Consider the following 72,089-nt stretch of genomic DNA (forward strand, 5'->3'; position numbering starts at 1 on the left):
ACTCCAATAGGAAGAAGTAGGGATCATAAGACTCCAAAATTCTGACTTGGTTAATTAATATGTACATTACAAATACATGATTTGGAGAACCCACTATACAAATCTCATACTTCCGTGACCGCTCATTACGCTCATGCATATGCACTGCTTCCCCTGTCCACCAGCAAGCATAGCATCTGTGATTGGTTGCAGTCAGACTACACCCCACACTGTGTGACAATGCGTCAGACAGCTTGGATCACAGACACTGTGTGTCTATCATGGTGTAAAATTAAATTTAAAAAATTGGCAGAGAGACATAAGGAATTTGGTGTATAAAATTTCAGCACCAAATCTGCATATCTTGCAAAAAAAAAAAAAATAAAAAGTACAAAAACAGGTTTTGACACAGTTTCATGTACTTGATACCCAAAATAAATTACATTTACAATACAGACAATTAGCATAAAACAGTAGGTGGGGCAAGACCACCTAATACACGTTCTTCTGTCTAACTTATGAAGGAGAGACTCTGAAACACACACGTGCAAGGGCTGGCAAAAAATAGGAGTCACACCAGCATTTTAGAAGTGCAAAATCTTATGAAAACAAGATTGATCAAAAAACCTCAGACCAATGTCATACAAGTGACCTCTCCACAGCAGTAGGTCCCACCCCATCTGTAACTGTAATAAACCATGCCAAGAGATTAAAAATGTACGAATAATAAATTTCTGTGAAACTAGCCTTAAAGAGAATCTGTCAGTATGTTTTTTGCTAAGTAATCTGACAGCACCATATAATAGAGACAGAGTCACTGATTCCAGCGAAGTATCACTTAGTTTTTCTGGGTGCATGGCTGGGATTGATTGGTTGGAAGTAGAGATGGGTGGATTTGAAGAAAACTAGGACTTTTTTTTTTTTTTAAATCCGGATCCGGTCTGGTATCTGGCCCCCATATAAGTCTAAGGGGATCAGAATCCGGATGTTAAAAATGGTAGTAGAAGGCTGGGGAGGTCCAGCCTAAAAATATCTGCCTCCAGCCCCCCGGAATTGTTACATCCATTAGATGCGACAAGCCCGGCGCTTCACATGGCTCTTCCCCTTGCCTTGGTGCGTTGGCAGTCTGGGTAATAGCAGGGGTTAATAACAGCGCACCACTGCTAATAAGCCCTAGATTAGTGATGGCAAGTGTCTGACACCCGCATCATTAACCTGTAAGTGAAAGTAAATAAACAGACACTGAAAAAATCCTTTATTTGGAATAAAATACAATAAAAAACACCCTCTTTCACCACTTTATTAACCCTCTAAACACCCCTGTAGGTCCAACATAATCCATACGAGGTCCCATGACAATTTAGCTCTGCTACATCCAAGTCACAGTGAGCGGCCATAAAGTATGACTGCCCGCTGGGAGTGCAGAGAACGAATGAGCCGCAGTGATCAGCAGTGACATTACTCCTCAGGTGATTTGCTGTCACAGCTGGAGGTTGGTCCTCCACCTGTGCCAGCAGGTAACCTGACCTCTGGTGACCTCAGTGAAGTCAGTGAACTCACCTATACCTCCTGGCAGAAAACTGTTTTTTTTTGCCAAGAGATGTAGATTTAGTGGTGAAATTTTCACATTATATTCATGCACCCAATTTATACCTCCTGGCAAAAAACTGCATCAATACCGCAGAAAGAAAAAAAAAAAAGCAGGGTTTTTTGCCAGGAGGTGTAGATTGGGTGCAGGAATAGGGTGTAAAAATAAATGTCATCACTAAATTTGCATCCCTTGGCCCAAAATTGGGGGGGGGGGGGGGGGGGGGGGAACAAAAAAAAAAAAAAAAAAAAAAAAAAAAAAAGGGTGTAACATTTTCAGGACTAAATCTACATCTCTTGCCAAACTCCTTCCCCTTGCGGTTTTCTGCCAGGAGATGCAGGTCTCACCTGAGGTGAAGTCACTGACTTTACTTAGGTCACCTGAGGTTAAGTTACCTGCTGTTACAGGTGGAGGACCGTGGGAACCTCCAACTGTGACCGCAAATAAGCTGAGTGACGTCATCGTTCATCATGGCTCAGTCATTGTCTGTCTGCACTCACAACGGGCAGTCATGTTCTATGGCTATTTACTGAGAGACTTAGATGTAGCAGAGGTGAATCGCGTTTGGGATCGTGTGTGGATGGTCAGACCTACAGAGGTGTTTGGGGGTTAATAAAGTGGTGAAAGTGTGTGTTTTTTTGGTATTTTATTCTAAATAAAGGATTTTTTCTGTGTTTGTTTACTTTCACTTACAGATTACCGACGCCTGCCATCACTAATCTAGAGTTCATTAGCAGCTGTGGGCTATTAACCCCTATTACCCAGATTACCACCACACCAGGGTAACTAGAAGAGCCAGGTATGGATGCGACAATTCCGGGCAGCTGGAGGCTGATATTTTTAGGCTGGGTCTCCCAAGCCTGAGAATATCAGCCCCCAGCTGGCTTTCTTTATGGCTGGGTATCAAAATTGGGGGGACTGCACATATTTGTTTTTTGTTATTTTTATTAAATAAAAAAAAAAAACATGCATGTGTTTTTTCTTATTTTGATACACAGCCAAGATGAGCGCAGTGCTGGGTTGGCAGCCTGTAGCAGTGGGCTTTATCTGTGCTGGGTATGAGAATATGGGAGGACCCTGCGCCAGTTCTTTTATTTATTTTTATACCAGGATACTGACTTGCGTTCAGTGCCTATGAGTGGTTGCAGGCAGATTCTGGCAGGCAGACTGCAACGAATAAAAAAAAAAAAAAGGCAGGATGGCTGGTGGACAGGGAAAGCAATGCATATGAAATCAGTCTAAGGCCCATTTCACACGTCAGTGAAAACCACTGACGTTTTTCACTGGCGTGTAAAACACGCACATGTCCCTCCGTGTGCCATGAATCACGGCACACGTGGGTTGTCTAAGTGCAATCCGGGCTCCGTTCTCCGTGGCCCATGATTGCACTTAGAGATTAACTCACCTGTGCGCGCTCCCGCTCTCCATGGTGCTGATCGCTCCCGCGGTGCAGCATCCGGCCCCTGCAGCAGCTGCTTCCAGGTCGGCTGTGTCGTGCATCATGAATATGCGCGACAATAATGAGCCGGCTCAGAAGCAGCAGGGAGAACAGGCTGCAGAGAGCGTCGCTGGAGCCGGGTGAGTTAAAATGCTTTTTATTTTAGAAGCACGTTTTTTTCTGGCACGTGTTTCACGGAGCACACCACTGCGTGGTCCGTGGGAAACACCTCGGTTACTTACCGGTAGCCGGTTTTTCCAGAACTCATGACAGCACCACGTGAGAGAGGGATCCGCCCAGCGAGGACAGGAAACCATTCTGAAATAAAAGGGCGGTACCTCTCCCCTTCGTCAGTTGATTACCGAGAATTGAGAGGACCTCCAACAAATGTTAGAACTTAACTCTATCACCAACTATAACACACACACAAGCACACCCAGAATAGTGCACACTAAGGATGAAAAGGGAGGGATTATATGGGTGCTGTCATGGGTTCTGGAAAAACCGGCTACCGGTAAGTAACCGAGGAGTTTTCCCCTCACCCATGACAGCACCACATGAGAGATTTCCAGAGAATAACGTATTAGGGAGGGACCAACGTCTCAAGCACCCTTCTACAAAACGAGAGATCAGCCGAGGAGGATAGATCCAACCGATAGTGACGGAAGAAAAAGGAGAATGGGAAGACCAGGTAGCGGTCCTACAAATCCGGTCAATAGATACCTGCGTCTTCTCAGCCCCGGAGGGCGACACCGCACCGGTGGAATGGGCCCTTAAGCCCTCAGGGAAGGCAGCCCCACTAGATGAGTAGGCTAAGCAATGGCCTCCCTAATCCACCTAGAGATAGTGCAGTTTCACACCCAGAGACCTTTTCTACTACAGACAGGGCTATGAAAAAGGACTGTTTTCCCCACACTATGTGTCACTGAGATGTAGAGAAGCAGGGCCCTATGAAACTCCAACGTATGAATCTGTTTTACCCCGGTATTTGTAGGATGGCCGCAAAAGGAGGGAGGATTATACCCTGCGTGCTATGGAATCGAGAGGCAACCATTGGGAGAAAGGGTCCTATGAACACCTGACCCGGCCTATCGTTGAACAACTGAGCGTAGGGCTGTACTACCGATAAGGCGCTTAAGCACTAATTCTGCGAGCGAACGCCAAGGCCCAGAGCAAAATAGTTTCCAATGTCAGCAACGTCAGGGAGATTTTTTTTTTTTTTTGGCAAGGGGTTCAAAGGGAGGACTCGTGAGGACGTCCAACCCTAATTTGATCCCCCGGTGGAACATTCAGGCATGAACCCACAAACGCAATAACCTTGAACCCACCGGTTTGCTGCCAGTTTTCCAATGGATAAGGTTCCTAGGGCAGAACAGGAACCCCTAGAGTGTACACTGAGAATCCTAGAGCAAACCCGTCTGCAAGAATGCCAATGTGCATGGAATAGGAACTCATACCCAAGGGACCATTTGCAAAGAAGGGGAACTTTTGCCACCCTCTCCCATAGAGTGTAGTGGTAACCGGTTTATGGCTCTGCAGCAAGGAAGAGACCGGGTCCGAGGAGAACTCTTGCGCATCAGCAACAACCTCAAGTTCTAAGCTGTGAAATGAAAAAACCCTTTTCCTGCACGAGGAACACAGGTTACTGCACTAATAGGTCCGGAATCCCCGGCAGAACCCCAGGATCCGGAACAGACATTGTCCTCAGGAGAGAGAGCCATGGCCCCTTGGGCCAGAAGGGGGCGAGGGGAAGGAACCTCGCCCGAGCTTCCCCGAGCTCTTGGAGAACCATCGAGAGCATGACAACAGGGGGAAGGGCAGAGGCTATTCCGAAGGTCCATGGAATGGAAGTGCATTCACCGCAAGGGCCGGACTGCTGGGATCATGGAACAAGAGGTCTATATGCCAGTTTAGCCTGGAGGAAACAGGTCCCTCCGTGGTATTCTCCACAGAGCCACAACCGTTGAAAGGATCCGCGGATTCAGGGATCATTCCCCTTGCCGCGGCTATTGGCGCCTGAGGTAAGCTGCCAACTACAGGCCCATCGGGATTCAAACCCACAAGCTCAAACTTCTTACTTCAACCGCCGTATTCCAGAACAAGGTCTCCCATCAAGGACAGGAAACCAACTGACGAAGGGGAGAGGTACCGCCCTTTTATTTCAGAATGGTTTCCTGTCCTCGCTGGGCGGATCCCTCTCTCACGTGGTGCTGTCATGGGTGAGGGGAAAATCAGTGATGCCAGAAAAAAAATGGACATGTCTCCGTGCGGCAATCACGGACACGTGGGTACGCCACACGGAGACACGTGCAGTGAAAAATCACTGATGTGTGAGCAGACCCATTCATTATAATGGGTCTGCATATGTCAGTGATTCTGGTACGTTTTTTAAAAAATAAAAATAAAAAAACAAAAAAAAAAAAAAAAAAAAAAAAAAAAAAACACAAAACGTACCAGAATCACTGACGTGTGAAAGGGGCCTTATGTGCAGTGTAACAGGCTGCAGTGTGCTGCAAATGGCATGCCTGTTTGTGATTGTGTGTGGAGAGAGCTTTGGGAGCTACAGGGCCTGAGAAACTCATCCCTGCCAAAAGGTGGGGGGCCGGCTTGTAAAAGGAGGACCGTAGCTGCCCGGAGAGGAGGGAAGAGCGGGAAATAGAGCAGGAGGATTTTCAGAAAGTTTGTGAAAAGCTTAGAGCTTTATGGAGGACTGTGGTTGAGGCTGCAGAGAGCAGACGCTGACTGGGGCAAGCAGCCGGGACCCTGAGCCACCAAATGAACAGTTGCCTGGGAAGAAGGAGCCTGGAGTAGAGCATTTGTGACCCCCTGACCAGTGCTTAGAATCCTGCAGAACTGAGAGTTGACTGTGTTCAGAAATCTGCAGGGCTCTGCTGCAGGCAGAGACTCGGATTCTTTTTTTTTTGTGCAACTAGGGATACTTACTCGTGGGTTTTTGAGCCAAAGACTATTGGAGTGGCTGCAACCGAGACATACCACAGGCCTGTGTCGGACTCAGTTGTACCGGGCTACTGACGAACGATACCCGGATATCCAAGCAGTTGAAGCATTCATAAGTTGTACTTGTATTAGTGCTGTTTATTATTGGTAAAATTGTAATCCAGTGTGTTAATTCCATAGATCTTCACTAGGTTACGCCCATTGAATTTACACCATTTGCTGAAGTGTTCGGTAGTCTTTTTTTTTTTTTTTTTTGCCCCACATAGGGTCCTTAGGTAAATTTGTTCTTGCAGTTCGTGAAACATATTGGACAGATCTCTGGAGTTAACACCCCGACCACGGCATATAGCCTGTCTGTGTATGATAAGTATAGCAGTGACTGGGGAGTAATTGTAAACATATTTTCCCTTTGAGCCTCCCCCCCCCCTATTCCTTCCAGTAAATACAGTTTTGTGACATTTCTCCCTGGGCCTCAGTCTGTGACTCACTGGATCTCATTCAGACCTCTGGTCATTACACGTGACACAAGAAGTGCATGCGGAACTGAAAGTTTGCCGCCATGACGGAGCCTTGGTAAGTATGAAGCACTCACTTCATTCTTATTTTAAATTTTTCCCTTTAATTTCTCAAGTGCCGAACACCCGGAATCTCGGGCCTAGCACCCGAGTACCTTTGAAACCGCCCGGATGTGGACTTTCACAGTCCGGGTCTACCCAACCCTAGTTGGCATAATAGGTACACACTTAGGGCACTACTATAGCCTCCCGGAGGTGGGCACACTTTAGAATGGGTGGGGGGAGACATTGATGCATGCCTGTGGTCGACCGGCACCTTCCTCCGGCCACAGGCATTTAGCACATCGATGGCCGAAGTTCAAGCACAGTGAGCAGTGTGAGTCACTGACACCGATCACCCATCTCTCTACTTGCGCCCCTTGGCCATTGCTCCCTCTATACTCAATTGTATCCGTGACTATGAGACGAGAATACAATTGCTGTGGGCACCTCTGGAAAAGGAGCTGTAATCAACTTCCTGCCCCGCTAGGAACTCCAGCAGAACACAGGCCATTTCCAGCCTGCACCCCTCCTGGAGACTGTGCACACAAGAGACGTCAGATGGTGCGATGCAGTAACATTGCATCATCCAGTACCCACTGCTGTACAGGATACATGAGGAGATTGAACTGCGCTGGACGGGAAGCCCCCTGGCACCCCAACAATCAGCCGTTTGGAGTTCCAGCAGATGGAAGCAGTGTATGGAACATGAAGAGAACAGCTCCATACACCACATAGTGGGTATTCTCATGTACTCCCATTGATTTAAATCAAGGTAAGATTTAGTACCCAAGATAAGAACCATTACTTAAAAAAAAAAAAAAAAAAAAAAAGAAGAGCTATAGCTAATTAAATATATATAATTTATTTTAGTAATGAAGAGTATTTACACTGAGGAAGTGCCACTGGTTATGGTTCAAAATTTGTATAATATGACCTGCATAAAAGATTTGGAATTTTACAGGGACACTTCTGCCAGTGAGAATCACAAGCAATAAAACAATTAAAATCTCCAAATGTTTTATTAAACAGTAAAAACAAGACATCTAATTGTCATTTTCTAAATTGATGCAGTAGAATCTGTGAAGTCAAAAGAAATATTGAAAGGATTCCTCTATTGCGGCTTGGAACTGAGCTTCTTCTTCAACAGAGACATTCTGTTAGACAAGTAAAATAGAAAAAAACAAAAAAAAAAAAAAAAAAGTTAAATGGCTGTCTGACATTGTTCACTTATGCACATGCAACATTATCACAGTTCACCAGAAATTAGCAACACTGGACGAGATCTAACTTTCAAGAATAACTTCATGGGAAAAAAAAAAAAAAAAAAAAAAAAAAAAAAAAAAAAAAGGCACGTTATACTTACCAGTGTCCCGTGCAGCTGTAACAATACTTCTGGGGTCACTCTTTATCCTTCATACATATGCACCGCTTTTTCCGCCCACTGGCAGTCCCGGTGTCTGATTGGTTGCAGTCAGACACAACCCCATCCTGTGTGACAGCATGTCTGACTGCTTTCAATCACAGACTGTGTGTACCTATAGTGTATAAATAATATAAAAAAATTGGCATAGGGTCCCCCCATGTTATGATAGCCAGCACAGAAAGCATACGGCCATAGGTTTCAGCTCCTAGCCATGCCATTATCGTGTCGGTATATCAAAATAAGAGAAATCCAAGTAAACAAATAAAAACAGAAACCCCCGGGACATTAATATGATATAAAATACAAAATACCCCTCCATCTTTCTCAACCCCCAACACACCCAGTTCCAACGTAATCCACACTAGGTCCCACAACAATTCCAGATCTGGTACATACATTACTGAAGGCACAGCGAGCGGGCACAGAACGTATCAACACTACATCATAATCCATTAGGTTTTGATGTGGGTTTTTTTTGCCAGGAGATGCATATTCCTGCACCGTATCTGCATCTCTTGGAAGAAAAAAAAAAAAAATGCACAAGTTGTTTTTATGCTATTCTGGTGCAGTGTTCTGCCGGTGCAAGTTTGGTGCAGACACTTCAGCACCAAATTTGCACCTTCTGGCAGAAAACCAGTTTTCTGCCAGGAGATGCAAGTGACATGCCCACCAGGGCCGTGGGGCACTCGTTACAGGGCCAGTTCTGTCCTACGTTGATGTCACGGTGGAAAGGCCCACCTCCGTGACCCCGGCGGTGTCATTTTAAAGATGCGGGGGGCGGACGGAAACTTATTTACAAGGGGAGATTAATTTGTGATGCCACCCGTGGTATGCGGCAAAATAGGTGCCACCGATTCTATTCAATTCCCTTTTCTTTCGGTGGTGATGCAGCTGAGTTGGTATAGCTCTCCACAGGTATAGCTGAGCCTCAGTGCTGTCGATGGGTGATAGAGTCAGAAGTAATGGCGGGGTGCAGGGCCAGAGGCACAGACAATAACTGGGCAACAAATGAATGCAGTCACAAGTTCTTTACTCAATGTTGATAGTTCCAGGTTCCTGAGTCGCCCACCACAGCGCTGCCGCAGTCGCCTGCAGGGACTTCTCTGCCGGGACCCTTCTGGCCACAGGTATGTCAGGTTCACTTGTATAGGAGTCGTGACGCCACTCTCTGTTTTGCGGTCAGGATGAGGGGTTACCGCCACTGCAGTTTAACGAGCGTCTGGGGCTGATGGTACTTGCAGTTAGTTGGTGTTGCCTCCCGAGAGTGAGGCTGGCCCCAGGGGCTCGGGTGTATGTGTGTGGAACCAGAGGTCGCAGAAGAACTCACACACAGTCCAGAATGTCTTTCACGGTTTTTACTCACGTTCAGTTGTTTCTGTGAGATAACCCGGGCGATGCTGAGATAGACCAGAGAGAACCAGGTATCCTTCAGGCTGTTAGAGGTGACTGCAAGCTTGCCTTCCTAGCACTTCTTGTTTCGGATAACCCCTGACTTGAAGTATATGGGATTCATCCAGGGAAGTCGCATCTGCCTTTTCTCCCCTTTCTGGCCCGTTTGCTGGCAGCGTGGACCAAGTAAAGATGGCTTCTTGCCCTATCTCACTTATGGGCCCCCTCGTTGCTGCAGACTGTTTGGTGAGACACCTGGAGTGCCCTCACAGACAGGTTTTAGCAGACCACTAAATGGATGTCTGGCTCTAGGGACCTGTCCCCGTACGTGCCTGGTCTACCAGGAGTCCCCGTTCTCAATCACCCCGCTTCTTCCTGAGGTGTCTTTCAGTCTGACTGTGGCAACCAAACTCCCCCGCAAACAGCCACTACACCGGCAGGGTCTGACTAGCAAGTCTGCATGCCCACTCTCCGCTTCAGACTCTGCTTGTGAGTCCTCTTTCACTCCTTCTCCCTGACTCACTACCACTGCACTACTCCTTCCAGCTTCTCCACTGCACCACTAGCTAAGATGTGGAGGCCACGCCCCCTCCTGGGACTGCCCAGGGGTCCCCTCTAAGATGTGTGTGAGACCTGATTAAAATGTGCCTGTGTGTCCAAACCATATTCAGCCTTTGGGATTACCTGTTTGTACCCACCCAGCATGGGTGCAGTACTCAGTGGTGCCTGACCAGGTCAGGGGCGCCACATTACCACGACTAGTCAGAGGCTACCCTCCGAGTGCTAGGTCCTGCTGTGGTGGGCCCCAGCCAATACCCAGATTGTTCGGAGGCACCATCAAAAGGGACACAGAAGGGTGTACCGGATTGTCATCTTCCTGCGCTGGCCTCGCCCGCCTGCCCCGCGACTCACACACAGTGCCCTGAGCCAGTGTCCACGGATCCTGTTTATTGGTGGCTTTCTTGCCTTGTCCCTTGGTCCTATGTGGTCAACTTTTCAGCAGGTTATGTGCGGTGGTGGCTTCGGTGGTTGAAGTAACCTCAGCCTCCGGTTTACTAACTGAGCCTGGTTGTTCTCCACTAGTCTAGTCTAGGGACCGGTTCCCTGTTACGGCAAAGTTCCTCCACACCGGTAATCAATGCGAGCCCACGGGTGGGTGGCTCACTTCCCGTGGCTCTAAGACTTCTTTCCTGATCCTGGGATGAGCTGCTCCAGCTCCAGACCCCAGGACCTCTCTCCTCCGTGTCCACTTCCTGACTAACGTTCTACAGTCTGCTCCCAACTAACTAAACCTCACCTCCAAACTGGCTTCGGGACTGTGCTTTCCCTAAGGTGCAATTCGCCCTAACCACAGCCTAATGGAGTCTTGCTAAATAAACAGCGCATCTGTGTATGTGTGCAATGAGTTGTGGCCTCCTCCTTACCCGGGAATGGGATACCACACCTCTGGTACCTCTGTGGCAACTGGACCCTGAGGGCCACCACATAAGTCTGTGAGGTCACTGAGTTAAATGAGATCACCTGACGTCAGTTTACCTGGGGTCAAAGCTGGAGCACCGTGGGAACCTGCAGCAATGACCGCAAATAAACTGCGTGACGTCACCGCTCATCGCTGCAGTCCAGGCTCTGCCTGAATCCCACAGCATGCCGACATGTTCTGTGCCCATGCGTGATGCCTTTAGTACATATGTAGCAGAGCTGGATTAGTCAGTCATGGGACCTATTCTGGATTACCTTGGAACTAGGGGTTAACAAAGGGGAAAAAGAAGGTGGGGGTTTCTTGTATTTTATTTTTATTTCTAATCTGGATGAGCTAGGTAAAGTTCTGGGATTGTCGCACCTAATGGTTGCGACAATCCTGGGCGGCTGCTATTTTTAGGCTGGGTGGGGGGGTCCCAATAACCATGGGTCTGCCCCAGCCTGAGAATGCCAACCCCATAGCTGTTGGCTTTATCATGGCTGAGTATCAAAATTAAAGCGAATGGAGCTGGGAGCCATAGTGCACCCAGAACTTCAGTAGAATGCGCAGCCACGCCCTTATATGGAATGTTGGCATGTCACAATGCAGCTAGGGAAAGAGGCGGACACAGACAGGGTAAGAGACAGACATAGACTGACAGGGAAAGAGAGACAGGTTAATAGACCGACACAGACAGGGAAAGAAACAGACAGAACAGGGTAAAAAGACACAAAAAGACAGACTGACAGGGAAAGAGGGACAGGGAAAGAGACACAGACAGGTAAAGAGACATACAAAGTGACAGACAGGGAAAGAGACACAGGGAAAGTGACAGAGATAGACAGGGAAAGAGACAGACAAAGATAGAGAGAGACAGATATATACAGAGGGGGAGACAGACATTATAAATCACATTTATATCTATTTGTTTTGTGGTTTTTGTGTGCAGAATACATTTTTGTTAATACATTCTATTTTGTTAACAGCAGTTATTAACCCAGGGCAAAGCCAAGTAGTACAGCTAGTATATACACACACATACACTTTATTTTGATACAAAGCACAGCTGGGGACTGCAGCCTGTAGCTGTAACCTTGATCTGTGCTGGGTATCATAATGTGGGGGACCCTAAGCCAAATTTTATTTATTTATTTTTACACTATAGGTACGCACACAATGTCTGACTGCAACCACAGACGCCAGGACTTCTGGTGGGCAGAAGCAATAATAATTAGCGGCCCCAAAATTAGCATTACAGCAGAGCAGGGGACTGGCAAGTATAGAGTTTCTTCTCTAATTCCCCTATCCAGTCTAGCACCATTTTAAAATGCTGGATTCTGGTCTCCATAGACTTATATGGGCCCCGGTATCCAGGCAGATATCCAAAAATCAATTCTGCGCCAGAACCAGGTTTCTAGATTTTCTTTAAACCCTGGTTGGACCAGTCTCTCTCGGGCATCTGTGGATTTACTCATCACTACCATACTTTTTTTTTTTTTTTTTTTACCAAGCACTGCCCATAATTTACCAAGTGGGAAAAAAAAAAAAAAAAAAAAAAAAAAGAAGAAAGGGGGTGCAGGTTTCTCTGCTGCTTAGTGCTGCTAATGGAGTTTTCCTAAATTTTATAAAAGTACGTCAAGCAGTAGGCAAAGGCAAGTTTTTAGAGTCATGGAAACACTAGTTTCAGATTTAGTGTTTTAAATATCACAGACAGTTGCAAAAATGACTACATATTAGTTGTGTGCTCAGGAGAACCTGCCAGAATGACATTGTGTTCGACTGCAACTATTTCCAGCTCTGCACACACCAAAACAGGACTTCCCACCCTTTGGACATAACACTATTATTCCAGAACTCCTTTCTTACAGCCATTTTCTGTTCTAAACGCCATAGGGAGCTGCTAAATAGAGCGCTCAGTGTTACCATTATTATGTGCATTGTAGAGAGCAGGCAGTAATGCCAGAATCGAGGACATTTTGGCACCTCACGTCCAGTCTAGTAACATGTAGCACCCCTGAAGCCATCAGGGTGCTACAAGGTTCTGCATCCCCAGAAGAAGGCAGGGTCTTCCCCCTAGGGCGCCGGGAGACCAGTGACGCAACACCAAAAACCCAGGTAATCCCAGTTTTCCAGAACAATACCCCATACAATGGTACTTTGCTAGGATCGGACGAATGGATGGCTGCCTAGAGGTGGAGCCAGACCAGTCCACTAGTTGACCAGGTGGGAGGGGCAGACTGAAGCGTAGTCAGTTAGACTGTAGCTGGAGAGGAGTGCATGTGGAAGCGAAGAGACATCCTGACTCGGTTTAACAGTGACCTGGTACCCAGGAGAGTAGTTGCCAGTGGAGTTCTCCCGGAACTACGCACAGACTGTGTACAGGACCCTAGGACAGGAAAGCGGACCTGTTAACACCTGCACAGCGAGGGGACGGACGATCAAGGACCTCCCTAACCCTAAAAATTGGAAGACTCAGTAGCAAAGGGAGAACCAGGGACAGGACCAGAGACTCCAACCCCACAGGGTTCACGCTACCGTCAGGCGGATAGAAGTGGACAAACTACCGGACGGGGACCCATTTGCCAGAGACAGGTGCAGGGGAAGAAGGTACCAGATTACTACACTGGAACTGGGACGAAGGGGACCTGGAGGCGAAACCAGCCGGCCTCGGGTAACCTGTTACCGTCAACCAGCAGTGATTAAAAAAAAAAAGTTGCACTATACCTCTGTGTGGACAACCTTCTTCCAACGCCCGTCACATCACCCATCCTCTGGCGCCCAGCCCTGCTTGCGGAGGGCCTACCATCCAGACTGCAATTACCACCAGCCCCAGTAGTGACATTCTGCAGCGGCGGCTCCACATATATAGCCACAACACCGCAAGTGGTGTCACGTATGAACACTAACCTAAATCCCCTGTAAATACACCCCATTACAAAAAGGGCCCAGGGTACGTAACTGGGCAACGGCCACCACCGTGACATTCCCAAGAGAGAGACTGCCCGGGACCAAGTACTCCATATCCCTGGGCGCGACTAACTGTAGTATAGGTTATTGCCCTTGTACACCTTACAGAATACAGAGTGCCATGAAACTTCATGTTGAGGTTGCCCAGAGTCCATAAAATAAGAGCTGTGATATAACCCTTGCAGGACCATTTTACTTTGCAGTATGTTTATTAGCAATTATAAGTGTGATGTGTATTCACACTATTGGTACTGTACACTGATTAGCAACATCCCCTAGCTTCAGTGAACTGCATCTATAGACCCCCCATTCACCCAGAGGTAGGTAAGTATAGAGTACTTTGTGGCTGTAAAACACACCTTGGTTCAATCTGTTGCATGATCACAGATAATGTTGTAAATAAGAGTATCCACAGGAGAATACGAGTATCCACAGGATAATACGAGTATAGCTTTTCCATAATGTCTGAAGATCATTATATGGCAAGTTAATGTGGTTTCCCCCCTGGTATCACAGACCCGTCTTTAGAAGCTGGATTTTAAGCAGTAGGTCCAGGCTTGTCAGCTAGTGGCTGAAGACGAGTGGCCCTCCTTATCCAACCTTCTAGGCGTTGCGTTGCCTGAGCCGCTGGGGGATGTGGAGATCTATGCAACTCAGGCACTTTCTTGATTCTCTCCCTACTTTTGACCATTTTGCTGGCCTCCCAAGTGTATTTGAAAAGATTTGTATGGGGGAGGGGATTGTGCGCCATTCTCTCTCCTTGGTCTATGCCATGCTGGCTAACCCAGTGGATACTCCATCCCCTAGATACATACGACAGTGGAAGAGTGACCTTGGGATTACGTTGTCAGAAGAACAGATATGAGCAAGAACTAAGATTTTCCCTAAGTCTTCAATTAGCTCTAGACTTACAAGAATCTAATTTTAAATTACTAGCAAGATAGTATAGGGTCCCTACCAAACTACACCAGATGTTCTTTTGCAGCTGTCGGAGTCGTCAGTCAAATCCTACAAACACTGTTATAATTTCTGGTAATGGCTGCAAGGGCGTGTATTCCATTGAGATGGAAGTCGGTCCCCCCCCCCCCTCCCAATGTTGACTTTATGGGCCTCCAAGGTTAATTACCTCATGCAAATAGAGGATATGACGTCCTCACTTTACAATTGCCATGAACGCTTTTATGGGACCTGGTTTCCATGGCTGGATTTTAAATTCTTGGCGGATTATGTTACCCTGATTGCAGACAGTTCGCCCGCTGGAGCTGATACGAGTAGGATTTCTCTTGGGTGGAGCCCCTTCCCCCCCTTGTTATCCCCTACATTTTTTTCCTCCTTGTCATTATTGGTTGACCCATGAGTGCATGTTTCTCTGGCTCTCTTCCTTTTTTCACTATTTCTTGATCTTATCCTTACTCACTGAAACCCGGGACCGAGAAAAGTTTGATTTGCTTATTAGATCTTATGGCATGTTCAATGATTCTATTATATATTGTTAACTCTGTATACATGCCAATGTTGCTGGTTTATCTGGTCAGAGTTTGTTGATATATATAAAAAAAAAAGTTAAGTTAATGAGGTTTGTCACAACCCTTTAAATCTATAAACCGGGTACTGCACATTGCAATAAAAGGTAATTCCACAATATCTTTCTTTTCAGACATATTGTGAATACTTACCATGAAGTCCTCATAATTAAACTGGTGTCTGGCATATAGGTGTTCGACAATATTCCTACTTGTGTAATTGGCATCTCCCATGGGTAACACAGAGCAGATCGGGCACACCTAAAAGTACAATTACTTAAGAAAACATGCAACAAGTTGGATAAATATATCTTTTTTTCTTCTTTATAGTCAATTGATTTATCAAGAATTAGTGGGTACAAAAACAAAGGTGTAAAGCAAACCTGTCCTTGGGATATTACAACACAAACTAATGGCATGTGTGTAAGAAGCAGTTAAGCATTAATCTTCTCTTTTGGGGAGAGGACCTCGGAGAAAGGCAGAAGAGCACTTCAAGGCCCATGCATTTGCGACAAACTACAAGATGACAAAATAAAGATTCTAAAAACATGGTATGGATTTTTATAAAAGGTTGAAGGTATTTTACACATGCCATTAGTTAACTTCTGATAATTGGTTCACGTAAAAAGTATTAGTAGGCATTCACGCCCATGACTAAAATATAAATTAGTGTTTAGTCTACTAAAAATTTTTGATGGATATATATATTATATATTTGCCTTATTCTGTCTGTCTGTCTGTCTGTCTTGCTCCAAACTTCTGTCGTTACCGCCCGCGACAAGCGTCTCATTGGCCGCTCGCCTCGCCTCCGCCCCCCCCACACGGATTGGCCGCTCGCCCAGGCTCGGCCCCCCACACGGATTGGCCTCTTGCCCCGGCCCCCTGCACACATTGGCAACTCAGCCACGCCCCCCTCATGGATTGCACGCTCGCTCTGGCCCCGCACCCCGCACGCATTCCCCGAACCGACACGGAGCCCCGACTCCCAGGTGAGTGCTGTACCCCCGGGAGCCCACACCAGCAACCCAGCCGACACATACCCTCGCATTGCTGGGGTTGCCGGCGTACGCTGGTGTGGACTCCCGTGCGTGCGGGGGGGCGGGGTACGCTGGTAACCATGGTACACAATCGGGTAATATTGTGTAGCATGGTACACCGGCTCCCAGGTGAGCGCATCAAGGTCCTGCAGCGGCGGAACACACACACACACACACACACACACACACACACACACACACACACACACACACATCAGATCGCATCCACACACTCACAACATCCCGTGATATCGCTTGCTTCTCGGCGGCGATACTGTGCGTGCAGTGACCTTCCAGGACCTGCCGGAGGATCACATGGCCGGAAGCATGTGGTATCTCCGGATGTTGTGAGTGTGAGCACGTATGTGCGATATCGTCAATGTGTGTGTGCGTGTATGCAATCGTGTGTGTGCGTGTATGCGATCGGATGTGTGCATGTCGGCAGAAGGCAGAGGAGCACTGCGTGCAGCACAGCTGCTGGGATCGCCCACCGGAGGGCACAGGCAGAAGTGGGGTGTGAGTGTATGCGATCAGATGTGTGCGTGTATACTGTCTGATGTGTGACTGTGGAGCACGATGGGGAGTGCGCAGCATGGGGGATGGAGCACGATGGGGCGTGCGCAGCATGGGGGATGGAGCACGATGGGGCGTGCACACCTCCCCCCAAAACACACACACACACACACGGAACCACAAACGCCGCCCTACACAGACACACACAAATATACCCACATACCGCACAACACACACATTGCACAAAACATACCTCCCCCCCAAAACACACACAGTGCTCCAACGCAACACACAAACAACACCACTCTCACCCCCCGCCACACCCAGACAACACCCAGAACATGTACAGCGCCCTACACAAACACTTGGTAACTACACACAACATCTATCTAACAAAAATCATACATTAACTACACAATACGTAAATTCTAGACTACCCGATGCGTAGAATCGGGCCACCTTCTAGTTACATATAAATAAAAAAAATAAATAAATACAGAACAGACATTAAGGCATAAATTGGCAAAAGTAAAAGAACCTTTGGTCCAGCCATGTAGAAGATTTCTGCAGTTAAAGGAGCTGTCCAGTCAAATTCAAATATCTGCAGTCACTATATGCGACTACAGACTTAGAAATTCACACTTTGCACCCACTCATTCCTCGCACATTCCAGTTATCCAGCATGGAGTTCAATGCTACCAGATTATTGACCAGGTAATCTGGCACCATTTAAGGCCCCCTTCAGACGTCCGTGATACACGTACGTGTTTGGTCCGTTTCCGTATATACCGGAGACACGGCCAAACGTGCACCAATGTTAATCTATGATTGTGGTCACACGTGCGTTATTTCATTATGTCCGTGTCCGTGATCCGTATGTGTTTGCGTTTTGCACGGATGCATGTCCGTTATCTGCACGGAGCACGCACACGTGGACACAATGAAAGTCTATGGGTATGTGCACACACGTTAGTAAACACGTATGCATCTACCTATAGTCCGTGTCCGTTTGGTGTTTTTATTTCTAGTGATGTCGGCTATTCTTTCTATTTCTGTGTATGTCGGTCAATCTCCCTGAGTCCGTCGGTCGGTCTCTCTGTCGGTCTCTCTGTCCCGCTCTCACAGTCTGTCGGTCAGTTCCCCCCCTCTCTCATACTTACCGTTCCCCGATCACCGGCGCGGCGCTGCACGGCATTCACACTGCTGCGGCGGCTTTTACTATTTTGAAAAAGCCGGCCGCTCATTAAACAATCTCCTATTCCCTGCTTTCCCCGCCCACTGGCACCTATGATTGGTTGCAGTGAGACACGCCCCCACACTGAGTGACAGGTGCCTCACTGCACCCAATCACAGCAGCCGGTGGGCGTGTCTATACTGTGCAGTAAAATAAATTAAAAAAAAAAAAAAAAAAAACGGCGTGCGGTCCCCCCCAATTTTAATGCCAGCCAGATAAAGCCATACGGCTGAAGGCTGGTATTCTCAGGATGGGGAGCTCCACGTTATGGGGAGCCCCCCACCCTAACAATATCAGTCAGCAGCCGCCCAGAATTGCCGCATACATTATATGCGACAGTTCTGGGGCTGTACCCGGCTCTTCCCGATTTGCCCTGGTGCTTTGGCAAATCGGGGTAATAAGGAGTTATTGGCAGCCCATAGCTGCCACTAAATCCTAGATTAATCATGTCAGGCGTCTCTCAGAGATTCCTGTCATGATTAATCTGTAAATTACAGTAAATAAACACACACACACACCAGAAAAAATCCTTTATTAGAAATAAAAAACACACACATATACCCTGGTTCAACAATTTAATCAGCCCGAAAAAGCCCTCCATGTTCGGCGTCATCCAGGATGGTCCAGCGTCGCTTCCAGCTGTGCTGCATGGAGGTGACAGGAGCTGCAGAATACACCGCCGCTCCCGACAGCTCCATGCGGCAAATTAAGACAGCCGCGCGATCAGCTGAGCTGTCACTGAGGTTACCCGCTGTTACTGGATCAGTGACAGCGGGTAACCTCAGTGACAGCTCAGCTGATCGCGCTTCTCACCTCAGTAGCTGCGTGGAGCTGTCGGGAGCGGCGGTGTCTTCTGCAGCTCCTGTCACCTCCATGCAGCAGAGCTGGATGCGACGCTGGACCATCCTGGATGACGCCGGACATGGAGGGCTTTTTCGGGCTGATTAAATTGTTGAACCAGGGTATATGTGTGTGTTTTTTATTTCTAATAAAGGATTTTTTCTGGTGTGTGTGTTTTACTGTAATTTACAGATTAATCATGAAAGGAATCTCGGAGAGACGCCTGACATGATTAATCTAGGATTTAGTGGCAGCTATGGGCTGCCAATAACTCCTTATTACCCCGATTTGCCAAAGCACCAGGGCAAATCGGGAAGAGCCGGGTACAGCCCCAGAACTGTCGCATATAATGTATGCGGCAATTCTGGGCGGCTGCTGACTGATATTGTTAGGGTGGGGGGCTCCCCATAACGTGGAGCTCCCTATCCTGAGAATACCAGCCTTCAGACGTATGGCTTTATCTGGCTGGCATTAAAATTGGGGGGGACCACACGCCGTTTTTTTTTAAATTTATTTATTTTACTGCACAGTATAGACACGCCCACCGGCTGCTGTGATTGGGTGCAGTGAGGCACCTGTCACTCAGTGTGGGGGCGTGTCTCACTGCAACCAATCATTGGCGCCGGTGGGCGGGGAAAGCAGGGAATAGGAGATTATTTAATGAGCGGCCGGCTTTTTCAAAATAGTAAAAGCCGCCGCAGCAGTGTGAATGCCGTGCAGCGCCGCGTCGGGGATCGAGGAACGGTGAGTATGAGAGAGGGGGGGAAACTTCAGTCACTCGGGGGATTAGCGGTCACCGGTGAATCCTTCACAGGTGACCGCTAATCAGTACTCGACACAGACAGAGCCGCGGTATGAGGATGAAGTTCACCCGAGTTCATTCTCATCGCGCAACTCTGTTTGCTGTCAGCCGACATTTATAAACGACATTGTGCATCACACACACGGACATTCCACACGGACATTCCACGTACACATACACGTTAATTCCACACGCACACACGGACGTTCTACACACAAACACGGCTAGCATACGCAATTCACACAGGTGCCACACGGACCATAAAAAACGGACACAAAAACGGGACACAGACCCGAAAAACGGCCCGTAACACACGTGCGTGTTTTTCATGGACGTGTGAAGGGGGCCTAAGTCTAGAATCTGGTAATCCAGGACAATTGAACTCCATGCCGGAATGAAGTTCAATGATGGGGCCGCAGCTGTAACGTCACAGAGTTCGCCTGAGGTCACAGCTGTGGTACCAGTGAGCTGTAACCTCAGGTGAACTCACTGACATGACCGCTCAAGGCTGTGGCTCCATAAGTCCCCATGGCTGCAGTGATCGATCGGTCAAATTTTCAAATGTGACCACGCACTGCGACCTCAGATGTAGCAGAGGTGGGATCATCGTGGTGTGGATTACATCAGACCTGCAGGGATGTTTGGGGGGGTGGGGGGGGTAATTAATAAATTGGAGAAAGGGTGTCCTCTGCGTTAGGTTTTTCTTTATTTACACAGTTAGTAATTGGGTGGAAAGGGGGAGGGGGTCTCAGACCCCTCCCCATTACTAACTAAAAATTAGAAGGTCCCCAATCTTAAAGGATATCTGAACAGCATGATGAGAAGGACTGTGTATATATACACCAATTCTAATTGAACCCTGAAATTTATTGGGTGCTTCATGGATCAAACACCTTTTGTGAATTTTGACAATAAGCGGCTTGTTAGAGAACAGCACATTGTGCAAAAGTACTGAAACAGTGAACAGTTGCACATGTGACCTTTCAACTTTTGAATGCACATAAAAAGGGAATCTGTCACCAGGTTTTTGTTACTTCAGCTGAGAGCAGCATGAATGTAGAGACAGAGACCCTGATTGCAACAACGTGTCACTTAGTGAGCTGTTTATGTAGCACCCCTGAAGCCATCAGGGAGCTACAAGGTTCTGTATCTGTGCCACCCCTGCAGCAGTTGAACCGCTCGGATCTGGGGGTTGACGCTGTGGCTCGAGAGTCTCTGGACCCGGGGGCTCACGGCCACTTCAAATGAAAATGGGGTATTTACAGGGGATAAGAGTTTGTGACGCCACCCGTGGTTCGCGTTAAGGGGAGTACCGCCGCTGCGAGTTCCCGGGGGAGATTGAGTGGGGCAGCCAAATTACATTCTTTCCACGGGTAGGGGAGGCACCGGGACTCTGGATGCTGGAGATCTAGAGGAGCGTGGTGCAGATTGGAAGCAGGGGAGGACAGTGTACTCAGGCAGTGTTGGTAGTGATGCGACTGCAAAGCAGACTCTGACACAGAAGTAAACCAAGTCTCTGGGTGGCGCTGACACTTCAGGGGAGCTCGTCTGGGAGTCCGCTCCCTTTGGTATTGCTGATGGTCTGTACCTTGCCTCCATGCACTGTATTTTAGTGTCCATTGGGACCCCTATGCTTGAAGCTGTCAGGGTACCGCTCCCCACTGTTAAGTAATGAAGCTGTGCTCTCGATGGCTGACACTTGGGATTTCAGTGGACCGCATAAGCTGGAAAGCCCTATCCCCCTCGTTGCGTTGTGCCTTAGATCTCTGAGCTCATGGGGAAAGTCCATAAAGAAATTATCCTCCACAGGTTAATTATCAGGTTGCATGAAGCTACTCCCTAATCTAGGGTCTAGTACCCTGCCGTGCTCGGTCTGGTTTGGTTACTAGGTAATCCGGTGCCTGCCGTTCCCCCTAAAGCAAGTCTGGCACGTTTCTCCAATACCCTGCGACCGGGTCTCCGACTCCTCCGGTCCCAGACCACCATCTGCGACCTAGCCAAAAGTCCCCAGGGAGCTCCAACTCCCAGCTCCTCACCCTTTGGGAGCTACTGTTCATCTGTCTAAGCTTTGCTCTCTACTTCCTCTCTCTGACTTCCTCCCTCCCACCAGTCTACCTGATCCCTAGGAGAGAGGCCCTTTTCCAGGTAGACCACCCACTGGTGTGCCTGACAGTGTGTGGTGTGAGGCGTGACTAGGATTTGCATGCTGATGGACCAATACCATAAGTTAAGATCCCAGAACCACGATGGTTGAGTCCTGCGCCAGACAAGATAAAAGAGTGCAGTACCCTTTGACACTCTGATTAGTTCAGGGGCGTCATACATCCTTACCAGGATGCAGGGCCTACCCCCTAGGGCCCCAGAAGACCAGTGCTGGTCACACACAAACCCTTCACAAAATCCCAGTTTTCCCCAACAATCCCCCATAGAATGGTACAAAGCTAGGGTCGGACCAATGGATGGCTGCCTAGAGGTGAAGCCAGTCCAGTCCACTAGTTGACCAGGTGGGAGAGGCGGACAGTGGACAGTCAGAGTAGTGAGTTGGAGCGAATGAAGATGAACGTGAGGAGACGCACTTGGAGTGAACAGAAACCTGATGCCCAGGAGGGTAGTTGCCGGTGGAGTACTCCCGGAACTACGCACCAACGGGGTACTGGACCCTAGGTTAGGCAGAAGCTCCAGGCAGACCTGATAACACCTGCACAGCGAGGGGACCATCAAGGACCTCCCTGACTTTAAAAATCCGACACTCAGTAGCAAAGGGAGAACCGGGCACAGAAACAGAGACTTCAACCCCACAGGGTTGACACTACAGTCATACGGACTGCAGTGGAAAAACCACCGGATGGGGACCCCCAATTGCTGTACGCCACGGGGACCCACCAGAAACAGGTGCTAGGGAAGAAGGCACCAGATTACTAAACTGGCACAGGGACAAAGGGGACCTGAAGGTGAAACCAGCCGGCCTCGAGTAACTAGTTACCACCAGAAAGTGAGTAAAGAACCAGTTGCACTGAACCGGGCAACGGCCACCAAAGTGACATTCCCCAGATATTCACTGCCCGGGACAGAGTACCCCATAACCCTGGGCGACACATTTACTGTCATTTCGATAAAAATCAATATTTTCTCTGCTGCAGATCTAGCAACTCCGAGTTGGTGCAAATATATTTTCTATTCACCACGACATTGCTCATTGGTATGACCGCTGGAATAACAGTACTACCGCTTACCTGATGGCATCTGCGGTTCTTTTGATTAATCTGTATGCATGACATCTTTCTTGCGAAGTGACATAAATGTGACATGGCAGGCTGGCTAATCAAAAGAAAAGCTGCAGATGACAGCAGATAAGAGGCAATACCCCCTTTCCCATTTCAGGAGCCACAGACCACCTTCCTAGCCAGTGGGATGGGACTTACAAATTTATTCACAGAAATTTTATATATTCTTATGAATGTTAAAGACTTACCGCTTCAGCAACTTCAAAATGGTGCATTACGTTACAGTGATCCAGTAAGGCTTTCCTGTTCAAGTCTCTTTGGCTGCACAATGGGCACTTGTACATTGTGTTAGACCTACAAAATGACAAAAGGAATATTGCGCACAGACATTAGAGAGATACTTCGTAGCTAACATAAGGGGAAGTGTGAAATATAAAAAAGGTGGGGGACGTTATAATTCTGTAATGTAGGGTGAAAAAAAAATAAATAAATAAATAAATGAGGGAGGTGGAGTAGAGTATTGGATGTCCTCTTTAATATTGTAATTTATTGACCCAGACATGGATTTTCATGGAAAGCCATTCTATGCAGTATGAATTATTTTTCTGAAAAAGAATTAAAGGACGTAATCAACTTTGCTAATTGATGCAATTGAGGCAAGTGTGCAAGACAAAAATATGCAAAATGAACACTGCTTTTGCAAATGTACGATAAAGATCTAGGCTTTATGTATAGATTATTTCTATCATAGAATAAAAATCATACTAGACCAATCACATTAACGTTGGTACTCCACAGCTGTCACTTGGGAGACTTCTCACCTCTATAAAGAGTCCTTATTACTGATTTTACTTACTGCTTGGCAGTAGGTGGGTCACTCTGCAGTTGTAAGCCTGCGGGTACGGTTCCGAATTCCTCCTGGTAGCTCCTACAGGACTTGTAGTGGAGTCTCATTAAAGACAGTTTCACCTATGTCAAGATTTAAAAATTCATGTTTATTATAACGCAAATTAAAAAAAAAAGGAGGACACTCCTCTTGGAGTAATGCTAGATTAGATCTCTCTCCCCATCAGCTACTATTTAATAGTTAATGAGTTAGAGCGGCACGGTGGCTCAGTGGTTAGCACTGCAGTCTTGCAGCGCTGGGGTCCTCTGTTCAAATCCCACCAAGGACACTATCTGCAAGGAGTTTGTATGTTCTCCCCGTGTTTGCGTGGGTTTCTTCCGGGTACTCCGGTTTCCTCCCACAATTCAACAATATACTGATAGGGACCTTAGATTGTGAGCCCCAGTGGGGACAGTATTGCTGATGTATGTAAAGCGCTGTGGAATTAATAGCGCTATATAAATGAATAAAATTATTATTTATTTATTATGATTATTATTTTTTTTTTAGCTGTTGGAGTTGTATTGCCAGTATAGGTGGGAACTTCCTGCTTTCAGTGTGTGCGTAGGTGAAGTACTAGCTCTTATCCTTTACCTTGCGAAGTGACTGACAAAATGCTAAAGGTACTCAGCAGTGGCGTAACTAGAGTTTGATGGGGCCCCGATGATCAGTTTGGACCTGGGTCCCCCCTGGGCCCCCCCTTCCACATATGTAGCGCCCCTGAACCACTCAGGGTACTACAGGGAACTGCATCCTCATGGGGATGCAGGACCTACCCTCTGGGACCTGGACCACCAGTGCCAGTAACACCTGCACACACCTAAATTCCCAGTTGCCACTAACACCAGGGCTCAAAGGGTTAGTCAGATAAGGGGAGGGCCACCCAGTGGGCAGAGCCAAGCCAGGGACTAGACCACCTGGTGGGAGGGGGGCAGGCAGTCTGTTGGAGTCGTAGGAGAGAGCACAATGTGAGGTGCAGGTTAAATGGTGCATTGAGCTGGGTCCGTGTAACGGCGACCCGGGGGCACTGGAGTCAGGTTGCCAGCAGAGGGGCACCTAAGGACCTCTGGACCGGAGTCAAAACCCCCAGGGACAGTTCAAAGGAGCACCACTGGAACCTTGGCACGCATGGGGCACAGGGCCCTAGGTCAGGCGACAGTTTCATACGGACTGGCAAATCCTGCACAGTGAGGGTCATCCACAGGCCTCACTGACTTACAGATCCGGTTGCACCCACAGTAAAGAGAGATCAGGGTTCGGACACATACCTCCCCACAAGGTCCACACTGCCAACCGAACGGACAGACCGCTTTATCACAGCAGGGGGACCCTCAAAGTTTCAACCTTCTGGGTCTCAACTACACAGAGTGCCGGGGACAGAGCAACTGAGTCACTAAACTGGCAATGGAAATACAGGGACCTAAACCAGCCGTTCAAGGGTTAAAAGGGAGTAAGGACTGTTCATCACAACCCCGGTGTGGTCTTCTTCATTATAAAGTGCACAAGTTCCCATCCCATACATCTCGCAGGCTCAACCCTACCTGCGGAGGGCCTACCATCACAGCTGCCACTACCACCAGCCCTGGGAGTACCCACATCAGCAGCGGCAGTTCCACAATCTTAACCGCAACCAGCAGCTGGCGTCACATGAACATTAACTCTCATCTCCCCTGTAAATGCTCCCTTTATAAAAAGCACCCAGGGTATGGCACCGGCAACGGCCACCACAGTAATCTCCCCAATTGCATATACTGCCCGGGACAGAGTACCCCATTCCCTGGGCGACATACATACTCCAAGTTTCAGTGTATGGGATAATGACACTTGGCTCATATCCTCAGCACCCAGCTTTCCAATGTTCTGATATCCATCTTGTCCTCGGCTCCCAGCTTCCCATCCAGATGAGAGATGTATAGCAAAGCATGGGAAAGCTGGATGCAGAGGGAAAGAGCCTTTTTCTCTCACCAGAAAACATTCCCATCTCATGCTTGTATCTTTGTTCCCCGTCATATATAGTTCTCCAAATACAATAATCACCCCAAAGCCTTCCATATAGTATAATCCGGCCCTATAATGCAAGAAACCACCACTACCACCACCACCACCTCTGCTCGTTTCACCACTGCTATGTCATCTCTCCTAGTTCCCCCGCTACTCCGGTCAGCATCCTGTGCCCTGCATGCCGCTTCAGCATAGCAGTCGCACAGGAGTGATGTCACCACACAAGCACAGGGAGAGAACGATGAAGTATAGAGCGGCACGCGTCTCTTGAAGCTTAATCATTGCTGTGTGTAATAGCTGTTCACACACTCACACTCCAACCTCCCCATCACAGCCAAGACCAAAGAGCTGTCTAAGGACACCAGGGACAAAACTGTAGTCCAGCACAAGTTGGCATGTACTACTGGACAATAGGCAAGTGTGGTGCCCTGGACAAGCCAGGACGTCACAGGTACTGCAACAACACACCCCACACCCCGGTTAGGCACATCAGCCGCACACACAAATCCTTGTTGCCTTCCTCCAGGGGCTGATTTCCACACCAGGTGGGGCGGAGCCAGGCGGTTGGCTCCACCCACCGAGGAGTTCACAGTCCTGGAGGCGGGAAAAGGAGAGCAGTTGAGTTTGGAGTGTAGAGAGGAGAGTCAGGGAAGTGGTAGTGGAGGAACTGACTGACCGTGTCCGGGTACGTGGCCCGGGCACCTGACAGCAAGGTTGGCAGACTGTGGTGACCGTCTGCAGGAGAGGCCGATTGACGCACAACCATAAGGATCGGGGACGGGCGGTGGCCCACCGGTACCGGATCGGGGAGCGAAGAGAAGCCAGCACCATCTGGCAGGGCCTACGGACCCCGACCAGGCTAGGAGTCGCCGTTAAACCGGTCAAATCCGTCAGCGACGGGAACCTCCGGGGTTTCCCAGCAGTAAAGACCCGACTGAAGGCAACCGTCAAAACCATGAGGGAGAAAAACTACCGCCAGAGCTAGAGCTCCCAGGGCCAGAGCCTGCGGGCAAACAGGGGCTCCCTTAGCCAACCAACCGCTGGGGAGCGGGTTACCGGTGGGAAGCCATCGGGGCCGAAAACACAACAAAGGTGCAGGGAGAGACAGTTACCGCCAACCTACCGGGAGTGACCGTCGCAGCCGTCTGTGGGACTCGTCCATCCAGCCGTTTGTTTTACCAGAGACTCCGTGTGCGTTACTGGCTGAGTAAGTACCACCGTGCCGTCTGGCACTGCGCTGCCCCGCGACCCTACACCTGGCCAGGCCCCGCAACCCACCTTACAGACAACAACTCCGGGCCCCGGGACTGCCAACAACCCCCCTACCCACGGAGGGGAGAGAAACATCTCAGCTGCTCCCTGCCATCGCTCCCGGGATCCCCGTACATAGCAGCGGTGGTGCCCCAACCTCACCACACACCGTGGGTGGCGTCACAAACCGACATCCCAAACACCAACCAACCACCCCTTTCACTCACGGGTGAGGAGCGCCGCTCGAGTCCCTGGATCCGGCCCAACGCTCGAGCCACCGAGCAGCAGCAGTGCCGGACCAGAGCGTGGTGAGCGCAGCGCCCCGCCGCCCGCGACACAAGCATCTTGGTGAAAATTGTGCCAACAGTTGTTACCTTATTAGACATTGGAAGAAACAAGCTTACTCTGTCTGGGATTGCATGCAAGATCTTGCCTCATGGGAGAAGGATTCTGAGAAAGGTCAGGAATAGGAGGGATGAACATGTTCAGAAAAGGTTCACAAATTTCAACTACGGTACGTGCTATGGAGTGTTCTACTCGGGTTTCCGAACAATTGTCAAAAGTAGGGAATGTTCAGTTTTGATAGAAAAGCTGCAAACAGTCACTGAAACCTTACTATTACTTTGGCTATGATAGTGGTGCTGTATGATGAGCTGGGGAACGTGGTTGATGAGGGGAGAAAGGTTAGCGGAGTGGCAGATTTTTTTTTTTATTTATTAACTTAGAGTGTGATTGTTACGGAAGCCAATCAGGGCTCAGAAACCATCCAAAATGTTCAGACACAGATTGGCTGCTTAAGTCACATGTCCCCCTGCATATAAAAAGCGGACATGTGGTTTCGGCACCATTTTTGTGATTACTAACGCTTAGGGACAGTGCTGCTACTAGACAGCTTAACTGGGTGGGTGGGGGATTACTCATAGCTAGTGGAGATAGGCTAGAGGGCGATCGTATAGAATAGGGAACTTTGTGTGCCACAAATGGGCATTTCATCATCTACTGATTGCCAATTGTGTGCTCCAGCTCAAACTTGCTATTTCGTCATCCAAATATAGTGGTCATTCTGTGTTCCAAATCATTCCTATATCCTCATAAATAGTGGTCATTCTGTGGTAGCGCTAAAAATTGCTATTACGTAAATAGTAATTTTTAGCTCGGCTAAAGAGTGTTCATTCTGTGGTCAAGCTATAAATTGTCATTTCAATATCTAAATACTGCAAAACCTGTGCTCCAGGGCAAAGTTGTCATTTAAATAACCTAAATAGTGATTTTTAATTTAGTGATAGCTGGCTGACCGGTATGGAACTAGGGTTGTGAAACAGCTGGTTAAAAGAGGGGAAGGACACATCAAACATGAGTGGCAAATTCCAAAGCAGTGGTGGAAGCGGGAATAAGCATGGTGTTTGAGGTGTACGTATGTGATAAAGTTCCTGAAAGCTCTACTGAACAAACAGCGGCTCATCCTAGCCAAAGACAATTGACAATTTCTGTTACTAGATGGGATACTCCACGATCTTTGGCAGCTGTATGACTTGCAGATGAGGGCCAGAAAGAGCATGTGTGACGCCCCTGGACTAGTCAGGGCGTCACAGGGTACTGCACGTTCTTTATCTCTTCGTGCATGACTCAATCCCCCCTGATTCTGGGTTCCCAACCTATAGTACTGCCTCCATCAGCTTCCAAATCCCAACCACATCTCACCCTGTCAGACGTGTGGCTGCTGAGCTGGAATAGGGCCGCCCACCTAGGGGGTCAGGTAGACTCAGGCAGGTTCTCACACAGAACTCTGTCCACAGAACCTCTTGTTTACCTGCTGCAGTTGGGGCGAGCAGGAGCCTGTCAACTGTTATGGAAGTGGACCTGTCTGTTGAACACAACACAACACCAACACCGACTACACCACATCTTTCTCAATCCAGCATAACATCTGCGCCTACACCTCCCTCAAAGTCCACCAGTTTGTTGTGTAGATCCTACTCCACCCTCTCTCAGCACAGCAGCCAGTCCTCTGTCCCACAGTTGTAATCAGGTAAAAATAATTTTCTCCTACACATGCCAAAAGCTAAGAGCTTGAACTTCACCATATCTAAACTGTTGGCCACGGAAATGCTGACTTTCCACCTGGTGGATATAGACTTCCCGAAACTTGATAGTTGTAGCAGTCCCCCAGTACCAGTTGCCATTACTTCTCTAAAAAAGCTGTGCCTGCGCTTCACCAGCACGTTGCAGACAATATCACCTATTCCTTAAAAAAACTGACAGGGTGCATTTCACCACTGACAACAGGATGAGCAAGCATGGCCAGGGGCGTTACATCTCGCTGACTGGGTACTGGGTGACTCTGGTGGCAGGCAGGCAAGGGACTGCTCCACAAGTCTTGGAATCCCTAAGGCTTGTAGGACAAACCTCTGTACCTACTACTTCCTTCACCTCCTCTAGGCCCCATACCTGCGCCATCAATCTCTCACATAATGTAACACGCATTAAAACAGTACAAAGAGAATCCCTCAATTTCCATTTAGCGTAGCCAGAGCTCACTGCAAACAGGCATTGTTGAAATTAAAATGCATTGTGGAATGCAGTCACACAGCTAAAGAGTTGTGGGCAGCTATCCAGGCTGAGTTTCAACAAAGGCTGATGTGAAGCCCCTCACCTGCAGTGGTCGCCTCGGGGACTTCAGGGACTTCTCTCCACCTCCAGGGACGCCAGAGTCTTCACGTGTTGGGAATCTTCTGGCAACAGGTATGTAGGGTTCACTTGTGTACCGCCCCGGGGCTCGGCCGGCTGCCGAGCCGCTCGGATCCGTGCTCGTCGGTGGGTGGCTCGAGCTCTCCACGGACCCAGGGGTCACGTCGCTCTGAAAGGGGGTTGGCGCTACACGTAGGGACTTCGGTGAGGGGGGGGGGGGAATCCATGGTGGGAGCCGCGGTGGTTTGTAGGAGATTTAAGTTCGTGACGCCACCCACGGGTTGTGGTGAATGGACGGACACCACCGCGGCCGTTGACTAGGCTCCCGGGGACGGTGTTGCGCAGCTTGGTGTTGTAGGGGGGATGGTTGTCCCGGGGAGGTGCTGAGGCGAGGAGATGAATGCGTGCTGGGGTGTCTGTGTGGTGCGGCGCAGTGCGGTGCGCGGCCCGACGCACTGTTGTACTCACCATGAGAAAACACGCTGGAGTCTCTGGTAAACCAAACAAGATGGTGAATGGTGCCCGCAGCTGGCTGCAGTTTTCCCCTTAACAGGTTGGTGGTTTCCTCCTTTCTCCTGCACCTCTTTTGTGTGAAAGTTATGACTCTTATGCCTAAGCAATGGTAGTCCGCTCCCTGGCTTGCTGTGTGTCGGGAGAGCCCTGTTTACCCGCAGATGCTAACCCCTTGGGTCTCTATGCCTTGGTGGTGGCTTTACCCTAATCATTGGGCTGTTGTCTTCAGTTGGGTCTTGTGTGAGAAAGGTCCTAATGTCCAGTCCTCAGTTGATTTGACTTAGCCTAGTTGTTTCTGGGCCTCGTACTGGGTCTGAGTACCGCTCCTGGTGCTCCGGTTTCCAATAGATTCCCCGGTTCGGTACCGGCGGGCCACCGCCAGTCCCTGGTCCCTACGGTTCCACCGGCTGTAATCCCAGCTCCTGCAGGCGGCCACCACAGTCTGCCTCCTTGCCAGAGGGGACTGGGCTCCAACCCAGATACCTAGTGTAGACTTTGGCAGGCCTGAGCACAGGTCTGCACTTAAACTTGACTCCACTTCACTGTCAAGACTAAACTCCACTGTTTTTTCCGCCTCCGGGCCTGTGAACTCAGTGGGCAGAGCCAACCACCTGGCTCTGCCCCCTGGTGTGAACATCAAACCCGGAGGGTGGTGACAAAGGTTTGTAGTTTGCTGTCACCTTTTTAGGGGAGGGGTGTGTGCATGGGACTTCCTGACTAGTCAAGGGCGTCACACTTGTATAGGAGTCGTGACGCCACTCTTGGTTTTGCGATCAGGGTAGTGACCGCCACTGCAGTTTAACGAGCGTCTGTGGCTGATGGCGTCTGCAGTCTGGTGTTATGGCCTCCCGAGAGTGAGGCTGGCCCCCCAGGGGCTCGGGTGTATGTGCATGGAACTACAGGTCGCAGAATAACTCAGTCGCAGTCCAAGAATGTCTTTCAACTTGGTTTACTCACTTTCAGCTGGTTTTGTGAGGTAACCCGGACAATACTGAGACGGACCAGGGAGAACCAGCCATCCTTCAGGCTGGTATAGGGGTGACTGTAAGCTCACCTTCCTAGCACTTCCTGTTTCGGATAACCCCCGACTTGAAGTATATGGGATTCATCCAGGGAAGTCGCAACTGCCTTTTCTCCCCTTTCTGGCCCGTTTGCTGGCAGTGTGGACCATGTAAAGATGGCTTCTCGCCCTCTCTCACTTATGGGCCCCCTCGTTGCTGCTGACTCTGTATTGCTGGATGAGACACCTGGAGTGCCCTCACCGGCAGGTTTTAGCAGACCACTAAATGGATGTCTGGCTCTAGGGACCTGTCCCCGTGCGTGCCTAGTCTACCAGGAGTCCCCGTACTCCATCACCTCACCTTCTTCCGGAGGTGCCTTTCAGGCTGACTGTGTGGCAACTGAACTCCCCCGCAAACAGCCACTACACCTGCAGGGTCCGACTAGCGTGTCTGCGTGCCCGCTCTCCACTTCAGACTCTGCTTGTGTGTCCTCCTCCACACCTTCTCTCCGACCCCCCACCACTGCATCACTAGCTGAGATGTGGAGGCCACGCCCCCTCCTGGGTCTGCCCAGGGGTCCCCTCTAAGATATGTGTGAGACCTGGTCACTATGTGTGCGTTCACACCCTACTCAGCCTTTGGGATTACCCGTTTGTACTCACCCAGCATGGGTGCAGTACTCAGTGGTGCCTGACCAGGTCAGGGGCGCCACACAGACTCCACTGAACCTGGAGCCAGGGAAGGCTGTGTTCAATAAAAGGTGTGAACCTGGTTGCAGCCCTTCGCCGGAGCACCCTCACACACAAGCTTTGTATGGTTCACATCCTCAACCTGGTGTACAGCAATTTCTAGGCCATTATCACCACCTGGATATGTTATTGAAAAAGGCATAGTCCCTGTGTGCTCACTTCCGCCGTTGTCACATTTACTTGCATCGCTACAGAGGTCTTTCAGCCCAACAATTAAATCGGTTGATTTAGGACGTGCTGACACTGTGAAATTCCACTTTGCACTTGTGGGAGTGACAGGTCATGGTGCAGTATGTCATGATGTGCAGCACCCAGAGAAGGGGGTACTCGGTCCCGGGCAGTAACAGACGGGGGATGTCACTCTGGTAGCCGTTGCCCGGTCCCATGCTCTGGGCCCCTTTTGTTAATGGGGTGGGGGGTATTTACAGGGGAGATAAGAGTTTGTCATGTGACACCACCTGCAGGTTGCGGTTAGGGATGGAGACCGCCACTGCGTAATGTAGATACTCCCAGGGCTGGTGGTAGTAGTAGCTGTGATGGTAGGCCCTCCGCAGGTAGGGCTGTGCCTGCGGGATGTAGAGTGGCAATAATGGAGACCACACCGGGTTGACTCTACTCACTGTGGACCCAGGGGTGGCTGGTTCAGGTCCCAGGAGGACCAGTGCCAAATGTAGTGACCCAGGTTGCTCTGTCCCCGGCACTCTGTAGATCGAGCCTCCATATAGTGTGGAGCGTTTGAGGACCCCCGACTGTCCCTTGTGGGGTACAGTCTCCTTCTCCGTACGGCGGGCAGTGCAGACCCTGTGGGGAGGTAACTGTCCGAACCCAGATTCTAGTTTATTGCTGATGCCCCCAGATTATTTGTTTCGGTGAAGTCCATGAAGGTGCCCTCCCCGAGCAGGTATTTGCCAAACAGTGTAAAACTTGCGCTTGACCTAGGGCCCTGTGCCCTGTGCGTGATTTGGTCCCAGCGGTATCTTGGTACCCGTCTTGGCGACCTCTCTTGTGCCCCTGGGGTCACCTTTACATGGACCCAGCTCAGGCACGTCCGCACACTGCTCATGTGTGCTTCTCCCTCTGACTCCTGACCCCTCCCACCAGGCTGGCTATACCCAGGGACTCGTTCCCATGGCGACCATCCCCTTACGTGGTTAACCCTCTATGCCCAGTGTGGAGAGGAGAACTAGGATTTATAATGTGTTTTGGTGGAAAAGGCACTGGTACTCCAGGTACCAGGGGGTAGGTCCTGCATCCCCAAGTGGATGCAGTTCCCTGTAGTGCCCTGAGGGTCTCAGGGGCGCTACAGATGCATAGCCTGGGCCAACACGCTACAGTCATGGAGCAAATCACGCTTACAGAGTGGGTACAGATAAATTACCACTGCAGAGTTTCGATATGGCTACTAAGATGGTTAGCGTTGACCATGCAGTCACCAGTATCACTATTCCAGTCATCTACGTGCTGGAGCAAACTTTGAATAGTCTGCGAGAGGAGGAGATTGTGCCAGAGGAAGATGAGGATGCCGAAGAGGATGTGGAAGGGAGACCAATATCTTTAAGGTCCGGTCTGTCGTCAAACAGGCAGGTGGTATGGGGGGGTGGAGTACAGCAACTGAGGGAAGCTCATGGTACCAGACAAACAAATAATGAAGGTGTTGTAGCCAAGGAACAAATGAAGGAGTACGAGTAATAGGCGAGCAACATTCAGGAGATTAAGAAGATTTTGATCCTCTCTCTGTTGTCTGTGGATGGTGGGAAGGGACGGAGGAAGTACGCTTGAAATGTTACGCTGCCACTAACACACCATGGACCTCGGCCTCATGGAAGCATCTGACACGAGTTCCTTCTTGCTGCACAATCTGCAATGTAATTCCCGAATGTTAGTATTAAAAATAGTGTTTACTACTAGTTTGCCACTCTGTTAGATCCATGGTACAAGGGTACCCCCCCCATGGAGTACCACCGCTGTTGTTGGTAGCGCCCGGTGGCGGTGGAATAGCAGTAAGGTGTTTAACCCCTCCGTGGGTAGGGGGATAATGCCCCGGGGCTCGGTGATGGTGAGAGGGGGATGCCATTGGCGAGGAAAAGGTCACTGCGTACTCACTCAGTCCAATAACGCTGACACCGACAACTTGTAAGCCAAAATTCTGAGCACCGCTGTAGCAGGGAGGGAGCACGCTTGGATCCCGTGCGCGATGGTGTTGCTTGTTAGGCCAGGGCGTCAGACTTAAGAGTTTTGTCCAAGAAAGCAATGGACGTACACAGTGTGCATCACCATTCTACACTTCCATCTCCGGGTACGTCAATGTCATTAGTTGAAGTTGGACCCTTTTCCATTATTTTATTTTTTTTTAAAGACCAAAATACAAGGGCAGCCTGAGCTCACCAGTTATGCCTTGGAGGTAGTGTCATGCCCAACAGTCAGTGTTCTCTCAGAATGGGTCTTCAGCGCTTATGGTGGCGTCCTGCCAGATAAGAGCATTCAGCTATCCCCTGAAAGTGTAGTCTGCCTAACTCATCAAAATCAGACAGCAGGAGAAAAGCAGGTTTAAATACCGCGCCAAACCACAGGAGTCCAGATGGTGTTAGCAAAATTTTTCCCTTTATTTTCACAGGTCACCTGTGGGAAGAAAAAGAAAAAAAAAAAAAAAAGAAGGAAAGAGTTTTACTAACACCATCTGGACTCCTGTGGTTTGGCGCGGTACTTAAACCTGCTTTTCTCCTGCTGTCTGATATACCTCCTCGTTGCAGGACCGCTGCCTTCCACGCTACATATATGCTTGCTAAGGGGTTGTGACTGGCACAACCCTACCAGGTGAGTGCTTCTACTTGCATTCACCCCCTTGTGTCATACCGGGTAAGACCATATTGCGCCTTTTTCTCTCCACAGCTTCTCTCAACTCATCAAAATGAACTAGTCAGGGACTAGGCAATGATGTAGTTTTCAGTTTGCTGCATTGATCTAATGTTATTGCAGTCTGTGAACACCTTTGTCGTGGCTGCTGATGTTACCAACAAGTGCCTTGGTGGTGGAACAATCAAACTGTGCGTCCACCGCTGTGACTTTTACAATTTGACTTTTAATGTGTATGAAACACCTAGGTAATATTCCTCCTCCTTGCTCTAAGTCTCGATGACCAGTCCTGTTCGGTGCATGGCCCACACCTGCTGTGCAAAGTCACTACAGGTACTGTGGAGCAACTGATGCTACAGTCCCACTGTCTCGAATTTTTGGAAATGTGGAGACTCCAAGATGAGTCTACAATTTTATCTTATCTGTAGGTGGAGGGGTGTTCCACTGAAGTATCACTAGACTGATTAGGGTTGCAATGTTGTGTTTTTGTACTGGTCTTTGTTCTGGTGATGTATTTTTGACTATGCGACTGCAGAATTCTGAATTCTCACAACGTATACAGTGCACTCTGATGATTCTCTACGGTGCCAGCACTGAGTGGGAAGTGCGATTTTTATACACGCAGTAAAGTACTGACTGGACACATATGGCTTCGATCAATCCAAGTGAAAAGAGCAAGGCCAGACAAGTCAGTCGGAATGTGGCCAGATGTATGCAAATCAGATACTTGCGCTCATATGACCGCCAACTCAGGCTACAGTTTTAAAACCCACAGCGGCTTTCAATATTCAGCGTGAATTTTCTTGATTTTGTTTTTGATTTTTTTTTTTTAGTGTAAAATGATTGAATGTGGAAAACCCTTTTAACATGTGGATGTGACTTTACTAAAATTATATTATCATATATAATTTTTAGTAACTTAACCTTTACTTATCACCTACCACTTCAGCACTTTTCCACTATAACTCCCATTTTTGTTTGTATGACTGCAAAGGTCTTTTCTAGAGATGAGCCACCCCCCTAGTGTTCGAGTTCGGTTTGTCGAACTGCAACTCAGTTCGGCGAACACCTTCGAACCCCATTGAAAACAATGGGAGGCAAACACCTTCTAAAAAGGTGTCCAAAAGGTGACAAACGAGTCGCCCACCAAAGCGGTTGCCTGCGGGACACTGCGGGGACTTCTCTGTAGGGACCCTTCCGGCAACAGGTATGTCAGGTTCACTTTCATAGGAGTCATGACGTCACTCTCGGTTTAGCGGTCACCACCACTGCAGTTTAACGAGCGTCTGGGGCTGATGGTAATAGCAGTTAGATGGTGTGACCTCCCGAGAGTGAGGCTGGCCCCAGGGGCTCGGGTATATATGTATGGAACCACAGGTCACAGAAGAAGTCACACACAGTCCAGAATGGCTTTCACTTTTTTTTTTTACTCACGTTCAGTTGCTCACTGTGAGGTAATGTTGCGGGCGGAGGAGGGGACGCCGCGCTCTCCCACTGCTCGGGTCCGGCTGTTGCGGCTGCTGCGGCCTGCTGCTGCTCGGTGGCTCGAGCGATGGGCCGGATCCCGGGGACTCGAGCGGCGCTCCTCGCCCGTGAGTGAAAGGGGATTGGGCTTTGGGATAGTTTATTGTCCGTGACGCCACCCACGGCTGTGGTGATTGAGTGGACACCACCGCTGCTCTGTTTGGGGAGCCCGGGAGTGATGGTACGGAGCAGCCAGTTGTTGATTTGCCCCTCCGTGGATAGGGGTCTTGGTGCTCCCGGGGCCCGGTGATGGGATTGGGATGGTGGACAGGCGGGGATGGGGCCTGTGGAGGTGCAGGGGCGCAGGGACAGTGCTGTGCCGCGCGGCACGGAGGTACTCACTCAGCCAGTAAACACGACACAGTTCTCGGTAAACAAACGGCTGGTTGGATGGGTCCCTCGGACGGTTCACGGTACTGATGTTCCCTGCAGTTAGCGGTGACGGTCTCTTCCCTGGACCTAAGTAAAAGTCTTGTGGTAGCGATGGGTCCCCACCGGTTACCCACTCCTCGGCTTCAATCTGGGCCAAAGGAGCCCTACTTTGCCCGCAGGCGCTGGCCCTGGGAAACTGGTGCCTTGGCGGTGGCGGTGTCTCCCCTTCACGGTCGGACTGTTGCCTTCAATCGGGACTTGGTTGTTAGGAGACAGAGATCCCCTTCACTGACGGATTTGGCAAATTATGGCGACTCCTAGCCTTGCCGGGATCCGAAAGGCCCCTGCCCTGGTGCTGACTGTTCTTCGTATACTGCTCCGGTACCGCCGGGTCACCACCCGTCCGCGGTCCTTCCAGCAACCTCCAAGCAGTCCCCCTGCAGACTATCACCGCCGTCTGCTGACCTTGCTGTCACTGTCCGGGGCACACACCCGGACCAACTTCAGGCTTTACAAAACTGTTTCTTTTCACTTTACTTCAGCTTCTCTCCTACGCTCCTCTACCACTTCACTTCCTTCTCCTTTCACTTACCTCACTGTTTACTCCTTCACTTCCCTAGCTGTTCTCTGTTCTGCCTGGTTCTCCCGCCTCCAGGGCTGTGAACTCCTTGGTGGGCAGAGCCAACCGCCTGGCCCACCCCCTGGTGTGGACATCAGCCCCTGGAGGAAGGCAACAAGGATTTTGGGTTAGCTTGGTGTACCTGCAGGGAATGTGGGGGTGCATGTGATGTTGTGACCTGTGACCCCTGGCGTCACAGTAACCCGGGCGATGCGGAGACAAACTGCAGGGAGAACCAGTTATCCTTCAGGCTGGCCCAGGGGTGACTGTCAACTCTCCTTCCTAGCCCTTCTTGTTTTAGATGACCTCTGACTTTAAGTATTGCGGGAATCATCCAGGGAAGTCGCATATGCCTTTTCTTCCCTTTCTGACCAGTTTGCTGGCAGCGTGGACCAAGTAGAGATGGCTTCTTGCCCTGTCTCACTTATGGGTCCCCTCGTTGCTGTTGATGCTGCGGACTGTATTAGTTGGTGAGGCACATCCAGCACCCTCACCGGCAGGTTTAGCAGCTCGAATAAATTGATTACTGCTCTAGGGACCTGTTTCCCCGTGCAGGCCTGGTCTACCAGGAGTCCCCATACTCAATCACCTTGCTTCTTCCTGAGGTGTCTTTTAGGCTGACTGTGTGGCAACTGAACTCCCCCGCCAACAGCCACCACACGTGCAGGGTCTGACTAATGACACCGCGCACGTCCTTCTGCGACTGCACACTGCGCTTCCTCACTTCAGACTGGTTCACTACTGCCTCCCCTCTGTGCCTGCCACTGCAACCTAGCAACCAGCTTCTCTGCCGCACCCCATGAATGGAGGTGGAGGCCACGCCCCCTCCTGGGTCTGCCCAGGGGTCCCTTCAAGGTATGTGTGAGACCTAGTCACTATGTGTCTGCGTGTCCACACCCTATTCCAGCCATTAGGATTACCTGTTTGCACTCACCCAGCATGGGTGCAGTACTCAGTGGCACCTGACCAGGTCAGGGGCGCCACACAAACAACTCACAAGACACCACAAACACATGGAAAAGTGACAAGTACATATACAGATATAGGCATGTCATGCCCTTCTAAAATCATGTAAAACAAAGCAAGGGGACTCCAAGCAGAGTCTCCCCTTTTTCCAAAAATTGGGCCACAGACACCACTTAAGTGGCATCACTTGTCCCCCAGTTGCAAACGTGACAGGTTGATTTGTATGAAGCACATTCAAAAATCCACAAGCATTTACTCTCCCCAGGATGACAAAGGGGGAGAAAAGTCCTTGCGGATCCATGACTTGTTCATCTCGATGAACGTTAGTCTGTCCACATTGTCACTGGACAGACGCGTGCGCTTATCTGAAAGCACACACCCAGCAGCACTGAAGACCCGTTCCGAGAGAACGCTGGCTGCGGGACACGATCTCCAAGGCATAAGTGGTGAGCTCAGTCCATTTTTCAAGATTGGAAGCCCAAAATGAGCAAGGCTCCAGTTGCAGAGTCATGGCATCTATATTCACTTGGAGATACTCCTGTATCATCCTCTCCAGCCGTTGACTATGTGTCAGACTTCTTGTCTCTTGTGGCCTTGCAAAGGATGGTCAAAAAAAAAAAAAAAAATAAATAAAATAAATAAATCATGAAATGATTCCATAAAATTGGTGTACCAGCAACACCGTCTCTGGTGGTAACGGTTTGACTGATGACGACGATGCGACAGTCCCATGGTTGGCAAGTTACTACTGTGAGTCACTCTGTGCACCACTGGTGTTTAGTGGAAAAGTTGAGCTAAGATTGCATAACAGCGTCTGCTGATACTCCTGCATACGTGCGTCCCTTTCAATGGCTGGAATTATTTTGCCAAATTTTGACTTGTACCGGGGATCTAAGAGTGCGCCAATCCAGTAGTCAGCATTACTTCTAATTCGGACAATCCGAGGGTCATGTTGTAGGTAGTGCAGCAAGAAGGTGCTCATGTGTCTTGCGCATCCATGCGGACCAAGTCCTTGCTGTGTTTGTGTCGGTGAGATGATAACCGTGCTTCCTTCCTGACATCTTCCCCCAACCTCAAACAACCGAAATTTGATCAAGGTCTCCTTCATCTGCTGAGCCTTCCATGCCCATTGCCAGTTCATCCTCCATTTCTTCCTGGGCTCCTGCACCTTCCTCAACAGTTTGGCTGCTACCATGCGCCCTTGTTAATCCCTCTCCCCCACCGTCCCATGCCTGCCGCCTTAGTGATGCTGAACGTCTGGACCTTGTAGATCTTTGTATCCCTTCCGCATAGGAATCCTCCTATACTTCCTCTTGTCCCACCACCTGACTCCGAATAGTGTTTAGCGTGTGCTCCAGCATGCAAATGACTGGAATTGTCATGCTGATAATGGCATTGCCAGCGCTAAACATATTCGTCGCCATGTCGAAACTGCAGAAGGGTGCATAGGTCCTTGATCTGAGACCACTCCATCAGCATGATCTGCCCCCACCTCTGCATCACATTGGCCTAGGCTATACGTCATAACGTATTGCACCAGAGCTCTGCGGTGCTGCCACAGTTGCTGCAACATGTGGAGAGTCGAATTCCAGCGTATCGACACATCGCATTTTAGGCGGTGAACCAGCAGGCCGAAAGACTTCTGTAGCGATGCAAGTTGGTCAGCTGTGCCGTTTGAACGGCGGAAGTGAGCAGAGAGTGACCATGCCCTGTGCAGAAGCCCATCTAGGCCGGGATAGTAGGTTAAAAATTGCTGGACAACAAGGTTCAACACGTGAGCCATACAAGGCACGTGTGTCACCTTTCCCCGGCAAAGGGCCACACCCAGGTTTGCAGCATTGTCGCACACGGCCTTCCCTGGCTGCAGGTTGAGTGGAGACAACCATTTACGAAACTCGGTCTCCAGAGCTGACCACAACTCCTCAGCTGTGTGACTCACATTTCCCAGACATTTCAAACTAAAGACTGCCTGATGCCGTTGAGTTATGCTGCCAGCATAGTAAGGTGTGCAGCATTCCTTGTGCACAGTTACAATGCGGGTGACCTGACCAGACAGGCTTTGGGCAGAGGTGGATGACCCAGACGAGGTTGAGGAGGCAGAAGCAGTGGAGGAACTTCTACATACAGGAGGATTGATGCACAACTCGTGGGGGAAGACAAGACTTTTACAGCAGACCCTTCTCCATCTCTCACCATAGTTACCCAGTGCCCAGTCAGCGACATGTAACGCCCCTGTCCTTGCTTACTGGTCCAAGTATCTGTGGTGAAACGCACCCTGTCACACACAGAGTTTCTCAAGGAAGCGGTGATGTTGTGTGTGACATGCTGGTGTAGCGCAGGCACACCTTTCTTGGAGAAGTAGTGGCAACTGGGCATCTGGTACTGGGGCACTGTGACGGACATAAGGTCTCGAAAATCCGCTGTGTCCACCAGGCAGAAAGGCAGCAATTCTGTAGCCAACAGCTTGCAGAGGGTGAAAGTCAATCTCTTAGCTTTGTCATGGCTAGGAGGAGGAGGAGATGGTCTTTTATTTGTCCACATCTGAGGGACCGAGGGCTGGCTGCTTTGCTGAGAAGGTGTTGAGTATAGTGTCCCTGGAAAACTGCTGGTCTGTGAGGAAAGTGAAGGTGGAGACAATGTTGCCTTCATCCTAAGTTGGTGCTTTCGATGTCTGAGAGCTCAACACCAGCAGCTGTTTCCACTTTTTTTCTAATGTAGTGGCCCTAAAACTGGCAGCACTTTTTGCAATTTAAAATAGCGTAGCAAAAATGGAGATGTGGTGTACAATGCAGAGGTGGTATAGCTAAATAGTCAGCAGAGGAACCCTAATGTAGTATCCCAGACAATGAAAGTATGGCCCTAAAAATGGCAGCACTTTTTGCAATAAAAATTGCGTAGCAAAAATGGACAGGTGGTGTACAATGCACAGGTGGAGTAGCTTGCTTGCTATGCGCGGTTAGGGGCGAGAGGAAGGAAGAAAAGAAAAACAAAGAAAAAAAAAAAAGGGCGATCATTCTTTCAGCACGCAGCAGCAGCACTGATCTAAACCCCGTCCCCCCGCACACTATACGCTGAATTTTGATAATATTATTAAACACTGACTCACAGTATTACAGTGAAAAGCCAGCTAGTAACTAGCTACGCTTTTTGGTAATCGAGCAGTTATCGAACGGTAACTCGAACTGCCGAACTTGAAGCAAATCGTTGGCGTTCGTCGAACGACTCGAACACCTACCAAAATCACTCTAATTTGAAATTGTCAAACTGTTCGAATCGAACATCGCTCAACTCTAGTCTTGTCACTAATCGAAATCTATTGGATAAATGCTCAAGTCCCCCATCTAACTAGTCCTAGTGAGTACTGAGCATGGTAGTGCTCCCTCATCACAACTTCAGCACATCATAATTGTGGTCAGTCTGAGCGAGCCGATGGACATAGCACAAAATTACTTGGCCCAGTGACTTGCTGCAGTCATGGGCTATAGTTGTGATATCACCACTGCAGCAGTGCAAAGAGCAATTTCTTAAACTGATCAAGCTTAGGAGTAGAGATGAGCGAACTGGCCGTGGTTCGGCTCGAGTTCGGTTCGCCGAACGGAGGTCTCGTTCAAGTTCGGTTCGTCGAACCAAACATGAACCTATAGGATATAATGGGAGGCAATCACACACATAAAAATGCATGATAAATGTACAGAAACAGTTAATAAACATTGCCATAACACTTACCGGTCCCCGCGATCCCTCCTGCACTCTGTCTCCTGCCGCTATTCCATCCGATGATCGCTGAATCCTCCCGGTGACCAGCACTGCCAGCAGTGATGCAGGACCTATCGTGACGTCAAAATAGCCATGTGACCAGTCACGTGGCTATTATTTCATTGGCTACAGACTGGTCACATGACTATGACGAGTCATGTAGGACCTGTGAGTGCATCTCTCCGGTACACATTTGTGCATCGCCGTGTACCGGCGACATGCTCTAGCACACGGTCGACTCCCCGTTCCGTTAGGGACCGGCTGACACAGCCAGTCATTAACGGAGATCACCGTTGCCATAGCAATGCAGTTAGCGGTGACTTCACCGCTAACCGCGGCTCCGGGTGCACCGTTGCTATGGTAACGAGTCTGTCAGCGTTACCGCTGATAGCCAGCAGCACTGATCACTCACGGAGTGAAGGCTGCACGGGAAGCAGCGTCTTCCCCCATGCAGCAGTGATGGAGCAGAGCTGCATTTGTTGAACGAGAAAGACGGAAGACCATGGATCGTGGAGGGCTGACAGGGGGTAATAAAGATGGAGTCTCTAATGTGTCTGTGTATTTATTTCTATTAAAGTATTTTTTCTCTGTGTGGTGTCTTTTTTTTTAACCCTTTATTGGAGATTCTTAATGGCCGGGTCAAACGTGCCTGACATTAAGAATCTCTGGCTTAATACTAGCTAGTAAAACAAAGCTAGTATTAACTCATTATTACCCAGCAAGCCACCCGGCTTCAGGGCTGTTGGAAGAGTTGGATACAGCGCCAGATGATGGCGCTTCTATGAAAGCGCCATTTTCTGGGGTGGCTGCGGACTGCAATTCGCAGCAGAGGCGCCCAGAAACCTCGGACTAACCTGTGCTGCAGCTTCCAATCCTCAGCTGCCTAGTTGTACCCGGCTGGACACAAAAATGGGGCAAAGCCCACGTCATTTGTTTTTTAATTATTTCATGAAATAAGTGAAATAATTAAAAAAACGGGCTTCCCTATATTTTTGGTTCCCAGCCGGGTACAAATAGGCAACTGGGGGTTGGAGGCAGCCCGTGGCTGCCTGCTGTACCTGGCTAGCATACAAAAATATGGCGAAACCCACGTCATTTTTTTGGTGGGCAAAAAACTTCTGCATACAGTCCTGGATGGAGTATGCTGAGCCTTGTAGTTATGCAGCTGCTGTCTGCTCTTCTCCATACAGACAGACAGCAGCTGCAGAACTACAAGGCTCAGCATACTCCATCCAGGACTGTATGCAGAAGTTTTGTGCCCCCTGAAAATTATGTGGGCTTCGCCATATTTTTGTATGCTAGCCAGGTACAGCAGGCAGTTACGGCTGCCCCCAACCCCCAGTTGCCTATTTGTACCCGACTGGGAACCAAAAATAAAGGGAAGCCCTTTTTATTATTTCATGAATTTCATGAAATAATTAGAAAACAAATGACGTAGGCTTCGCCCCATTTTTGTGTCCAGCCAGGTACAACTAGGCAGCTGGGGATTGGAATCCGCAGCACAGGTTGGCCTGAGCTTTCTGGGCCCCACTGCTGCGAATTGCAGTCTGCAGCCGCCTCAGAAAATGGCACTTTCATAGAAGCGCCATCTTCTGGCGCTGTATCCAACTCTTCCAGCACCTGCCTGCTATACCTGGCTAGCATACAAAAATATGGCGAAGCTCACGTCCTTTTTTTGTAGTTTTTTTGGCAAAAAAAAATAAAAAAAATGCTTCCCTGGATTTTCCATTGCCAGTGAAGGTAACACCAAGCAGTGGGGGTTATCAGCCAGTAGCTGCTTGGATTACCCTTAGCTAGCAATACAAAAAAATGCAGCGGGAGCCCATATATATTTTTTTTAATTATTTAATTTAAATAACTAAAAACAAAATGGGCTTCCCTGTATTTTGATTGCTGGACATCACAGTGCTGTAAAAATAAATCTTTAAAAAAAATGACGTAGCGCTCCGCGGTATTTTTGATTCTCAGCGCAGATAAAGCAGACAGCTATGGGTTGCCACCCCCATCTGCCTGCCGTTACCTTGGTTGGCAAACAAAATACAGGGAAGCCCATTAATTTTTTCTATTTAAAAAAATAGTTAAAAAAAAATATGACGTTGGGTCCCCCCATTTTTGATAGCCAGCTAGGGTAAAGCAGACGGCTGTAGCCTGAAAACCACAGCTGGCAGCTTTACCGTGGTTGGGGATCCAATGTTGAGGTCCCCCCAGGCTCTTTTTTAATAATTTTATAAATAATTACACAATAAAAGTAGGGTCCCCCCCAAATTGGATCACTAGCCAAGGTAAAGCAGACAGCTGTGGTCTGGTATTCTCAGGGTGGGAAGGTCCATAGTTATTGGGCCTTCACAGCCTAAAAATAGCAGGCCGCAGGCACCCCAGACGTGGCGTATCCACTAGATGCGCCAATCCTGGCGCTTCACCCCGGCTCATCCCGTGCCCTGTTGCAGTGGCAAACCGGGTAATAAATCGGGTTGATACTAGCTGTAAAGTCACCTGAGATCAAGCCCAGCAGTTTCTGATGTCATGGCGTCTATTAGATACCCAACATCATAAACTGTCAGTACTAACAAAAAACAAAAAAAAAAAAAAAAAAGACAAGAAATTTATTTGAAAAAAACAGTCCCCAAAACATTCCCTCTTTCACCAATTTATTGTAAGAAAAAAAAAATAAAAGGGGTCCCACGACGACTCTGGACCGTCTAGAATATGGGGGGGGGGAACACTCAGGGAACGTATCCCCCATTTTCTAGGAGTGCGGACCCTTCATGTGAGGAATGTGGGTGCAATGAATCTGCACTCACTCTCCCCGGGTCCACAGCAGCAGAGTCCATGTCGTAATGGTTGCTACCAAAGCTGCAATGCCCTGCTCATGAGGTAAGGGCATGCCTAATCAGGAGAACTATTCTACATTTCCAAATATTGGTATTTGCTGATATTATTGCTATTCCACCTACTATATATTGGGGATAGGATCTTGGAGATGGAATACCCCTTTAGGTCCAGTTATCCAGCTGAATGAATACTTAACAGAGCTCGCTATTTAGATGTGTTTTCTGGTGGCGTATAACGGACTCTCATGTTTGGGAGTCGTTCAGCAGGGAAACTATAAAAGCAAATCCCTCCATTTGGAAATGTAGTATATAGCTCTCCTGATCAATTATGTTCCTTACCTCATGAGCAGGGCATTGCAGTAATAATAATAATTTATTCATTTATATAGCGTTATTAATTCCATAGCGCTGTATGTCTTTGGAGTGTGGGAGGAAACCGGAGTACCCAGAGGAAACCCACGCAAACATGGGGAGAACATACAAACTCCTTGCAGATGGTGTCCTTGGTGAGAATTGAACCCAGGACCTCAGTGCTGCAAGACTGCAGTGCTAACCACTGAGCCACCGTGCCGCCCATTTAGCTTACAGAAGCAGAACCACCACTCACTGTGTGAACACAGGAAGCTGAGCTGACAGCCGCTCCGTGCATGCGGCAGCGTCTATTGTGAAGGAGAGGGCCGTGGGGGGGGGGGGGGGAAATCAACGCCGCACAGGTACCGTGGGACACCGGGGAACACCGGTGGGGTTATAGGGGCTGACCTGGCAGGGCCTGGGGAGGAGTTTTCTGTCGCATGTGTCATGGCACATGCGACAGAAATCAGAGGAGTAGGGTGAATGCGGCCGGGAATTTCTGGGAGGGCATCAGGGGGGGCACTTTGGCGACACCGGGGGACCGGGGAGGAGATTTATCATGTTTGTTCATGCCACATGGGAGATCAATAATTTTTTACCGGCGCTATCATTTACTGTAACGGGATCATCGGTATACGGTGTATACCTGTGATCACGTGAGCGGGGACCGGAAAAACCGTCCTGAATCATGATCTCCAGGGTCTCAGCTAGCCCTGAAACCCCGGAGATTTTCTGACGCTGGGGGGCGTTATTCACTTATTTCTGCCTGCTGTTTATAAACGGCAGATCAGAATAAGGCTACATTAACACGACCGATCCATTTTTGCGGTCTGCAAAAAAAAAAAAAAAAACAGTCCGTTTTTTTTTTCACGGGTGCATCCGTGTGGCATCCGTTTCCGTTCCGTAGACGGTCCGTATGTCATCTGTTTGTCATCCGTGTGCCTTCCGTTTTTTTTGTGTACTGCAAAAAAAACTGAAAGAGGGATAATACATAAATTTACCCAGGATCCATAGCTTCATCCTACATGAGGCGGTCACATGTTCACTCCAGTGCCATTTTCTACTGCTTTTCACAGCGTAGAGCGCTCGTGATTTTACAGTGCTTGTGCACTTCATATCAGTCTTTTCTGTCATTATAATAGCAGAAAGACACATAATGTCCCACTCTCCTGCATTTTGTAATTTTGCACCCTTTGGTGCCTTTCATGTGGCACTAAGGGGTGCTTATCTTTGCATTTAGCCAAAAAAATGACGTAGGGTTCCCCCTATTTTTGTAGCCAGCTAGGGTAAAGCAGACGGCTGCAGCCTGCAGACCACAGCTGGCAGCCTCACCTTGGCTGGTAATCAAAAACTGAGGGCACCCCACGCTGTTATTTTAAATTAAATAAATAAAAAAAAAAAAACACGTAGGGGTCCCCCCAAAATTGGATCACCAGCCAAGGTAAATCAGACAGCTGGGGTCTGATATTCTCAGACTAGGGAGGTCCATGGTTATTGGACTCTCCCCAGCCTAAAAATAGCAGGCCGCAGCCGCCCCAGAAGTGGCGCATCCATTAGATGTGCCAATCCTGGTGCTTCGCCCCAGCTCATCCCGTGCCCTGGTGCGGTGGCAAACGGGGTAATATATGGGGTTAATACCAGATGTGTAATGTCACCTGGCATCAAGCCCTGGGGTTGGTAAGGTCAGGCGTCTATCAGATACCCGACATCACCAACCCAGTCAGTAATAAAAAAAAAAAAAAAAAGACGACAAACATTTTTATTTGAAAAAACACTCCCCAATACATTCCCTCTTTAACCAATTTATTAGAAAGAAAAACAAATCCAGGTCTGGTGTAATCCAAGGGGTTGCCATGACGATCCACACTGTCCCAGTCAATGAAGAGCAGGATGTTCCCTATTGGCTGGGAGAGCAGTGCAGTGACCTGAGCTAACATCAATGGGTCAACCCAGGTCACTGCAGGGGGACGACAAGTGCTGCTGTCAGCGAGGTACATTACCTGCGCTGATCTCCTGCAATGCTGACAGCACCTGTCACTGAGTTCAATGACCGCCGCCTTCACAGCCAAGTATCGCGAGAGGCCCGTGACGTCACCGCCAGTCAGTCTCGGGTTGGAAGTGAGAGAAGGTGATGTGACAAGCGGTGGCCATGGAGGACAGTGACAGCGCTGAGGTCGGGACTTCATCACCGCAGGTAAGCTGAGCGGGACCATGCGTGCAGAGTGCCAGGCGGGCGGAGCCTAGCGGGACCGTGCGTGCAGAGTGCCAGGCGGGCGGAGCCTAGTGGGACCGTGCGTGCAGAGTGCCAGGCGGGCAGAGCCATGTGTGCTGGCGGCGGAGTGCAAAGTGGGTGGAGCCTAGCGGGGTCATGTGGCGCTGAGGACGTCAGTGTCGTGGACTGCATGGCTGGGGACGTGCGCGTGTGTATGTATGTATGTATGTATGTATGTATGTATGTATGTATGTATGTATGTATGTATGCATGCATGCATGTATGTCGCGTGCAGGAGGGGGCAGAGTGAGCTGAGCGGGGAAGTGTGGGCTTCCTGCACGTAACTAGGATAAACATCGGGTTACTAACCAAAGCGCTTTGCTTGGATACCCGATGTTTATCTTGGTTACTAGCTTCTGGCAGGCTGCCAGCGATGGCTCCTGCACACTGTAGCTGTAAAAAGCCCTTCTTTTTGCTGCTAGAACCATTCTCGAACGTATCAAGAACTATCGAGCTTTAGCAAAAAGCTCGAGTTCTAGTTCTATCTAGAACAGCCCCCAAAATCACTCGAGCCGCGAACTGGAGAACCTCGAACCGCGCTCAACTCTACTTAGGAGTGCCTAGTGAAAAATCTGTTTAAGCCCAGAGTCACACTTGCGTATGACTTGGCGAGTCTCACATCGGCATCACCTGACACAGCCGCACAATCTCGGACAGGAGTGGGTCAGCTGCATAGAAATACATGCAGCTGAGAAGCTCCTGTCCATAGAGTGTGCGGCCGTGTCAGGTGATGCCAATGCAAGACTCGCCAAGTCATATGCAAGTGTGACTCTGGCCTAACAGTATTTGACGTACTATGGCTAGCTAAGCTGGCAACCAAAAACAGGGCGGCACTAGCTATGGGTGTATAAAAAGAGCATACCTTACCTGTTTCCCACAGTACATACAAGCTTGTAAGAGGATCTTCATCGTCATTGCAATATCAGAAGCTCTTGTGGGGGTTGTTGTCTCCCATCTAGATAAGACCCCACGGCAAAGAGGACAATGAGCCCCACTTGCTTTCACAGCCATCAATAAGCAATTTCTGCAAAAGCTGAAAGTTATTTTGTATTAAAAAAATAAATAAAATAAAATGGAAACATTAAAATCAGAATCATTATCAACTCAAATTTTGGGAAGTCAAAAAAGGTGTAATTTGATTGAGTCATTACTTCAGTTAGAATTAATGAGATATATAGGTGAAATAAAAATTACTCCTCCCCCCACCCCCCTTTGCAGATTAGATTAGCAAAGTGTACAAACTTTCTACAGTTTACAATAAGCCAAACAATGCCGATTTACATAGGCAAACACAACAAGTGGTGTCTCAAAATTTATCACATAATGCCACTTTTAGGCCCTATGCGCACGCTGCGGATTTAGGCGCGGAATTGCTTCAGAAAGTGTGTCTAACATTGCTGCAGTTAATTCCCCAGCAAATCCTATGGGTTTTAAAAAAAAATTGTGCGCAACTGCGATTCTTTTTTGTTTTGTTTTTTTATACCCGCGGAGTTTCCGCTGCGGAATTAATGAGCATGTCACTTTTCTGCAGGTACCTGCAGTTTTTGCCATCGATAAGGTAAAAGTCCGCAGGGACCAACTTGCGGAAAATCCGCGGTAAATTTGCAGCAAAACCACAGAAAAAACGCTGGTGTGGTTTTACCGTGGGATTCTTTCAGAGGGTCCGTTTTTTTCTTAAGAAAAAGTCACTTTCTAGAGCGCACATAGCGTTAAACAATTTGTCAGCAGGCTTTTGCTATGTAATCTGAGAGCACCATGCTGTAGGGCAGAAACCCCGATTACAGTGACATACCACTTAGTAGGCTATAATGTTTCAATACAATCAATGTTTTATCAGCAGGAGAGCATCACTACAGGACAAGTTGGCCTTGTGCCTCCTAATCCAACCACAACCCTAACACTGATTTGCAGCCTTCTGTCAATAGATATTTACAGAAAGCTGCCAGTTGTGTGGATGGGGTTATACACATCTCAGCATTCCGAGCTCTGCTAAATCCACAGCATAGAAAACAGATTTTATTACAGCGGCTGAACCAAGTGACATGGCTGGAATCAGGATCTCTGCCCCAAATTATGCTGCGCTCAGTTGAAGTAGCAAAAAAAAAAAAAACCTGTTTAAAAGGATTCCAATAAACTATCGCAGTCTCAGAATTATTCAACTCCTTTATGTCAAGCGACTATTACTTAGTGGATCACCCTGTGCTGTTGTGACATGCTGTAGAGGTGATGCATAGCCAGATACCAGATTCTGGAAGTGGCCTTGTAGAGTTCTAGCCTAACCCTGGTGAACTGGAGGTCATGGTTCACTAATAGTCTTGGGATGCTTGCTACAGCCACCTGGGTTTTTTGTTTTTTTGTTTTTTTTCGGGTTTACAGCAGACAACTGTGACGGCCACTATAGAATCTTCCAGGACTTCTTTTGATCGCATGGCCTGGTGTACTTTGAGGCATGTTTTGGATCAAGATTGTGTTAGAAGATCCAATGATGCCCAGCTTCAGCTACAAAAGTCATTGCGTTTTCTTCCTCCAAGATTTGCTAAAACTTGATTGAATGCATCTGGTTCTTAAAACACACAAGTTTCTAGTGCCAGAGGAAGCCAGGAAGCCCCAAGACATCAATGAGCCACCTTGCTTCACTGTAGGCAGGATATTCTAGTCATTTCATGCGTCATTCTTCCCCCTCCAGACAGAGCTATACACACAAAAAGTTCTAGTTTTGTTACATTGCTGGACAGAAGAGAATCCCAAAACTTGTGGCTTATTTATATGATTTTGACCATGAGGGTCCCAAAGTGTTTATGACACGCTCACAAGGTCTTGGGGGTTACTTATTACCAGGACGGTGTAGGGTGTGTGTGGAGGGGGGGGGGGGGTGGAGGGAAATGTCACAGCGGCCAGTCCCCGGCGGGGTCAAAAATGAAGGGGTTATTTACAGGGGAGGATAAAAGTTTGTATTCGTGACGCCACCTGTGGTTTGCGGCCAGTATAGGGGCCGCCGCGTGAAGTATTCCCTGTGGTAGATGGAAGCACAGCTTGGTCGGTACAGCTCTTCACAGGCAGAACTAGGCCCAGGGATGATGAGAGTGGTAGTCTCTGATAGCGCTGGGGCGCCGCCGCCGGTAGTGATGGGACGACACAGGGATTGCGGTCAAAGTTCTTTACTCACTGAAGTATCACCACTTCTGGAGTGCCGGGCTCCGCTGTTGTGACGCCCTGGCCTATCAGGTCGTCACAGGGTATTGTGCAATCTGCCCTTCTGCACAGTATCTGTGACGCCCTGGGTTCAGGACTGGGGTCAAGGGGTGCTGCCTGGGTTTTAGGGGCAGCATCAGGGCCAGGTTACTTGGGTGGGAGAGAGCGGAGACCATAACCGTTAACCGTTTAAAAACCGTAACGTTTAAGAAATGTGCCTCCCGCTGTGGGATCATGTCATAACTTGTATATATATGTTACCGTTTTTTATCTTTTACAGAAAAAACAAAAAAGGAAAATAAAACCGATGTTGGACGGGCAGCCCGAGGACGGTCTGCGTTTTGCTAAGGGGGAATGTGACGCCCTGGTCAAGCCAGGGGTCACAGGTCACAACATCACATGCACCCCACATTCCCGGCAAGTACATCTAGGCTAACCTAAAATCCTTGTTGCCTTCCTCCAGGGGCTGATGTCCACACCAGGGGGTGGGCCAGGCGGTTGGCTCCGCCCACCGAGGAGTTCACAGCCCTGGAGGCGGGAGAACCAGGCAGATAAGTTAGGGAAGTAAAAGGAGAAGGAAGTGAAGTGGTAAAGGAGGACAGTAAGAGTGGTGACAGAAAAGGAACAGTTAAGAAAGCCTGAAGTTGGTCCGGGTGTGTGCCCCGGACTGTGACAGCAAGGTCAGCAGACGGCGGTGATAGTCTGCAGGGGGACTGCTTGGAGGTTGCTGGAAGGACCGCGGACGGGTGGTGACCCGGCGGTACCGGAGCAGTATACGAAGAACAGTCAGCACCAGGGCAGGGGCCTTCGGATCCCGGCAAGGCTAGGAGTCACCATAATTTGCCAAATCCGTCAGTGAAGGGGACCTCTGTCTCCTAACAACCAAGTCCCGATTGAAGGAAACAGTCCGACCGTGAAGGGGAGACACCGCCACCGCCAAGGCACCAGTTTCCCAGGGCCAGTGCCTGCGGGCAAGAGAGAGGCTCCTCCGGCACATATCCGAGCCGGGGAGCGGGTAACCGGTGGGGACCCATCGCTACCAAAAAGACTTTTACATAGGTGCAGGGAAGAGACCGTCATCGCTAACTGCAGGGAACAGCAGCACCGTAACCGTCCGAGGGACCCGTCCAACCAGCCGTTTGTTTACCGAGAACTGTGTCGTGTTTACTGGCTGAGTGAGTACCTCCGTGCCGTGCGGCACAGCGCTGCCCCTGCACCTCCACAGGCCCCATACCCGCTTGTCCACCATCCCAACCCCATCACTGGGCCCTGGGAGCACCAAACCCCCTACCCACGGAGGGGAAATCAACAACTGGCTGCTCCATACCATCCCTCCCAGGCTCCACAGACAGAGCAGCGGTGGTGCCCACTTAATCACCACAACCGTGGGTGGCGTCACGGACAATAAACTATCCCAAAACACCAATCCCCCTTTCACTCACGGGCGAGGAGCGCCGCTCGAGTCCCCGAGATCCGGCCCATCGCTCGAGCCACCGAGCAGCAGAGGCTGCAGCAGCCGGACCCGAGCAGTGGGAGAGCGCGGCGTCCCCTCCTCCGCCCGCGACATATCCACCCTCCTTGGTTACGGATCCTGGTCCTTTGGTGTTTCTAACAGCTTAGCCAATCAAAATCCTAGGAACACTTCCCACTTGAATCTACCAGACACCATTGGGGGGCGTGAAGGGAATAGGGCCGCCCACATGGGGGGGGGTTGGTAAGGAAGAGAGTAAGGACAGTGACAGTTGAGCAGGAGTGGAGGTGAAGTTACTCTCTGGGAGGGAGATGTCACAGAGCAGGGCTCCTGAGTACTAGGTGGCAGACGTTGGTCTTGTAGGAGCTGGAACCCCGGTCGCAGGGGACAGTGTCGAGGGGCACAGACTGCCGAGGAGGGCAGCCGGCGGCCTTGAACTATCACCGGGCAGGGACCAGGGCACGACTGGGTGTGTGGACCCCAGGCCGGAAAGTAGCTTCACGCTTTCCGGTAATTTACCCGACGGGGGTGAAGACTTCAATTGTCATCCCCAACCCGCTCCAAAATCAGGGTACTAGCGCACCGATGGGATAGGACTTTCCCACTACAGTCCAAAGAAATCCTACGCGTGAACCCTGAGAGCAAGCTCACTCCGTTAGCCATACGGGTGAGCGGGACCCGAAGAGTTTTATGCCCACAGGTCCAATAGAGATGAAGGTGTCAAGGACAGGGCCACAGGCTAACAGCAACACCAAAGGAACAGACCCAAGCGTGCTCCCTACCAGCTGCAGTGTTGTTCAGAATTCTGGTTTACAAGCTGTCGGTGTAGTTACACCAGGACTGAGTGAGTACATTGAAAACCCCTGTTCCTATTCCTAACGGCACACCCAACTACCATCCCCACCATCAATGGGCCCTGGGACACGAACCCCCCACCCACAGAGGGGTTAAACATCAGGCTGCCACACCATCGTCACCGGGCTCCCCAACGGCAGCGGTGGTCCCTTACATTACCACGCACCGTGGGTGGCGTCACGAACTTTTCAAAAAGCCACTGTACATCTCCCCCCCCCCCCCCTTCTTTTAATCAAGTGGCCGTGCAATCCCTCAAGAGCCACCGCGAATCCGGATCTGAGCGGCAGCCCGGCTGCTGGCACAGGGGTGGTACACTGTCTTGGGCTCCAGCTGATCCCAGATAGTTCGGAGGTCAGAGCCGGTGCTTCTCTCGGTGAGTCTTTCTTACTTGCGCTGTGATGTGTGGGTCCCTGCGGCTTGAAGCTACGCTGAGACCTTCTGCTTTCCATTGTCTTCGGTTCTCGTGTATGGCAGGCAGCGCGAGTCCTTTACTGGTGCCGCGGCTCCTGGCTCTAGTATGCTGCTGTGCCCTGGCACTTTGTGGGCCAAGAGACTTGCAATCTCCTGCCTTACGGATTCTGCTGGTGGGACTTTCAGTACCCACCCAGCCTAGGGCTCCGCACCCTGCTTTCTGCGCTCAGTCCTAAGGGAGCTTTTATACAGCTCCCATCCCAGCGACCATATTCTCCCACTCCTCACTCGTCTGTCTGTCTTAATCTTTGTGCAAGTGTCTTTCGCCTTACTCCCCCCTCCAGATCATGCTCCACCCCTCCGGGTTCTGAACTAGTGGGCACCACTAGTGGGTCCCATACCTTGATGGCCACGCCCAGGACCCTACCCTAATCAAGTCCTAGTAGGAGGGCAACTGACTGTGTGTTGTATGGATTGTGGTGGTTACTGGCTTTATAGACTAGTAGTGATATCTTCTGTATCAACTTTGTAGATTAGTATCCTTAAGCACAAAGTGACGGAACTGTAAGCGCTAGTGTATTGAGTGGGTTTGGGAGCAGAGCTTCCTCCACACGCTTTAGATGCCAGCTATGTTCCGATCGTTGCAGTCAACAATTTAGATGCTTCTATCAATCTCTGACAGTAGCATTTACATGGAGCATACATGCAGTCAATGAGATAGCGCCACACTCATGGATTACCAAGGCAGGCAAAGGCCTGCTATCTTGGCTTTCTTGTGATGCCCTGCCAGAGAATGAGCCTCACTGGAAAACGCGATTTACACTATATTACTACTGTACTATGTTTCTGCATATAAAGTATGAGCGAGAAGATGATCAACAATATATCCAAGTGGGGACTAAAATATATTTAGGCTTTTAATCTTCTACTTTGATTTGCATTGCCACTTTCATAAGACTGGTCAAAATGATTAATGCATAATATTCATTTCACACCAAAACCTTCATTTTTCCCCACCATTGAAAAAAAATAAAATAAAAAATAAAGTGTAATATATATATATATATATATATATATATATGTTGTCTGGGTGTGGGGGGGTATGTTTTGTGCAGTGTGTTGGAGGAGTAGTCCTGTCCAGAAGGTGTGTCCAATAGATGGAGTAGTCCTGGGGTTGAGGTGTGTCCAATAGGTGGAGTAGTCCTGGAGGGGGGGGGGGGGGGGGAGGAGGTGTGTCCGATAGGTGGAGTAGTCCTGGGGTTGAAGTGTGTCCAATAGGTGGAGTAGTCCTGGGGTTGAAGTGTGTCCAATAGGTGGAGTAGTCCTGGAGGGGGGGGGGGGGGGGGGGGGGAGAGGTGTGTCCAATAGGTGGAGTAGTCCTGGCGTTGAGGTGTGTCCAATAGGTGGAGTAGTCCTGGGGGGGGCCCAATGCGTGCGGGGGGCGTGGCCAAGCGGCCAATGCGTGCGGGGGACCAAAGGGATGGTTGTCACTGTAATGACGTCATTTTGGAGCAAGACACAGACAGACTTTTTTTTAATGGTGAAAAAATTAAATTTATTGGTGTCAAATTAATTATGCATTTATCATTTTGACCAGACATATGAAAAAAATGTATTGGTATAAACACGTTTTTCACAGATGGGATAATAGCTGCATATGTCCCTCAGTGTGCCGTGATTTTGGGACACGTGTGATGGCCGTGTGCTATCCGTGATAGACGGAGATCAGGCACTTATTATATTCACCTGTCCCACTGCTGCACCACCCCGCACTCGGCTGCAGCTGAGCCGCTCAGATCCAGGCTCGTTGGTGGGTGGCTCGAGCGCCTCCGGACCCAGGGGTCACTTCGCTCTGAAAGGGTGCTGGCGCTACTTTGGGGGGGGGGAGGGGGGGGGTTTTAGCTGTACGGCCGGAGCAGTGTTTAAGTTCGTGTCGACACCCACTGAATGTGGTGAAGGTGTAGACACCACCGCTGCAGTTACGGGGCACCCGGGGGAGATGGTTATGCACTAAGATGTTAACCCCTCCGTGGGCAGGGATGATGGCCCTGGGACCCGTTGGGGAGAAGTAGCTGGGCGGTGCAGGGCAGTGCGCGGCCAGATGGCACTGTTGTACTCACTGTTATTGACACACACAAGTCTCTGGTAAACAAAGTTGATGGTGGTCGGTGCCCACAGTCGGCTGCGTCTGGTCCCCCACCCGGTTCGGTGGCCTTTGCCTTTCTCTTGCACCGTGTAGTGTATGTGTAGACTGCCTGCGCTTCAGTGACGGGAGTCCGCTCCCCAGCTGTGTATGTCGGGAGAGCCCGTAGACGCTGGCCTGTGGGATCTCTCTGCCTGTCCGGTGGCTTTCTATTCCCCTTGGTGGGCTGTTGTCTTCAGTCGGGACTTGGGTGGGAAAGGACCTATAGTCCAGACCGCAATCAGTGAATTAACTCAGTCCAGTGGATTCTGAACCTCGTTTCAGGGACTGAGTACCCCCCTGTGCGCTCCAGGTTCCAGTCGGTTCCCCGGGTCGGTACCGGCGGGCCACTACCCTGTCCCGGTCCACCACGGTTCCACCGGGTCGTCTTCCCGGCTCCTGCAGGCTAGGCCACCGTATGCCTCCTAGCCAAGGTGTGGGGGCTACGACCCTCACACCTGACAGTCAGACACAGGCCTGTCCTCCTCACACTCCTCCTGACTGAACTGAACAGCACTCAACTGAACTGTCTTTCCTGCCTCAGGCCTTCTGAACTCCTCTGTGGGCGTGGCCAACTGCCTGGCTCCACCCCCTGGTGTGTTCAAGCACTGTGGAGGTGACTAGGGTTTAACGTGGTTGGCTGGTGTTACCTTGTGTGGGACGCTATCTGTGACTACCTGGCTAGTCCAGGGCGTCACACTGATATCTGCCACGATGCTGTGTCCGTCCACCACGGTCTCCCCTCTGCAGCTACTTCCAGGTCGGCTGTGCAGTGAATATTCATGATCAATAAAGATGAAGGATGCACATCAACTAATTTGATAATGGTATAATGCTATAAGCATGCTGAAAAATGCAATTTGCTAACTAGAAAGTGAAAACGTGAATGATACGCATACCTGCCAAGAATATTTGTACAAAAAAAATTTTGCAATCGCATTGATCAATGTAACTGAGCCCCAATACCTCGCCAAGGTATATCTCTATATTGGGGTCCCTAGCTCTGTGACCCTAACTAGGTCATCTTCTCAATGCAATTAAAAACTGCTGTGTGTGGAGAGGGGTAACCAAGGACTTACTTATATAGGAGATAGAAAAAAACATGGCTGAAAGGGGCGGAGCTGTGTTCACATTCAGAATACTAAAAAGAATAACTGAATTGAAATAACTGAAAGAATTACCGCTTTGTTGAGGTATTGGGGCTCATTTACATTGATCAATGTTCAATGATCAAATTTCAATTTTTCAGCATGCTTATAGCATTATGCCATTATCAAAATTAGTTTATGTGCAGTCTTAATCTTTATTGAGAGATATATATATATATATATATATATATATATATATATACACACACACACACACACTTCAGTTATTCTTTTTAGTACAGTGCATATTCATGAGCATAATTAGCCGGCATTACACTTATCAATTGCAAAAAAAAAAAAAAAAAAAAAAAAACCCACACAACAACAACAACACACAAAAAAACCAAACGTTATGGACCTTGAGAATCATGCAAAGGTTGTTATTACCATACAAATTAACATTGTAAAAACAAAATCCAAAAAGAAATTTCATCCCACTTGGATTTTTTTTTTCCCCACAGTCCTCAGCACATTGTGTGGCAATATAAATTGTCATTCAAAGCTACAAATTATCACACATGCACACGAAAAAAAAAAAAAAAAAAAAAGTCATCATATAGCTGGATCAATAGAAAGAAAAAAAAATTCCTCTTGGAAGAATACAAACAAGAGGTAACATATTTTGATACCTCGTACATATACATTGTAAAATTACTTTTGTAAAAGCATTATGGACGTAAATATTTCTGTCAGCATGGCAGACTACAAAAAATACCACCTAAATGAATCCAGAGCATTTACTCACACATGCTGGCAGTTATGGGTCCGGACTGGTTTCTGAAATATTTCTTGACACACCGAACATGTGAAATCCTCAGCTTCACAACTCTCTGAAAATGCAGAGGTGGAGGGTTTCGCTTCTGCCATTAAAACCAATAAATGACTACAACCTGCTAGGAGCAGTCCATGAAGAGCATTTGGTAGGAGTTTAAGAAGGTTACATCTACTCTCACAAGTCTAGATTTCTATCACCTGAACACCTTATCACTGCCAATTGGTCCTCAAACCTCATGAACAGGAATGAAGTCTATTTACATAGGGGTGGCATCACGAGACTGAGGCCACGTTTAGGCTATGCGTGCACACTGAGCATTTGGTGCAATTTTGGTGCAATTTTCTGCATCTTCTGGCAGAAAAACTCACCAAAAATCAGGTGTGTTTTTGGAGCAGTTTGGTTCTGTTTTTGCCATGGGTTTTTCATAACGAAATCAATGGGTGAAAGAACTGAAAAATGCACCAAGAATTGCCATGCTGCAGATGTTTTCTGCAACCAAATCTGTAAGAAAAAAAAATAACTCTTCAGGCTGTGTGCACACATTGCATTTTTTCATGCGTTTTTGCTTGGAAATTTTCACAAATCTGCCAGGATATCCTTATGTCAGCAAAGTCAATGAGAATCCTGAAGGGCTGGGCACAAGTTCAGGATTTTTTCCTTACAGATTTGGTTGCAGAACACATCTGCAGCATGCCAATTCTTGGTGCATTTTTGCCTGCATTTTCACCATTGAACACAAACAAAAAAAATGCATTAAAAAACACTGCAAAACATGTGGCAAAAACACACATTTTTGCTGCAGCGTTTTTCTGCTAGGAGATGCGGATTTGGCACAGAAATTTCTGCAACATGTGCACATAGCCTTAGGCTATGTGCGCACTTTCCATTTTTCATGCGTTTCCGCAGCGTTTTGAGCTGCAGCGTTTTAATCCAAAAATGCATGCGTTTTGATTTTCAAGAAAAGTCTATGGGAAGGTGGAATTTCTTGTGCACACTATGCTGTTAAAAACGTAGCGTTTCAGATGCAGATAATTTGTCAAAATCTCTGCTTTTAAGGAAGCAACATGTCAATTGTTTTTGCCATTTTGGCAGCGTTTTGCTAACATTAGAGTCAATGAGAAGTTTCAAAACGCATTCTAAATCAAAATCCTAGCGTTTTACATGCTTTTTTGATGCAGAAAACATGCTTTTTTGACAAAATAAATGCATGCGTTTTTGACATTATATTAAGGGCATGATATGTCCCTTTACACACACAGTCCGACATTTAAATTAATGAAAATCAATAATTTAACGTTATTTTATATATAAATATTAGAACACAATTATAATTTTATTAAAATTAGCTATTTTGTGTATGATTTTAATCATATTTTATCATTTTTTTCCTTTTTTTCCATAGTGTTTGAATGTTTAAACTTTATTTAGTAGTGTATTTATATTCAAAAAGCATCTTACTTTAAGCAATGAAAAAGCATGTAAAACGCGGTAAAAACGCAAGCGTATTTTTAGCGATTTTGTGGTCAAAACCAAATTTGACAAAGACAATTTGTGCCAAAGGATGAGTTTACAACGGCAAGTAACAACGCAACGTGCGCACACAGCCTTAGGGCTCGTGCGCACATTGCGTAATTGCATGCATTTGTGCTGCGTATAGCACTGCAGCGTAAATGCATGCGTCCCCTGCACAATCTATGAAGATTGTGCATGACACGTGTGCACGATGCTTTTATGAAGGCAGCGATTTGGGTGCTAATATTTTGCCATTTTGACACAAATCCGTGCGTTCATAAAATGAGCATGTCAATTATTCCGTGCGCTATGGATGCAGCTCCCGCTCTGTCTATGGTGGGGGCAGCAGCCAGAGCACATGAAATCGGCTTTTTTGTACAGAAAAACTGCATCCATTATGCAGTGTTTCTGCAGTGATTTGAAGCGCACATGTGCTGTCAAATCGCTGCAGAATATTCAGCAGTTACGTACGCATGAGCCCTTAATGTCTAAACTGCTGGCAGCAAAAGCGAATACACCCCTTAGTAAAAATGGCTAAATTTTGCCCAGTTACGCTGGTTTCACATCAGCGTTTTCCTGCCGCACTCGCAGATCCGGCACAAGGACAGTAAAGTACATTAAAGTTCACTGGCAAGCTCCGGGCACATACAGTCATGTGACAGCATGTGACCGGGGCTTGCCGCACTGTCTGTGAACTGTATTGTACTGTTTTGCCCTTATGCCGGATCCGGCAGTGCGGCAGAATACCGCTGATGTGTTTGTGCCCTTAGCCATTTTCCCTCCCCAATGTTATGCATTAGTGTTACAAGGTCTCAGGTGTGAAGGGGGAGCAGGTGTGTTACATATTGTGTCAAGAGCTCACATACTCATACTGGTCACTGGAAATTCAACATGGCTCCTCGTGGCTAAGAATTCTCTGAGGATTTGGCAAGAAATAATTGCTGCTCTACATAAAGATGGTTTTGGCTATGAGAAGATTGCCAACACCCTGAAACTGAGCTGTAGCATGGTGGCCAAGAACATAAAATGGCTTAACAAAACAGGTTCTACTCAGAACGCCATGGTCGGTCAAAAAAAGTTGAGTGCATATGTTGAGCATCATATACAGAGGTTGTCTTTTCAAAATAAATGTATGAGCACTGCCAGTATTGCTGCAGAGGTTAAAGGGGTGGGATGGCTAGCTTGTTAGACTATATACACTGCATGTCTGTCTTTCCAGAAGGAAACCTCTTCTAAAGATGATGCACAAGAACGTTTTGTTGAAGACAAGCAGACTAAGCACATGGATTACTGGAACCATTTCTTATGGACTTACAAAACCAAGATAAACTTATTTGGTTGAGATGCTGCCAGGTGTGAGGACAGATCAATAGACTCGGGAAAAGTAAGGAAAGACTTTTTGGCTATCTCCAAAGGGGGGACTGTTATGGACAAGATTATGAATTATAATGAGTATATAAGAGTTACATGGAGATATCCATAAAGAACAGGATTTAAGATGGTGTTTGAACTGTACCACACATATCTCTTGGCATAAGACTCAGACAGACAGTCTGGGCTATTCTTGTGACAAGTGAATCATGCTGACATTGCTTAATATAAATGAGGAACCAAGCACATTACAGTAAATTGTATATCACAGAATAAGCTGTTCTACTTTATCCAATAGGAGACGTGTTACGTATTCTTGGCACCTAGCCAAAAGCCCGGTTATATATATACGTACAACTTCTGTATTAAAGTCAGTCTTACTTTCTATTCATATCCGAGTACGTCTCTCTGGTGTGTGTGAAAGAGAGTGGTTATGCATGCTACCACAAGTGACTCATAATGTGGACTGCAGACAGTTTAAGAGGGATGCATGACAAAATGGCATCAACCTAAATTAAGGCCTTATCAGGGTCATCCAGGGGAGGTGAAAGGCACGCGTATTTTTGAGAGTGCTTCATGCAAAGCATCTTTTTCGTTTTGAAAAGGGGGGTCAACTGATGCCAGTCAAGTGGGGTGTGTGTGGCCCAATTAGTGGAAACGAGGGAGACTGTGGTTGGAGTCCCCTTGCTGTGTTTTACATGCTTTTAGAAGGGCATGACATGGCTTAGAGGTTGACTTTCAGCATCTGCAAACTGTTGGATACCAAAATGCTTCCTTTCCAACCTGTTTAACCGAGGATTTTCGAGACCTTATGCACATCGCAGTGCCCCAAGAGCCGATGCCCAGGCGCCACTCCTTCTCCAACAAAGGCGTGCATGCGCTACACCAGCATGTCGCACCAAACATCACCGCTTCTTTGAGAAACTGTGTGACAGGGTGCATTTCACCACAGATACTTGGCCCAGTAAGCATGGACAGGGGCGTTACATGTCGCTGACTGGACAATGGCTTACTATGGGGAGAGATGGAGAAGGGTCGGCTGTACAAGTCTTGCTGTCCCCACGAGTTGTATCAATCCTTCCTCTGTATGTAGAAGTTAATACACTGCTTCTGCCTCCTCAAACTCGTGTGGGTCCTTCACCTCGGCCCAAACCCTGTGTGGTCAGGGCACCCTTCCTTGTAACTGCGCACAAGGAAAACCACACACCTCCTTACTATGCTGGCAGCAGAGCTCAATGCCATCATGCGGTCAAATGTTTACTTTGAAATGTATGGGAAATGTGAGTCACACTGCTGAGAAGTTGTGGACGGTTAGCTCTGGAGACCAAGTTTCATCAATGGTTGTCTCCACTCAACCAGCAGCCAGGGAAGGCCGGGTGTGACAATGATACAAACATGGGTGCGGCCCTTCGCCGTGACAATGTGACACACGTGCCTTGTGTGTCTCACGTGTTGAACCTGGTTGTCCAGAAATTTTTAAAGCACTATCCTGGACTACATGGCCTTCTGCAGAGGGCACGGTGTAACGCCTTCCTTAATCCACACACTCAGATGGGCTGTAAAGGATAGGCTAGAGGGAAGCCACTCACCAAGCAGGACCTCCAGAATCCTGAAACCCTTTAACCCCTATACAGGGATTAGGAATTACACAGGGCCCAAGGTGATCAATACCTGTGGAAGGCTGCAGTTCCAGAGAATAGTAGTCAGGCAGGGACAAAACATTAATTGAGGAACAGGAACAGAATGGGACGGCCAGGACTTAATCAGAAAACAAGCAGAGGTGAAATGCGGATCGGCCAACAAGGTACATAAACAGCAAGCAGGAAAAGTAGTCAGGTAAAAAGCACAAAAAAATCATAAAACTGAACTGGGGGTAAAAGTAACCAGAGGTTCATAGCTATGTCTGGCAGTGGTCTGCAGACAGGATGGGCATAAAAAAGGGTGTGGTGTCTTCCCATTGGTTGTAGCTGAATGATGGTACTTCATCTGTGAGATACCCACCACCTACATACAGCCAGAGATTCTGCATCTGTCAAGGTAATGCAGCCCAGTGGGTGAGCATAACCTGCGTCCACCTGCGCCGCTGGCATCAACTTCTCTCCCATCATCAGCACTATGCATGAAAGGAACACGTTGTCACCTGGCGACCGGAGTACAAATTGACGGAGCGTACTCCGTTGATGACTTAACCGCAGTGTGCGGCAATGATGCAAACCTGGCTGCGGGCCATCGTCAGGGCAATGTGACACACGTGCCTTGTATGGCTCACGTGTTGAATCTAATTCTCCAGCAATTTTTAAAACACAATCCCGGCCTACATGGCCTTGTGCAGCGGGCACGCTCGCTATGTGCTCACTTCCATCGTTCGCACACAGCAGCTCAACAACTTTCATCGCTACAGAAGTCTTTAGGTCTGGTGGTTAAACGCCTGAAATGCGATGTGCTGACACGCAGGAATTTGAATCTGCACATGTTGCAGCGTTTGTGGCAGCACCGCCGAACCCTGCTGCAATACGTTATGACATATAGCCTGGCCTAACTTGATCCAGAGGTGGTGCAGATCACGCTGCTGGAGTGGTGTCAGATCAAGGACCTATGCACCCTTCTACACAGTTTACAAATGTCGACGAAGATGTTTAGCACTGGCAATTAGAGTTGAGCACGGTTCGCGGTTTGAGGTTCTCCAGTTCGCGGCTCGAGTGATTTTGGGGGCTGTTCTAGATCGAACTAGAACTCGAACTTTTTTGCTAAAGCTCGATAGTTCTAGATACGTTCGAGAACGGTTCTAGCAGCAAAAAAAACAGCTAATTCCTAGCTGGCTTTCCGCTGTAATAGTGTAAGTCACTCTGTGACTCACACTATTATGACATTTCAGTGTATAGTGTGCGGGAACAGCGCATTCAGATCACTGATGTATGTATAATGGCGATCGCCAATTTTTTTTTTTTCCTTGTCTTCCTTCCCTAAGCGCGCGCGTGTAGTAGGGCGGGCCAGCATGTCAGCCAATCCCAGACACACACACAGCTAAGTGGACTTTTAGCCAGAGAAGCAATGGCATGTGTGATAGGATGTCCATGTCACATGTCCCTGCATTATAAAAGCGGACGTTTTCCTCCAGCACGCCATTATCTGCCTTCTGCGTCCTTGGTGTCAGACATCACTGGCGCAGCTCCTATCGCCGATACTGCTGTATACGCTCCATACACAGCGCTGGACAGCTTAGGGATAGCACTTTCTATCAGTCCTTTTAAGGGCTCATACCGGCAGGGTCAGAGCCATAGGTGACAGAGTTTAAAACAGAGTTTAACAGCTACACAAGATGACAGCGTCTGTGTAGCTAAGGTCAGAGATTTCCTTGCTGCATTTCCCCATTAGGAGGGATAGAAAAGCAGGCTTCCTTTCCTCTACCCAGAGACCCACAACCCTGCCACTGTACCCTCCTGCCCTTTGCACCCTCAAACTCATTGCTACTAAGCCATTATAGTAGCAAACACCAAGGAAACTTAGTGGCATCCTAAATGTGGCTGTTGGACTTCTGTATTGTCCCACTAGTGCAAAGATATTTGCAGCACGTCTGCCTGCATTGCACACTCAAGCTCATTGTTACTAAGCCATTATACTAGCAAACACTGAGTGAACTTAGTGGCATCCTAAACGTGGCTGTTGGACTGCTGTATTGCCCCAGTAGTGCAAAGATATTTGCAGCACGTCTGCCTGCATTGCACACTAAAACTCATTGTTACTAAGCCATTATACTAGCAAACACTGAGTGAACTTAGTGGCATCCTAAACGTGGCTGTTGGACTGCTGTATTGCCCCAGTAGTGCAAAGATATTTGCAGCACGTCTGCCTGCATTGCACACTAAAACTCATTGTTACTAAGCCATTATACTAGCAAACACTGAGTGAACTTAGTGGCATCCTAAACGTGGCTATTGGACTTCTGTATTGTCCCACTAGTTCAAAGATATTTGCAGCACGTCTGCCTGCATTGCACACTCAAACTCATTGTTACTAAGCCATTATACTAGCAAACACTGAGTGAACTTAGTGGCATCCTAAATGTGGCTATTGGACTTCTGTATAGTCCCACTAGTGCAAAGATATTTGCAGCACGTCTACCTGCATTGCACACGCAAACTCATTGTTACTAAGCCATTATACTAGCAAACACTGAGTGAACTTAGTGACATCCTAAACGTGGCTATTGGACTTCTGTATAGTCCCACTAGTGAAAAGATATTTGCAGCACGTCTGCCTGCATTGCACACTCCAACTCATTGTTACTAAGCCATTAAACTAGCAAACACTGAGTGAACTTAGTGGCATCCTAAACGTGGCTATTGGACTTCTGTATAGTCCCACTAGTGCAAAGATATTTGCAGCACGTCTGCCTGCATTGCACACTCCAACTCATTGTTACTAAGCCATTATACTAGCAAACACTGAGTGAACTTAGTGGCATCCTAAACGTGGCTATTGGACTTCTGTATAGTCCCACTAGTGCAAAGATATTTGCAGCACGTCTGCCTGCATTGCACACTCAAACTCATTGTTACTAAGCCATTATACTAGCAATTTATGCTGCCAGTTTAAGGGCCGTAGTTGCATTGTCAGGGATAATTATTCTTTATTATTCTGCTGTTAATAAAGCTAGACCACCGCTGCAATCTACACCACCTCTCAATTTTTACTACCACATTTTAAGTGCACAATCTTTTCGCAATCAACATGAGTGGCAAAATGACAGATGCTGGTGGAAAGGGGAAGAGGCGTGTTGGAAAAGGAAAAAAAGGGTTTGTCCGTGGGGAAGGTGGCAAAGCTTCATTAACATCTGCTGAAGATAGACCATCTACCAGCAAAAGTAAGATGTCTACTACTTACCGTGGACAATCCGATGTGCTCCCTTTTTTACGGACACGAACAACAGGAACAAAGGTAGATGATGGCCAAAAAAGGAAAATGCTTGAATGGATCTCAAGTGGTCCAACAAGTGCCCTCTCAGCCACCTCAACTACCGCATCCAAAAAACACCAGTCCTCTGAGTTGTCATCCCAATCAAACTTGCTTTCTCCCAGCTCTGAAGTCTCCATCAGCCCTGCACAGTATGGTGGAAGTGAGATGGCTGAGTCTGCAGAGCTGTTCAGTCACACTATAGCCTGGGAATCAGAGGTCTGCTCCCAAGCTACAGTGAGTACAGACCAGGAAATGGTCTGCAGTGCTGCCCAGAACCTTTGTGACTCTGATTCAGGCCGTGAGGACCAAGTTTCTGAGCATAATGTTGACCCTTTGTCACAAACTGTAACACCTGTGGTTATAGACAATGAGGAACATACTAATGACGATGAGACGCAGATACCAGATTGGGATGACAACTTAAATATTCGGTCAGGGCAAGAAGAGGCTCGGTCTGAGGGTGAGGGGAGTGCAAACACAACAATTGATGAGGAAGTTCTAGATCCCACCTACTGTCAACCCACAGTCAGGCACTCGAGGAGGTCAACAGAGGCGGTGGAGGAGGATGCAACCGACGACGAAGTTACCTTGCGCCTTCCTGGACAGAGTCGGAGCACTGGTAGCACGTCTACAACTGCATCATCAGCCACCACTCTGCCTCTGAGCACTAGTCGGGGGGGCTCAGCAGGTCACATGGCCTCTAAGCCTTGCCTAGCCTGGTCCTTTTTTGACATAGAAAAAGATTGCCCAAATTATGTGATGTGTAAAATTTGTCGTGATTCTGTTAGTAGAGGTCAAAACCTCAGCAGTTTGACAACTTCTTCCATGAATCGTCACATGAATAAATATCATAGGTCCCAGTGGGAAGCTCACCGTGCTGCAATGCGGCCTAGCGGAGCGAACCATCCACGGCCTGCCCCTTCCAGTGCATCCGCGCGCTCTTCATCTTCTAGGACTGTGGGGACAGCTGTCACACCTGGTTTTCCGCGCACAACTTCCACCACTGTAACCGCAACAGGCAGTTTGCTTGGTAGGTCGTCAGTTGGTTTGGAAGGGGAAACAAGTGCGTGTGTACAGCTCTCTCAGACATCGATAGCACCAACGTTGGATGAAGGCAACATCATGTCTCCGACTGCACTTTCCTCACAATCCTGCATTTTTCCAGGGACACCCTACTCAACTACTCAACACCGTCTACACACAGCATCCAGATCTCTGTCCCTCAGATGTGGACAAATAAAAGGCCATTTCCTGCGACCCATGACAAAGCTAAGAGGTTGACTTTATCCCTCTGTAAGCTCTTGGGTACCGAAATGCTGCCTTTCCGCCTGGTGGACACACAGGATTTTAGAGACCTTATGTCTGTCGCTGTGCCCCAGTACCAGATGCCCAGTTGCCACTACTTCTCTAAGAAAGGTGTGCCCGCGCTACACCAGCATGTCGCACACAACATCACCGTTTCCTTGAGAAACTCTGTGTGTGAACGGGTGCATTTTACCACCGATACTTGGACCAGTAAGCATGGACAGGGACGTTACATGTCGCTGACTGGGCACTGGGTAACTATGGTGATAGATGGTGAAGGGTCTGCTGCACAAGTCTTGCCGTCTCCACGACTTGTGTGTCAATCCTCTGTCTGTCCAAGTTCCGCCACTGCTTCTGCCTCCTCCACCTCATCTGTGTCCTCCACCTCCGCCCCAAGCCTGCCTGGTCATGCCACCAGCGTTCTCACTGCGCAGAAGGAATCACGCACCCCTCATTACTATGCTGGCAGCAGAGCGCAACGTCATCAGGCGGTCTTTAGCTTGACATGTCTTGGGAATAAGAGTCACACAGCTGAGGAGTTGTGGTCAGCTCTGCGGTCCGAGTTTAATAAATGGTTGTCTCCACTCAACCTGCAGCCTGGTAAGGCCGTGTGTGAAAATGCTGCAAACCTGGGTGCGGCCCTTCGCCTGGGCAAGGTGACACACGTACCTTGTATGGCTCCCGTGTTGAACCTTGTTGTCCAGCAATTTTTAACACACTATCCCGGCCTAGATGGCCTTCTGACCAGGGCACGAAAACTGTCTGCTCACTTCCGCCGTTCAAGCGCCGCAGCTGAGCGACTTGCATCGCTCCAGAAGTCTTTCGGCCTGCCGGTTCATCGCCTGAAATGCGATGTGCCGACACGCTGGAATTCGACTCTCCACATGTTACAGCGACTGTGGCAGCACCGCCGAGCCCTGGTGCAATACGTCATGACGTATAGCCTGGGCCAACGAGATGCAGAGGTGGGGCAGATCACCCTGATGGAGTGGTCTCAGATCAAGGACCTATGCACCCTTCTGCACAGTTTCGACATGGCGACGAATATGTTTAGCGCTGACAATGCCATTATCAGCATGACAATTCCAGTCATTTACATGCTGGAGCACACGCTAAACACTATTCGGAGTCAGGGGGTGGGACAACAGGAAGGGGAGGAACTACAGGAGGATTCATATGCGCAAGACATACCAACATCTCCAAGGTCCAGACGTTCATCATCACCAACGCGGCAGGCATGGGACCATGGGGGACAGGTATCAACAAGGGCGCATGGTAGCAGGCGAAATGTTGAGGAAGGTGCAGGAGAACATGAAGAAATGGAGGACGAACTGTCCATGGACATGGAAGACTCAGCGGATGAGGGAGACCTTGGTCAAATTTCAGTTGAAAGAGGTTGGGGGGAGATGTCAGAGGAAGAAAGAACGGTTAGCACCTCTATGCCACAAACACAGCGTGGACTTGGTCCGCATGGCTGCGCAAGACACATGAGTGCTTTCTTGCTGCACTACCTCCAACATGACCCTCGTATTGTCAAAATTAGAAGTGATGATGACTACTGGCTTGCCACACTATTAGATCCCCGGTACAAGTCCAAATTTTGAGACATAATTCCAGCCATAGAAAGGGACACACGTATGCAGGAGTATCAGCAGAAGCTGTTACTCGATCTTAGCTCGGCTTTTCCACCAAACAACCGTACAGGTGCAGGGAGTGAATCTCCCAGTTGTAACTTGACAAACATGGGACGGTCTCGTCATCTTCAACAGTCTACCCGTACCAGTAGGACTGTATCTGGTGCTGGTAACAGCAATTTTATGGAATCTTTTCATAATTTTTTTAGACCCTCCTTTGCAAGGCTAACAGAGACAACAAGTCTAACACATAGTCAACGGCTGGAGAGGATGATACAGGAGTATCTCCAAATGAACATCGATGCCATGACTTTGCAAATGGAGCCTTGCTCATTTTGGGCTTCAAATCTTGAAAAATGGCCAGAGCTCTCCACTTACGCCTTGGAGATTTTGTCGTGTCCAGCTGCCAGCGTTGTCTCTGAACGTGTCTTCAGTGCTGCTGGGTGTGTGCTGACAGATAAGCGCACCCGTCTGTCCAGTGACAATGTGGACAGACTAACATTCATCAAAATGAACAAGTCATGGATCCACAAGGAATTTACTACCCCTGTGTCATCCTGGGGAGAGTAAATGCTTGTGGATTTGGAATGTGCTTGATGCAAATCAAAACATCCTGTTTGCAACTAGGGCACAAGTGCTGCCACTGATGGGGTGTCTGTGTGGCCCAATTTTTTGAAAAAAGGGAGACTCCGCTTGGAGTAACCCTTGCTTACATTGTTTTTAAAAGGAGCCAAGATGAACAAGTCATGGTTCAGCAAAGACTTTGCTACCTACCCCGGTGTCATCCTGGGGACGGTTAAGTATGGCGTATTTTTGAATGTGCTTGATGCAAATCTAGCTGTGAAGTGTACAACTAGGGCACAAGTGCTGCCACTGAATGGGTGGCTGTGTGTGGGGCCCAATTTTTTTAAAAAAGCGAGACTCCGCTTGGAGTAACCCTTGCTTGCTGTGCTTTTTAAAAATGATCCAAGATGAACAGAGCTGGGATCAGGAAAGACTTTGCTACCTACCCCGGTGTCATCCTGGGGACGGTTAAGAATGGCATATTTTGGAATGTGCTTGATGCAAATCAAAACATCCTGTTTGCAACTAGGGCACAAGTGCTGCCACTGAATGGGTGGGTGTGTGTGGGGCACAATTTTTGTAAAAAAAGGGAGACTCCGCTTGGAGTAACCCTTGCTTACATTGTTTTTAAAAGGAGCCAAGATGAACAAGTCATGGTTCAGCAAAGACTTTGCTACCTACCCCGGTGTCATCCTGGGGACGGTTAAGTATGGCGTATTTTTGAATGTGCTTGATGCAAATCTAGCTGTGAAGTGTACAACTAGGGCACAAGTGCTGCCACTGAATGGGTGGCTGTGTGTGGGGCCCAATTTTTTGAAAAAAGGGAGACTTCGCTTGGAGTAACCCTTGCTTGCTGTGTTTTTTAAAAATGATCCAAGATGAACAGAGCTGGGATCAGGAAAGACTTTGCTACCTACCCCGGTGTCATCCTGGGGATGGTTAAGAATGGCATATTTTGGAATGTGCTTGATGCAAATCAAAACATCCTGTTTGCAACTAGGGCACAAGTGCTGCCACTGAATGGGTGGGTGTGTGTGGGGCACAATTTTTGGAAAAAAAGGGAGACTCCGCTTGGAGTAACCCTTGCTTACATTGTTTTTAAAAGGAGCCAAGATGAACAAGTCATGGTTCAGCAAAGACTTTGCTACCTACCCCGGTGTCATCCTGGGGACGGTTAAGTATGGCGTATTTTTGAATGTGCTTGATGCAAATCTAGCTGTGAAGTGTACAACTAGGGCACAAGTGCTGCCACTGAATGGGTGGCTGTGTGTGGGGCCCAATTTTTTGAAAAAAGGGAGACTCCGCTTGGAGTAACCCTTGCTTGCTGTGTTTTTTAAAAATGATCCAAGATGAACAGAGCTGGGATCAGGAAAGACTTTGCTACCTACCCCGGTGTCATCCTGGGGATGGTTAAGAATGGCATATTTTTGAATGTGCTTGATGCAAATCAAAACATCCTGTTTGCAACTAGGGCACAAGTGCTGCCACTGAATGGGTGGGTGTGTGTGGGGCACAATTTTTGGAAAAAAAGGGAGACTCCGCTTGGGGTAACCCTTGCTTGCTGTGTTTTTTAAAAATGATCCAAGATGAACAGAGCTGGGATCAGGAAAGACTTTGCTACCTACCCCGGTGTCATCCTGGGGACGGTTAAGAATGGCATATTTTGGAATGTGCTTGATGCAAATCAAAACATCCTGTTTGCAACTAGGGCACAAGTGCTGCCACTGAATGGGTGGGTGTGTGTGGGGCACAATTTTTGGAAAAAAAGGAAGACTCCGCTTGGAGTAACCCTTGCTTGCTGTGTTTTTTAAAAATGATCCAAGATGAACAGAGCTGGGATCAGGAAAGACTTTGCTACCTACCCCGGAGTCATCCTGGGGACGGTTAAGTATGGCGTATTTTTGAATGTGCTTGATGCAAATCAAAACATCCTGTTTGCAACTAGGGCACAAGTGATGCCACTGAATGGGTGGGTGTGTGTGGGGCACAATTTTTGGAAAAAAAGGGAGACTCCGCTTGGAGTAACCCTTGCTTGCTGTGTTTTTTAAAAATGATCCAAGATGAACAGAGCTGGGATCAGGAAAGACTTTGCTACCTACCCCGGAGTCATCCTGGGGACGGTTAAGTATGGCGTATTTTTGAATGTGCTTGATGCAAATCTAGCTGTAAAGTGTACAACTAGGGCACAAGTGCTGCCACTGAATGGGTGGGTGTGTGTGGGGCCCAATTTTTTGAAAAAAGGGAGACTCCGCTTGGAGTAACCCTTGCTTGCTGTGTTTTTTAAAAATGATCCAAGATGAACAGAGCTGGGATCAGGAAAGACTTTGCTACCTACCCCGGTGTCATCCTGGGGACGGTTAAGTATGGCGTATTTTTGAATGTGCTTGATGCAAATCTAGCTGTAAAGTGTACAACTAGGGCACAAGTGCTGCCACTTAATGGGTGGGTGTGTGTGGGGCACAATTTTTGGAAAAAAAGCGAGACTCCGCTTGGAGTAACCCTTGCTTGCTGTGTTTTTTAAAAATGATCCAAGATGAACAGAGCTGGGATCAGGAAAGACTTTGCTACCTACCCCGGAGTCATCCTGGGGACGGTTAAGTATGGCATATTTTTGAATGTGCTTGATGCAAATCTAGCTGTAAAATGTACAACTAGGGCACAAGTGCTGCCACTGAATGGGTGGGTGTGTGTGGGGCCCAATTTTTGGAAAAAAGGGAGACTCCGCTTGGAGTCACCTTGCGGTGTTTTACATGATTTTAGAAGGGCGTGCCATGCCTATATCTGTGTCTCGTCCTCCTTTTCCTCGTTACGCTCTTTTGTTTTCGCATGAGAATTTGTTCTTGTCACTTTCCCATGTGTTTGTGTTGTGTTGTGAGCTGTTTGTCACCTTTTGGACACCTTTGAGGGTGTTTTCTAGGTGTTTTTATGTGTTTGTGAATGCCTGCCATTGTTTCCTATGCGGTTCGAGTTCGGTTCGTCGAACGTTCGACGAACCGAACTCGAACGGGACCTCCGTTCGGCGAACCGACCTCGAGCCGAACTGCGACCGGTTCGCTCATCTCTACTGGCAATGCCATTCTCAGCGTGACAATTCTGGTCATCTACATGATGGAGCACACTGTAAGCATTATTCAGAGTCAAGTGTTGGG

At 48.6% G+C, this 72,089-nt stretch overlaps 1 protein-coding gene across 1 annotated transcript; it reads right to left on the reverse strand.

The window, feature by feature from the left end:
- Positions 1 to 7,605: 7,605 nt before the first annotated feature.
- RNF138 (ring finger protein 138) lies at positions 7,606 to 57,690 on the reverse strand. Its single transcript, XM_075316362.1, has 6 exons — positions 57,569 to 57,690; positions 48,432 to 48,597; positions 23,788 to 23,900; positions 23,180 to 23,285; positions 15,435 to 15,542; positions 7,606 to 7,674 (listed from the first exon to the last, which is right to left on the reverse strand). The coding sequence occupies exons 1-6, from the start codon at positions 57,688 to 57,690 to the stop codon at positions 7,606 to 7,608; spliced, it is 684 nt and encodes a 227-aa protein (XP_075172477.1).
- Positions 57,691 to 72,089: the final 14,399 nt, after the last annotated feature.

This window comes from Anomaloglossus baeobatrachus, chromosome 6 (assembly GCF_048569485.1).
Source record: "Anomaloglossus baeobatrachus isolate aAnoBae1 chromosome 6, aAnoBae1.hap1, whole genome shotgun sequence".
NCBI lineage: Eukaryota > Metazoa > Chordata > Amphibia > Anura > Aromobatidae > Anomaloglossus > Anomaloglossus baeobatrachus.

What these genes read in the sequence shown, in the direction of transcription:
- RNF138 (XM_075316362.1), bottom strand. Translation starts at nt 57,690, where the DNA reads ATGGCAGAAGCGAAACCCTCCACCTCTGCATTTTCAGAGAGTTGTGAA. An exon ending in ACCCATAACTGCCAGCATGT is followed by an intron (nt 48,598 to 57,568) that starts GTGAGTAAATGC and finishes AATAACTTTCAG; the next exon opens with CTTTTGCAGAAATTGCTTAT. An exon ending in GACCCACCTACTGCCAAGCA is followed by an intron (nt 23,286 to 23,787) that starts GTAAGTAAAATC and finishes GTCATTTTGTAG; the next exon opens with GTCTAACACAATGTACAAGT.